Below are 71,669 nucleotides of genomic sequence, written 5' to 3'. Positions count from 1 at the left end.
GGGACGTGACAATTGTATACTGTGGGAGGAGAGCATGTGTCTGAGGGGAAAGGTTCCATAGTTGCCACAGGTGTAGAATTCTGAAAACAGAGAGGGAGTTGGAAAGTACGAGGCAGCTAAAAGAAAGTGTCAGTGTCTATTACAGAGGGAATAGGCACCAAAAGGTATGTGAGAGCACTCCGGCTAGTATGGCTCAATGAGTGACCATTAACACATGAACCAGACCACGGTTCATTTCCCAGTCAGGCACATGCTTGGGCTGTGGGCTTCATCCCCAGCAGGGAGAGCATAGGAGGCAGCCTATCAATGATTCTCTCTCACTCCCATCCTCTCTGAAATCAATTAAAAAAAAATTTTTTTTAAAAAACCTGCACAGAAGTTTAAAGCAGGTTTATTTGTAATTGTCAAAATGTGGGAACAGCTAAGATGTCCTTCAGCAGGAAGATGAATGACATGGCGGTGGTACATCCAGACAATGGAATATTATTTAGTGCTAAAAGTTAATGAGCTATCAAGCCATTAAAACTGTGGTCGACAAACTGCGGCTTGTGAGCCACATGCAGCTCTTTGGCCCCTTGAGTGTGGCTCTTCCACAAAATACCATTATATGGCCTAGGCAAGTCTATTTTGAAGAAGTGGTGTTAGAAGAAGTTTAAGTTTTAAAAAATTGGCGCTCAAAAGAAATTTCAATCGTTGTACTGTTGATATTTGGCTCTGTTGACTAATGAGTTTGCTGACCACTGCATTAAAAGATGTGAAGAAAATGTAAATGCATATTAGAGTGGAAGAAGCCCATCTCAAAAAAATACAAACTGTATGAAGACAATAAAAATATTAGAGTTGTCTGGGACTGGAGTGCAGGGATGGATGAATATGTGGAGGACAGTGAGTATTTCTATGGTAACGTAACAATGGAGCCATGTCATAATACATTTGTCCAAACCCACAGACAGTACAACACCAAAAAGGAACCATTATGCAAACTATGAACTTTGGGCGATTATAATATGTCAATGTAAATTCTTCAATTGTTGCAAGTGAACTACTTTGTGGAGTAAATCAATAAAAGTGAAGGATATGCATGTGTAGGGGCAGGGAGAATATGGCAAATCTTTATATCTCCTCCCATAATTTTGTTGTGAACTTAAAACTGCATTTAAAAAATAAAGTCTTAATTTTTTTAAATGACTAAACTGAAAAATTCAGTACACAGCTTTAACAGCAGATTTTATCAAGCAGAGGAAAGAATTAGCAAACTCAGATACAGATATTTGAAATTATCCACTCAGAGAAATAAAAAAAAAATTTAATCATCCAAGAGATGAAAATCAAAACAACAATGCGGTACCATCTCACACCTGTCAGAATGGCTATCATCAACAAATCAACAAATGACAATCTGGTGAGGATGTAGAGAAAAAGGAACCCTCGTGCACTGCTGGTGGGAATGCAGACTGGTGCAATCACTGTGGAGAACAGTATGGAGTTTCCTCAAAAAATTAAAAATGGAACTCCCATTTGACCAGTAATCCCACTCCTAGGAATATATCCAAAGAAACTTGAAACACCAATCAGAAAGAATATATGCACCCCTATGTTCATAGCAGCACAATCTACAATAGCTAGGATTTGGAAACTGCCTAGGTGCCCGTCATCAGATGACTGGATCAGAAAATTTGGTACATCTACACCATGGAATAATATGCTGCCATAAAAAAAGAAGGAATTCTTATCATTTGCAGCAACCTGGATGGAATTGGAGAACATCATGCTGAGTGAAATAAGCCAGTCAATGAAAGAGAAACACCACATGACCTCACTCATTTATGGATAATAAAGTACATTATAAACTGATGAACCAAAAGATAGATATAGAGACAATAAAGCAACAAGCAGACTGTCAAATTACAGCGGGGAGGGGAGGGAGATCTGGGGGAGATAACAGATCAACCGAAGGACTTATATACATGCAAATAAGTACAACCAATGGACACAAAACTCTGGGGAGGGAGGGCATGTATGGGCAGGGGGCAATGGTAAGATATATACACAGATAATAATTTAATTAAAAAATTAAAAAGAAAATAAATATAAGGCATTCATTTCAGAAAGGAAGACAGGAATATTTGCAGATAACATGATACTATATGTAGAAAACCCTAAAGACTCTGCCAAAACACTGACAGAACTTATAAACAAATTCAATAAAGTTATAAGACAAAGTCAATATACAAATATTAGTTGCATTTCTATACACTAATAATGAACTGTTGGGAATAGGAATTAAGAAAAGAACTCAGCCGAAACCGGTTTGGTTCAGTGGATAGAGCGTCGGCCTGTGGACTGAAAGGTCCCAGGTTCGATTCCGGTCAAGAGCATGTACTTGGTTGCGGGCACACCCCCAGCTGGGGGTGTGTAGAAGGCAGCTGATTGATGTTTCTCTCTCATCAATGTTTCTGACTCTCTATCCCTCTCCCTTCCTCTCTGTAAAAAAATCAATAAAATATATTAAAAAAAAAAAAAGAACCCAATATTAAATTGCATTTCAAAAAGAATTAAATACCCAGGAATAAATTTGACTAAAGAAGTAACCTATACATTCACGACCTATACTGAAAACTATAAGAAACTGATGATTTAATGCAATCCTTATCAAAATTGCAATACCATTTTTCTTAGAAATAGATAAAACAATCCTAAAACTTGTATGGAAACATAAAAGAAAGACCCCTGAGTAGCCAAAGAGATCCTGGAAAAAAAGAAAAAAGCTGGAGGCATCATGCTTTCTGACTTTAAACTATTTTACAAAGTTATAGTAAATAAAACAATATAATTTAGGCATAAAAACAGGCACACAGATTAGTAAGACAGAATAGAGAGCTTAGAAATAAACCCAGGCATATATGGTCAATTAATGTAAGACAAAAGAGCCAAGGATATACAATGTGGAAAGGACAGTATGCTGGGAAAACTGCACAGCCACATGCAAAAGAATAAAACTGGGTCACTATCTTACGGTGTACACGAAAATCAACTCAAATGGATTAAAGGATTAAACATAAGACCTGAAATCATAAGACTTCTAGAAGAAAACAGGTGGTAAGCACTTTGTCATCTGTGTTGGCAATGATTTTTCTGGATTTGACACCAAAAGCAAAGACAATAAAAATAAATAAACAGGTGGAACTACATCAAACTAAAAAGCTTCTACACAGCAAAGGAAACCATCAACAAAATGAAAAAGCAACCTACTAAATGAGACAAAATATTTGCAAATCATATATCTGATAAGATGTTAATATCTAAAATTTATAAGGAACTCATATATCTAAGTAGCAAAAAGAATTTCTGATTAAAAATGGGCAGAAGAGCCAGACTCTCGTGGCTCAGTGGTTGGGCAGCGACCAGAAGATGATGGTTCAGTCCCTGGTCATGGCACAAGCCTGGATTCCAGACTCGATCCCCAATAGGGGGTGTGTAAGAGACAGTCAATCAACACTTCTCTCTCATCACTGATGTTTCTATCTCTCTCTCCCTTTCCCTTTCTCACTAAAATCAATAGAAATATATTTTTAAAATGAACAGAAGATCTAAATAGACATTTTTTCAAAAAAAGACGTACAGATGGCCAAGAGGTACATGAAAATGTGCTCAAAATCACAAATTATCAAGGAAATGCAAGTCAAAAACACAGTGAATAGTACCTCACACCTGTTAAAATAGCTGTATTTAAAAAGACAGAAAGTAACAAGTGTTCGTGAGGGTGTGGAGAAAAGGAACCCAGTGCACTGTTGTTGGGAATGCTATTAGTGCAGCCACTTACAAAACTGTATGGTGGTTCCTCAAAATATTACAAATAAAACTACCATATAATTCAGAAATTCCACTTTTGGGTATTTCTCTGAACAGAACAAAAACACTATGTCAAAAAAAATATATGCAATCCCACGTTCATTGCATCATTACTTACAATAGCCAAACATCAAAGCGGCCTAAGTGTCCATTGATAGATGAATGGATAAAGACAATGTGATATATATTTTTCTCCCAGACATAAAGGAAAGAAATCACATCTTTTGCAACGACAGGGATGGACCTTAAGAGCGTTATGCTAAATTATGTAAGTCAAACAGAGAAAGACAAAAATCGTATGATCTCACTTATATATAGAACCTAAAAACAAAACAGAAAAATCATAGATTCAGAGAAAAGATTGGTGGTTGCCAGAGGTGAGGGGCAAAGTGGATGAAAGTGGTCAGGAGGCACAAATGGCCAGTTATAAGATGAATAAATTCTGTGAAGGTAATGTACAGCAGGGCGGCTGGAGTTGATAATACCATATTACTTATTTGAAAGTTGCTAAGAGAGTATATCTTGAAAGTCCTCATCACAGGAAAGAAACAATTGTAACTGTGTGGTGATGGATGTTAACTGGGCATTGTGATCATTCTACAATTTTTACAAATATTTAATTACTCTGTACACTTGAAACTAATATAATGTTAGATGGCAATAATATCGCAATAAAAAATAAGTTAAATTTATGCCAAGAGATGCTTCTCACAAATTCATTTAACAAACACATAGTGAGTTCTTATGTTGATTTAGTAGCCATACTGGCCATTGGAGACATCAATACAAAAAGGCAGTCTCTATCCTCCAGGAGTCCATGCTGATAGCAATTTCTGCTCTTCTGATTCTTACACACCGAGTGCCTTAGGCATAATTACCTGACAAATAGGGAAGCAAATACAATATTCACCTCCTGCTCAAACTTTAAGAAAGAGAGATGCAAAGGGCCTGCACTTCTTTCACATCTTATGCCTTGTTTTCCCCCCAGGATCAAGAGCAGGAAATATGTTGCCTAAAGTGTTCAGAGAAGGTTGTTCTCAACCAGAATCAGAGAAAACACAACTTCTGTGAGCTTTGGTGCACTTCACTGCTCCTGGCCCAAGGCCATGAAGAGGCCAATAAAGACTGGAACTCAACCCAGAGCCACGCTCCTCTGATACCCAGCCATGAGGCTCCTTTTCCCTATCTTTGCCAGCCTCGTGCTACACTTACAGTGAACACAGGTAACGTGGAATCCCGGATTTTAAAGGGGTTGGTGTGAGGAAGCAGGGACTTAGCTGTCCATGACAATGGGAACCCCAAGAGATGCTGAAAAATGAGTTGCCCAAAGAGATGGTGCATCAGTTATGTGGCATCCCCCATGCATTCCCTTAGGCTCCAACCCCAGACTGTGTCTAATGGGGACACATCGGGAGCTCCCTAAAGCAAAAGCAGGGTGTGTTTTTTGGGGGTACTCAGAAGCTATTCAACAGCCCAGCTGGTGTGGCTCAGTGGTTGAGTATAAACCTATGAACTAGGAGGTCACTGTTCAATTCCTGGTCAGGGCATATGACTGGATTGTGAGTTTGATCCCCAGTGTGGGGCGTACAAGAGGCAGCTGATCAATGATTCTCTCTCATCATTGATGTTTCTCTCACTCTCACTCTCCATTTCTCTCTGAATCAACAACAACAACAACAAAAAATTTTTTTTTTAAAGAAACTATCCAACATACAAAGCTGCCTTCCTACCCCCTACAGAGCAATTAACTGGGACTCAGCCCAAGTCTCCCTCACCTCTGCTCTATTTCTAATTTAAACCACCTCTTGAAGCAAAGATTCCTATCAATTTGTACTTTGGCATAATAAGGAGGTGACCCTTACCCTTATGCTTAAATAAATAAATAAATAAATAAATAAATAAATAAAATCTCCTTTAGGATCCAGTAAATAAATCTATGTTCTCCAGCTCAACTTTTTCAGATTTTCACAGTTTTATGCCTTCTCTCAATCTTTTTTTGTCTTGGAAACCCATAAGAGCATCTAGGAATACACTGTGGCAAAAGGCTGAAACAGGATTGGCCGTTGTCACTTGACAAGAAAAGCAAAGCATTGAGACATGCTTCAAAACACAAGAATCGTCCAGATATCTGGAATGACTGGCAATGGGTCAGGGAAAGGAAAGTAAGAGTCCAAGATGTTTCTGATGTATTCATCTCAGGATCCTAAGAGAAGGGGAGTAGCATAAGCAAGTACGACTGTGTCATCTTGGGTAACACAGCTTAGCCACTTTGGGCCTCAAATTCCATGTGAGTGTGATTGGGTTAGTCAATGTAGCTGCTTGAAATACATGAATTTTATGGTCTTGTCTTTGATGAGAAACAATGTTGGGATGTATGTGCACATTATGAGTTGAATTGTTAAGATGGGTGAGAAAGAACTTACTTGATTCATAAATAAAAAGGCGAGACACCGGGATGGAAAAAAAAGATCATCCAACAGATGAAGATGAGTTATTAAACTGAGGAGGGAATTTAGAGCTACAGGTAACAATGTGGGAATTATCTTGATAGTGGCGAAGTTATGATAATAACTAATATCTCTGAGGAACAGAGTGTCCAGAGAGGCTGAAAATGGTAGAACTCCATGCCCCAAGAATCTCAGGTCAAGCCGTTGTCAAGGAGGGTAAGGTCATAAACCACTGCACTTGGCAAGATGCCAGCACTCCTGAAAGTGCTATTGATTCTTCTTTTAAATTCTTTCCTGGACTAGTTTTATGACAGATTTTACTCCTGTTGGTATTTCCTAGGGATCATGTGGAGAGATAGTGATGCCCTCCCTACAAGTGTCTATCTAAGATACTAAGTGGCGGTCGAAAATCTTGTCCAGAAGCAAATAATTGGATTCCTTTTCTTCTCTCTTGTGTGTGCCCTAGATTTGTATAGTAACTCAGTGAGGGAGACTAGAGAGATTTATTTTGGGTTTCACGGGTGTACAGAGACTCTCTAGGTCTTCCAGGGGCCTTCATCAATGTTCCTAAACACTGTGCTTAAGGCTTAGCATTGACAAGCTCCCTCTTCCTCTATTTCTCTCCCTCCAGCAGCTTTAAGATGATCTCTAGTTATTAACTTAACACAGTTGTTTTTTCTTTGTGCAGAACCCTTTGGCTGAAAAAAATGTTTAATGGGTTTGGGGAAATGCAAAAACCACTGCACCGTGGATGAAAAAGAGGTACAGAAATGCAAGAAGAAAAAATGTTGTATTGGACTAAAAACACTTGAACAGATAAAAAAAACTACCTGCAAAATGAAATGGCCCATGGACACAAAGAGGACTCCGCACAACAGCCAAAACCTATCAAGAATTCTAGGGCTATGATACAAACAAAATATATTTTATCTCTCTCTCTCAAACTCAAAAGCCCTTTTGCCAATATCAACACTACCATTATCTCAAACGCCAATGCTGTGAACCCTGCCATCACCAATGCCATGATCTCAGGAAAGATTACAGACTCTGTTACTTCTACCAAGAGTGATACCAAAAGAAGCAGAGGTTCAGCCATGACTTCTCCCCACCATCACCACCGCCATAGACACTGCCGATACCACAAATGGAGCTGGAAGAAACAGATGAGCCAGGGATGTAGGTCTTTCCCTTAAAACACTAAGTTCCTCTCTATCTTTGCTATCTGTTCAATAAGACATAGAACGGTTTCCTCTGTCATGAGTCATTCAATAGACACTGTTTAAGTACCTGTAGTTTACACAATCTTATTCTCTCAGAGCCTCACAGAGGAGACAGAGCTGGAGAGGGATGGAATTTTCACTTACATGCCCCGGAGAAAGCAAGCACCCGGAGTGGTGACTACTGCATTGAATTTGGCCCATGGATGACCCAGAGTAGGCCTCCGTAACAAGGATTTACGGTTCTCACATGGTGTTGTTTTCTTAGAGCAATGGGAAGGAAACTATCAAGAGACACATTTTCTTTTTTCGTACATTTTGGGGGACAAAGGCCCATAAGCAAAATGGAATATGAGAGCGTTAGATCTATTCCCCACAAAAGACCATAACCTAATTTATGAAGCCATTTAAGATAAGAATATGGAGGAATGGAGGGAAGAAGAGAGGATATGAGACAAAGCACAGTAGAATAGTGCTTCCAACAGAATGCAGACTATAATGAAAACCAACTTTGCATTTCCTAGTAGTCACATTATAAAAAGTAAAAAGACAGAGGTAGAATGCCTATTAATAATATTTTTTATTTGATGTGATAAATCCAAAACATTGTCATTTCCACACGTACTCAATATAAAAAATATTTGGGGTTTTTCACATTCTTTTTTTTTTTTCTTTTTCTTTTTTTTTCACTAGGGCTTTGAAATATCAATATGTCTACAGCACATTTCAATTCATACTAGCCACATTTCACGGGCTCAATAATCCCATGTGGCTAGTGGCTACCATACTGGACAGCACCTGGTTGGAGAGTTCTGGGCACATGTAGCTACAGCACTGGTAGGTAAAGGGGATGATCTAACCCAGAGAAGGCAGCCATATTTCTGAAGGCTGTAGTATAGAATTAAGAATATAGAAATCCTTGCTGAAACCAGTTTGGCTCTGTGGATAGAGCATCAGCCTGCGGACTGAAGGGTCCCAAGTTCCATTCCGATCAAGGGCATGAACCTTGGTCGCGGACACATCCCCAGTGAGGGGAGTGCAGGAGACAGCTGGTCGATGTATCTCTCTCAGCAATGTTTCTAGCTCTCTATCCCTCTCCCTTCTTCTCTGTAAAAAATCAATAAATATTTTTTTTTAAAGAATATAGAAATCCAGTCTGATGTGCCTGGGCTAGCATTCTGGTTCTGGTAACTTTTTATCTATGTGGGCCTTGAACATATCACTTATCCATATATGAGCATCCATTTATTCATTTATAAAATAGAAATGTAAAGAAATTGTACCCCAGAATCCATTTCCTTATATCTCAGGTCACAATCACTTCCTTTTATTGCCCAAATTATAATGGCATGGGCCCCTATTCCAGTTTTTAACATATTATTCTCTGCTACATATTACTTCCATCAATTTAAAGACCATCTTTCCTTAATCTACTGGATCTTAACTATAGCATCACCCCAAGAAAAGCAAAGATTTTCCCACAATGCCCTACAGTGATACCAGAGTGCAACTTTTTAAATTATGTCCCTGGAAGTTTTCGTACAATAGGAAAAAAGTTGCTATGCAGAGAATAAGTTCAATTCCAGCTACATATGTGTTCCCTGAAGGACCCAAGTATATCTTATGGGCATTAGGTTTCCTCCCTGCTATAGCTACTTGCCACACTCCTTTTTTATTTTAATCCTCACTGAGGTCATGTTTTTATTGATTTCACACAGAGGGAGAAAAAGGGAGAGAGAGATACAGAGAAAGAGAGAAGAGCATCAATGTGAGAGACAAACATCCATCAGTTGCCTTCCATATGCACCCAAACCAGGGATCGGACCAGCAACTTAGATTTGATGAGAATTGAACCTGCAACCTTTAAGTGTAGGGATGATGCTCCAGCCAACTGAGCCAAACTCTTGAAAGTCCAGCCTACCTTCCCAGAGTTGGAGTGCTTTCTTCATGGTCTACCTACAGAAAGAAGAGAAAGTGCCATTCTCACCTAAGTTTAAGGCCTCCTTTTGAATCCTCATTTCCTGTCAGAGAACTCACCCACCATCTCTTCTCAGGATGACTGATACTGAAGAATATCCTTTTCCTTCAGGGAAATTTCACATAACAAATATGATAAGGCTCCAATATCTGCTCTCTCCTTTCAGTACAGTAGTAGAATCCTCCTAATGTCAGCTTGGACCAAGACCAGCCAGTAATACATTTGTCAGATGGAACAGTCATACTTTTATGCAGAGAGTCCAGAACTGGCCACTCTCAAAATTATCCTATCTAATAAAGAGGGAATATGCTAATTGACTGCCCCACCCTCAAAGATGGCGGCACGCACAGCCACAAGATGGTGGCACCCAGTCACTTCAGCCCTGCTGGGGTGGCAGGCAGGCAGGCACACACAACAAGGCCGGGCCCACGGGGGCAGCCACTCCATGCGCCTGCCTCCAGAGTCCCCCAGTACTCTCAGTCCCCAGCTGCCCAGGGCCAGCCCGAAGCATAGGCAAGCCCAGGGCCACAAAAGCTCAGGTATCCAGAGCCAGCCAAGGCTTACACTGCCAGCAGTGGCAGCAGCAGAGGTGTGATGGGTCAACTCCCGGCCCTGAGGGCTCCCAGACTGTGAGAGGAGACAGGCCAGGCTGAGAGACACCCCCTCCAGTGCATGAATTTTCATGCACCAGGCCTCTAGTGCATTAATATTGGTGAACACAAAGTTTCCTTTTTTTTTTTCAGAGTCTTATTTTATTTTATTCTTAATGTTTATTTTTGAAATTATTACATATGTCCACTTATTTTCCTCACTGGCCCTTTTAGCCAGCCCTCACCCCTCACCCCAGGCCTTCACCACCCTATTGTCTGTGTCCATGGGTTATGTATATATGCATACAAGGTCTTTGGTTGATCTCTTCCCACCCACCACTCACTCCTGCCTTCCCGCTGAGGGACAAAGAGGGGCCTTTTTCTAAGTGTTGAGAGCCCCACAGTGACTGTAAGTTCTCCCTTGGGATTCTCCCTAGCACATCCTAGTGCAACCCCCAGACTCTGCTACTCAGGGTCTATGAGATTGGGATTCACGCTGGCACATCCAGTGTTGCCCCCACACAGCACGATTCAAAAGCTGAGTGACTTCGAATTTTTCAAATTTCAGAGCCAATATTCGAAACCAGAATAATAAAATTACATACCCATGAACATCTCATTATCACTGCCTCTACAGCAAGCATGTCAAACTGAGCTGAAAGGCTAATATGGGCCAAATAAACAAGATTTAAGTTCATGTAGGCTGCAAAAAAACAAAAGCTTCAATTTTCATAGAAATGTGTGCTTATTTTGATAGAGACATGCTGAATACAAAGGGCTGAAATAAAAGAGTCATTGTTAACATAAAATAATAGAACATTTTAATAAAAATTAATATTATTTGAGCATTAACTTACCAGACACTGAATAACTACACAAATTAATAAACAAAATGCAAATAAACCTCTTTTTCTTCTTCTTCTCCAAAAGTGAAATATTTCCTGTTGCACACACCAAACAAGTCAGTACAAGACCAATGACATGGTAATCAGCTGCTAAAATATTCTATGCTAGTATTAGTGGAGAGAAGTGGTGCACCTGTGTGTAAGGTGTGTAAGGAAAATGAAGGCAATAGTGAACATTGTAGTTACTTATTAAAAACTAGAGGCATTTTGCCTGAAGATTCGTGCAAGAATAGGCTTTCCTTCCCTTGGCTTCATTCCTGGCTGCCTGGGAGCCGCCAAGTCCTCACTCCCGGCTGGAGCACCATTCCTGTAGCTCCCTCCGCCTCCCCTCCCCCTCATAGCAAATATCCCGCCCCACCTGGCTGCTCCGTGCCTGCATATGCAAATTAACCTTCCATCTTTGTTGGGTTAAATTGCATACTCACTCTTGATTGGCTGTGAATGTAGTGGAGGTATGGTCAATTTACATGTTTGTCTATTATTAAGTAATATTACGTAATATTATGTATAGTAATATTATGTATAACAGGATATTGTAAAAATTAAGTTACAAAATTTTTATTAAAACATTTCTTAGAGGAGGAAAAAGATGGCGGCTGGCAGGAAGGAGCTGAGAGAGAGGAAGTGAGTGAGTGAGGGTATGAAAGGAGAGTGTGTGGATGTGCGTGGGGTGTGTGTAAGTGAGTGAGGAAAAGTTAAATCTCGCAGGGGCTGGCAGAAAGCCTCTTCTTGATAAAGAGAGACTACCACCGCTGCGGGCACTCTCCGGACAGTGGGACTCCAGCACGGACGGAGCCCAGGCCATCTTGGGCAGAGAACGGCATTTTTTAGAAACTCATCAACACCACCATCAAGACAGGCCTTGGAACTGTCTTGTGCCAATATAGGAACCATTCTAATACTGCTTATAGAAGTATGGACAGTTCCTATTTCTAGCAAACAATCTGCTACCACTTAGTCAAATTCTTTAGATTCTTATCTTTATGACCCAAGAACTCTACTCCAAATATATTCCAGATATTCTTACCCAATTGGTAAGACCAATATCAATCTAAGGCAATTTGGAGAGCCATTCTGGAATACTGGATTAGTAAAAGTATATGGATGCACATTTTAGAATACCATGCATAAGTTAGGAGCAACGGATTCAACTATGTGAGTAGATTTTAACTACTACAGCTCTGGGTGAAAAAGAAAAAGCAGACCTACAATGCCACTTATATAACTAAAAATATATGCAGAAAGTATACATGTAAAATAAAGTCATTAAACTCTTTAGAACAAGACGGAGGGAAGCCCTAGCTGGTTTGTCACAAATGGGGGAGAATGATCAATTCAATAGCTCAGATCAAAAAAATAGTGGGCCGGGATCGGTTTGGCTCAATGGATAGAGCGTCGGCTTGGGGACTGAAGGGTCCCGGGTTCGATTCTGGTCAAGGGCATGTACCTTGGTTGCGGGCATATCCCCGGTGGGGGGTGTGCAAGAGGCAGCTGAAAAATGACTCTCTCTCATCGATGTTTCTGGCTCTCTGTCTCTCTCCCTTCCTCTCTGTATAAAAATCAATAAAATATATTTTTTTTTAAAATAGTGGGAGTGAGAGAGTTGGGTAGCTTGGACTGTGACCTGGACCAGCTGAAAAGCTTTTGCCTGCTCTTGGCCCCAGTAAAATCTTGAAGGCACGGGCCAGAGAACACTCTCATATGCCTCAAAAATTCAAAAAGACACAGCTGACATCTAAGTGTAGAGGATGAGGCAATTGTTTCTCTTGGAACCCCAGACCATGGATCTACAACAACTCTGCCGAAATGGAAGGTCCCACTGTTTTCCTGGAGCTTTTGGCGGCATCCTCAGGCTTACAACCAGCAGTCACTAGGGTATAGCTTTCTCTTCACCAGGTCCTCACTGAGAACCTGTGTAACATTCTGTGGGCTGATAAAACTGTCAAGCTTCCTGTGGATCCAAATTATGGAAACAACATCAGACAAGATGAGGAGAGTATACTGCAGTATCCACTATGCAAAAACAATTTGCTTAAGAACTACCTGATGGGTAATTGATACCGGGGGCTGCTGCTTCCTCTCTTCAGTGAGTCTGGGCAAAGAAAGGAAACCAGACTCACTGTGCTCTCTGCCCTCTGTCCTCCACCTCAGATTTCAACTTTTGAGCACAATCCCAAAGCTAACAAATAATCATAATGAAAGTACCATCTGATGCTAATCGGAAAATGACCTTGGCTCTAGAGATTCTATGCATCTATGACAAAGAACCTCTTAATAACTCTGGATTTCACATATCCAAGGCTTACCACTGATGCCTTCTAACTCTCAGAAAACCTGAGAATTGAAAATTGATCCTGGTGAACAAGCTCAGTATATAGAAGTTCAATTCAAAAGCAACCCAATGAACTAATAAGTGATGCATTACAATACTAAGGGGTATTAAAGAAAAAATAGCAACATGGATGAGGATCTATATAAAAGCAATATTAATAATGCAAAAATTTAAGAGTGATAGAGCACTTTTTAAGTGCTAAGTAGAGTACTCAGCTCTTTAAATATTTTATCTCATTTAGTCCTTATAATAACCCGATACACATTATATAACTAACACAACTGAAGTTTAAGTGAACTCCTGAAGGTCACAGATAAGTAGAACCAGGACTTAAATCCATGCCTAACACCAGAGCCCCTTAGGTGCCATGCCACCTTGACTCCCAGTGGCAACAGCTTTGGAGCAACAGCTTTGCCCAGTGCCAGATATAAAATAAGGCCATTTACGTGGATAACCTCATCTTATAATCTTAGCCATGGCTTGGAAGAAGTTCTGGAAGACTGATTATTGCATCTGCTGGTGACCCAATGTAAGCAGGAGGAGGAGTGAGCATGCCTAGGCTTCCACAACTCCTGCAATTGCCGAAGTTAAACGACCTGGTTATTCACATTCGAATTTTGCCTTTGCTTCTGACCACCGCATTGCAAAAGGAATTTAGGACAGATGGAATTAGAGTACAGAGTAAAAGCCATGATAATGAAAATACTAAAAAAAAAAAAAAAAAAAAAAAACTCCAATTAAAACACACACACACACACACACACCCTGATGCACACACACACCCTGGCCCGTGTGGCTCAGTTGGTTGGGCATTGTCCCATGTACAGAGAGGTTGCCGGTTTGATTCCTGGTCCCAGGATACAGGCTCAATCCTCAGCAGAGTGTGCAGGAAGCGGCCGATCAATGTTTTTCTCTCCCGCTACCTTCTCTCTCTGAAGTCAAGAACACATTTAAAAAGGAGAAAACACACACTCTTTATAAGTCATCAGTTCAGTGATAATACCTCTCAATGCTTTCATTTTAAGGAAAGAAAAGGTTGACAGCAGTCCCTATAGTTAATTTTCTCCCTTTACCAGCATTGCTTCTAAAAGGGAAGAAAAGGACAAAGCTGACTCCATCAGATCCCCTTTATAAACATAGTGAGCTGGAGAACTCAGTCACTAGCATCACAGCCTTTTTCTAGCAGGATGCATCTGCACCCTCCAGAACTGTTTCTGACAAACAAACCTAGAAACTACGGATCTCCAGGCCATGCTTCCTTGGGAAATGTCATGTATTTATCAAACTATGTACTTTTCAGAGAATGAAATAGGGGACTTTCTCACTGAAATAGCCCCACCTTTGTAAGTGATGTGCGCATCACTGAGACGTTACTTAGGGAGCTAACAGGAATTACAACCCACAGCGCATTCTGATGAGATAAGGAAGGACTGGGGAAGTGGTGTGGACACCCACACGGGTGCATGTTTTACCTGTGCTTCATTATTACTTAAAGCTTTGAAATTATTACTGAAGCTAAAATATGGGACAGATATCTGATTCCTGTGAATATGAGCAATCTTTTGTGTTCATCAGAAAAAGAAATCAAATATAGGCATCTCAAAACTGTTAAACAAGATGTTTTCCTTACATGATAGCTTAATTGACTTTTTTTTTATTATGAAGTTACATATCGTCATTTTATAACATTCAGATTAAACAAAATTATTATAGATAAAATAAAAATTACAGTCCTGGCCCGGTGGCTCAGTTGGTTGGAGCGTCATCCCATACACTAAAAAGTTGCAGGTTCAATTCCCAGTCAGGGTGACATCGGACCTTAAATGGGTCAGAGGCTGCCTGACACTACTCAAGTCAAATGAAGCAGAGACAGGATTGAGTCACATATGAATGTTTATTCCAATAATGCCGGCAGCATGGGGAGAGCCTCAGATTACCCTGAAAATTCTGCTCTGCCTTTTTCCGCCAGCTGGCTGATTACTTAGGGAAGAGAGCTACATGCAGCTGCAAGTGCAACGCGGAAAGGGGAGGGAAGGTCTGCAGTCTGGCCTCCAGGAGCTCCAAGTCCGATAACAAGGTGCTAATCTTCTATGATGTTACAAAGAGCTCAGCCGATCCTGGGGCTGGAGAACGGTCAGCATTCCTGAGGCAAACTCCCGAGGGGGTCAGAGTCCAGGCACAGCAATCCAGTCAAAGCATGTCCTGTCCTTGGTCTACCTTTAAGACATGGGTTTTTTTCTCCTGAGTAATAACCCATCTGGGCTCCAAGGCATCTAATCTTTTTACAGTCCTGTTTTTCTTCTTGCAGCACATCCTCCAGTTTCCAAGGGTCTGTGAGAAAACCTGTTATCTATGGTTAGTAAGGTAAATAATTGAAAAGCTGTGGTTCAGCCATAGCTGGTTTGGCTCAGTGGAAAAAGCATTGGCCTGTGACTGCAGGGCACATGCCCAGTTTCAGGCTCAATACCCAGTATGGGGCATGCAGGAGGCAGCCGATCAATGATTCTCTCTCATCGTTGATGTTTCTATCTCTCTCTCCCTCTCCCTTCCTCTCTGAAATCAATAAAAATATATTTAAAAAAAACAAAACACCTGTGGTTAAATTCTTATTATATGCCCTTCAGCTATCAAGGGCACGTACTTAGGATGCCAGTTCAATCCCTGGTCAGGGCGTGTACAGGAGGAAAACAATCAATGTTTCTCTCTCACATCGATCTCTCCCTCTCAAAAAGATAAAAATAGCCGAGACCGGTTTGGCTCAATGGATAGAGCATCGGCTTGGGGACTGAAGGGTCCCGGGTTCGATTCCGGTCAAGGGCATGTACCTTGGTTGCGGGCATATCCCCAGTAGGGGGTGTGCAAGAGGCAGCTGATCGATGACTCTCATCAATGTTTCTAACTCTCTCTCTCCCTTCCTCTCTGTACAAAATCAATAAAATATATTTTTTTTAAAAAGATAAAAATAAGTAAAACATATCCTTAGGTGAGGATTATATATTGTATATATATATATATATCACATATATAATTTTTTAAATCACAAATAATCTTTCCCAAAGATGAAAACCCTTAAAATTTTTGGTATCTATCCTACCAAATTTTTAAAAAATTTTATACATATATATATATGTAACAAAGACTAAATCATACAATGCATACTTCCTTTCCTTTTACACTTAATACATCATTGATGGCTTTTTATGTCATGAAAGCATCAATTATCATTTAAAGCTACATGAAATTCTAATTAATGTACCATAAATTAGCAAAGTATTGATGAACACTGAGATTTTCAAACCCTTGTTGTAAGTAATGTTAAGAAGGGGATATAGTTCTTATATCCTTGTGAACTTATCCATTTATTCTATATGTTAATTCTGGGTCAAAGGACAAGCATAGTTTTGTTTTATTTAATTCTGTTTTAGATTTCGAATATATATTGACAAAATATATTGTACCAAAATACTAAAATCACAAGTACAGCCCTAGCTGGTTTGGCTCAGTGGACAGAACGCAGGCCTGCAGACTGAAGGGTCCCACGTTTGATTCCGGCCAAGGGCCATACCCGGGTTGCGGGCTTGATCCCCAGTGGGGGAGCGAGCAGGAGACAGCTGATGGATGATTCACTCTTAACATTGATGTTCTATCTCTCCCTCTCCCTTCCTTTCTTTCTGAAATCAATAAAGGAATATATATTTTAAAAATAAATAAAAATAAAATCACAAGCACAGTTGTTCCTGTTTTGCCTCTCCCTTGCCAATAGTAGCTAGAAAGCTTATTTTCAAAGAATGGGTGCTAGACTTTCAGGTATTCTGTAAGTTCTCAGTTAATTTGTGCAATAACCCATTAGATGCTCTGACCAAATCTGTTCGCCTGATGGTAGGAATTTCTGCTTCATCACTGGCTCACTGCCCAACTTTTGAGTTCATTTAAAGTCTAAGTTAGAGCTCCAGGCAAGAGACACAATTAGCTCCGTCCCATCCACCCACTGCATTCTCCCCAGGCATGTCCCTGTCCTTGAGGCATGAAGTGCTGCCTCTGGCTTTTGCTGCTCTCCTATTCCTGGCTTCAGTGACCTTAAGTAACTTGAAATTCTCCATAGTGAGAAGAGAGTGATGGAGGAGAGGGGAGACAGAAACAAAAGCATTAGATACATCAATTTTTAAATGAAAATGAAAAATTTATGGACATCTATAGAAGGGGGAGAATTATAAACAACCATTTAAAGTCTCTGGAAACTGACCTAAGTATATTCAGCAAATACAAGAAGCATTTATTTAAGAAAATCTACTGTATCTCATTGAGATTGTGGGAGTCTGTGGCATCAGGGCCAGAACTTGACCCCAATGTTGGAGTGACAACCCAAGGATGGGAACAGTGGGAGACATGATTCAGTGGAGACCATCCAACAGTCTACATTCTTTCTTCTAGCCCAAATAATTCATATCTTTCTCTCATACAAAATATACCCCCTCCCTCCCATGACTCCCAACTCTTATATCATGACCTTGGGCTTAGGTTTGAAGACTAAGGTCCCAGCATCTAAATTGGGTCCAAATATAGATGAAACTCCTTCAACTTGACCCTCTTGATCCAGAGGCCTATGAACTAAAAAAGTAAGTTATCTGCCGCCCCCCACACACATCTCACCCAAAGTACAATGGAGACACAGGTACGGAATAGCAACAATTAACACTCCTGTTCAAAAGGGGAAGGTGGGGGACAAAAGGGGACATACATAACAATCACTGGTCCAAAATAATTCTTAAATCCAGTCAGGCATACACTGACAGTTCCCTGTGCTCTGGGGACAGAGAATGTTCTCTGATTAGTAAGCACTTCCATGCCCTAGGAATGATTCCCTAATTCATTTTTTCACTTCTGCTCTTGGATTTACCCGGGCATTTGACGCCATCCCATGAGATATAAGAAGGTCCATTGTTTGCAGCTGCTTATCTAACTTTCTGCCTATAGGGCATTGGAGTGCTAGAGGAATCTTTTCATGTTGCACTGTCTCCTCTCCTTTACTCCTCGTTGGTGTTTTTTGTTTGTACAATTACCTTTAAAACTTGGTGGACCTTGCATGAATCTGACTAGCACTGATATCATGATCCAAAACGCATGTCTGTAATGCTTTCTAAGACAGACCTCTCTTCTTTATGACTCAAAAATTCTCTTCTAACTCTAGTTTGGAAACTCCTGGAGGTTCCAAAAATACACTCAAGGGGCCCATGAAAGTACAACTATTTTCATAAGAATACTAAAACATTACTTGTCATTTTCACTCTCATCCTCCTCTCCCTGTGCGTTTTCCAGGGACTGCATAGCATATGATGTTACAACCAATTATAATGCAGAAGTGGATATGAGAATCCAGATGTCTTTTATTTAGCCAGGTTGTTTGTGTGTGTGTGTGTGTGTGTGTGTGTGTGTGCGGATTTTTTTTTTTTAACCCTCACCTGAGGATATGTTTTTATTGATTTTAGAGAGAGAAAGGGAAAGAGAGAAATAGAGAAATATCTATGTGAAAGAGAAATATTGATGGGTTATACCCCGCCTACACCTCAGGGTTTGAATCTGCAACATGGTTATGTACCCTGACTGAGAATCAAACCCACCTTTTGGTGTATGGGACAACACTCCAACCAACTGAGCCAGGGCTATTTAGCCTGGTTTTTTAAGAGATTAGAGAAAATGTCAAATAATGCCACTATTCTCACTAACTTTCCTGTTTTGAAAAATAGCTATTTTCATTAAAATTATGTTTTTGATCTTACCCACGTAATGGTCTCATATATTTTTTTTTTAATTCTGGACAATTTTAATCTTTCTTTAGAAGTTTCTTCTTTAAGTGAGAAATTTCTTTCCCTGCTTAAATTCAAATTCTAATATTTTGTGCAATAAGCTTACAATTGCTATTTAATGGCTGCATATTGGGTTGAGTTTGTATTGTTCTGAATTTGTAAATAACAGTGATCATGTCTCATGCATGGTCTAAGAAATGGCTAGTACACATTGTAATTTTTCAATTGTTTTCTTAAATCTTTATTGTTGAGAGTATTACAGATATCCCGCTAAGGCCAGCCACCATGGGCCCCCTCCACTCAGTTCCCACCTCGCCCCAGGCCTTCACCACCCTATTGTTTGTGTCCATAGGTAATGCATATTTGCATATAGGATCTTTGGTTAATCTCTTCCCAACCCCTTCCCCTCTGAGATTTGTCAGTCTGTTCCATGTTTCCATGCCTCTGGTTTTATTTATTTTTAATATATTATTATTGATTTCAGAGAGGAAGGGAGAGGAAGAGATAGAACATCAATGATGAGAGAAAATCATTGATCAATCGGCTGCCTCCTGCACGTCCCACCCTAGGGACTGAGCCTGCAACCAAGGCATATGCCCTGATGGATTGGAACTGGAACCTCCTGGTCCATAGGTAGATGCTCAGGTCAATCCGCAGACCGACGCTCTACCACTGAGCCAAACCGGCTTCGGGGGGATGAGGAACCTTTGATTCCTGGGGGGGCCATGTGGTCCCCCGTGGTATGGAGCAGCAGCTGAGCTGCAATCAGTCAAGGTAAAAGTTATCAATGGAAGTTAGAGATGATTCCAACTCCTGGGAAGTTGGTCCCACTGGATGCATAAAGATATTCAAACAAATAATAAATAAGCAAAATATTCAGTCCCTTGGTTATCGTTATCTGTAATAGCTAAACTGAAAGTTAAAAACCCTGGCTAGGTGGCTCAGTTAGTTGGAGCATCATCACGTATACCGAAAGGTTACTGGGTTCAATTCCCAGCCAGGGCTTATACCTAGGTTTCAGGTTTGATCCCTGGTCAGGGTGCATACAGAAGGCAACCAGTTGATGTTTCTCTCTCACCTCTTTCTCTCTCTCAAAAAAAAAAAAAAAAAAAAAAAGTTGCATCAGACCTTCATGGTAGACCAAGCTCAGATTTCCGTGAGTCTGACCTTCCACCACTAATCTCAAAACTGACTCCAGAGCCCTAGCCGGTTTGGCTCAGTGAATAGAGCATAGGCCTACAGACTGAAGGGTCCCGGGTTTGATTCCAGTCAGGGGCATGTAATCAGGCAGCTAATCGATGTTTCTCTCTCATCAATGTTTCTAACTCTCTATCCTTCTCACTTCCTCTCTGTAAAAAAATCAATAAAATATATATATTTTTTTAAAACTGACTCCTGATTATGCAGAAACAAGAAGGTAATCAACATGTGGAAAGAGGGGGGAAAATCTGGTATTAGTGTGAGAGAGTTGTTTCATTTTGGATTAGTATCGTGAGCTTCCTGAAGAACCTTTACTAAAATGGATTGTGGGAATAACTAATGTGGGGGCTGTCTTTGGTCTTGAATGCTGCAGAGTGGAAAAGCATGTTGGGTTTGAACAAGACCCACAGCTCGCTATGGAACAATCACAGATGGCTACATATGCTTCAAACGCACAGGAGGTTATTCCTGATGGAACAGCCAGCTTAACGCACTGGACAAAAATATGGCACATTTACTCTGAGAATGTGGACTAGTCCTCTCCCCTGTGAATGCCATATGGAACACCCAGCTGCTGTGCTTTGTATGCAAGCTATGTGGGAGTAGCTTTATGATAACCGGGATAGTCACCTGCTGAATATGCTCTTTATCCAGGTCATGGTAAATGCTGTTAAGAGGGCCCCTTTCATATGGACACCCCATATAACCTTATTGTTGCAAAATTAAAAAACTAAAAATCAAATTTGTGGTCACAACTTCCCCTCTGGAGTCTTACATCCTATATAATAAAAGGCTAATATTCAAATAGACCAATCGGTGGAACTGGAACAGAACAACCAGTCGCTATAATGTGCACTGACCACCAGAGGGCGTGCACCAAACATGGTGGGTGTCAGCCATGATAGGATAGTGGAGCAGGTGAGCAGGGACGCCAGACCAAGTTGGGGCACAGTCGCTGTGATTACTGTAAATTCTTTGCTCCCACACACCACAGTCCCTCCCAGCACTCGCAACTGCCACCAGTGCCAGCCCCACTCACACTTGCTGCCAGCACCAGAACCACAACTTGCACCCACTGCTGGCACCCGGCACCAGCCCCAATAGCTCAGCACCATCAATGGGTGCGAGCAGCAGCTGCCATCCCTGATCACCCCTTAGGGTTTCTCCCCCTCCCCCTGCTCCTGAGGAGAGATCAGGACTGGCAGGAACCTCTCACACCCGCTGCCAGCAATGGTCCCACTGGAATCCACTCCAGCGCTGGCCCCGCGCTCTCACCCACAGAGGGAGGTGACCGAAGGCGGCAGCGGTGGATGGGACTGGCTGGTGAGCAGGCCACTGCCACCCCCTCCCTCAATCGCCCCACCGTTCACCTCCAAGGTGGGTGCCAGCGGGGTCCCCCCCATCACTCCACCAGTCTCCCCACAGATTGGCCCTGATTGCTGGCCAGGCTAGGGACCCTTACCTGTGCATAAATTTTGTTTCCTATGCACCGAGCCTCTAATAAGTTATATAAATGTCTAATCCCTATGATATACACCTAAAACTAATATAATATTGTATGTCAACTATAATTGAAAAATTAAAAAATTATTAAATAAAAATAATAGCAAACCCTCAACAACAACAAAAAGACAACCACAATAGCAATTTTTTCTATTTAAAAGAGGGGGACAGGGTTCCTTGTCTCCACCTCTTGCTTTGCACAAAAATGGGTAAAATGGTTAAGAGGTAGAGAAATTTCCAGAACTCCTTGATACAGAAATCCCATTAACTATAGTACCAAAAATACATTGGTGAAGCCCTGACTCAGGCTACAATTAGATCAAAAGAATGTGAAAGTGTCATGGTTAATAGGATTGTGAAAATTGGAATGTTTAAGCAAGTATTATGTTAAAAAGCTGTGTTCACTTTACCTGTTACATCTTGCTGCTTTTAAAATTCTTTGTCTTTAACCTTTGGCATTTTTTTTAACCTTTGCCATTTTAATTATGATGCGTCTTGGTGTGGGCCTCTTTGGGTTCATCTTTTTGGGACTCTCTGCACTTCCTGGACTTGTATGATTACTTCTTTCACCAGGTTAGGAAAGTTTCTAGTCATTACTTTTTCAAATAGGTTTTCAATTTCTTGCACTCTCTCTTCTCCTGGCACCCCCATGATGTGAATGTTGATAGGCTTGAAACTGTCCCAAAGGTCCCTTAAACTGTCCTCATTTTCTTTTCTTTTTTCTTATTTCTTTTTTAACATTTTTTTATTAAATTATTACCTGTGTATATATTTTAACATTGCCCCCCCATCCTCATTTTCTATTCTTTTTTCTTTTTGCTGTTCTGATTGGGTGTTTTCTGCTTCCTTTATCTTCCAAATCTCTGATTTAATCCTCTGGTTTATATACTCTACTGTTGAGCCCATGCAATGTAGTCTTCATTTTAATTAATGTACTCTTCTGACTGGTTCTTTTTTATGTTTCCTATCACCATTTTTTGTTTCCTATATCTTTTTTGAAGTTCTAAGTTCATCCACTCCTTCCTTAAGTTCATAGAGCATCTTTATAACCAGTCTTTTGAACTCTGTATCTGGTATATTGCTTGCCTCCATTTCGTTCAGTTCTTTTTCTGGGATTTGTTCTGTTCTTTCATTTGTATGTGTTTCTTTGTCTCCTCATTTTGACTGCTTCCCTGTGTTCCTTTATATGTGTTAGTAGAGTTCTAATGCCCTCTGAGGTCACTCCTTGAATGTGTCACTTGTGGAAGAGGTTGAGTGGTGCCTTACAGTGGTCTGAAGCTGGCCACCAGGTACGTTGGCTCTGGGGCCTCCCAGGAGCTGCAGATCAAGTTCAGCAACCACCTGTGCCACGCCCAGGGCCACCCAGCATGGGCTATAGAGCAATCTGAAAATGGCTGATACTTGTGCTAGGCTTACAGGTGCCCCAGAGAAGCCAAGCTGCAAAACAAGACTGGCTTCCGCCAGTCGTGGGGCCACTTAACAAGTGGTACAGGGCACACCGAGGCCAGATGCTGCTTGTTTCAGAAATTTTAGGAAAAGTCCACAGCTTGAGCCAAGATAAGCCACTTGTATGAAAAACCCACTGGAAAGGCTTCAGTGGCCTGCAAGTTTGGTGAGGTTGGGGTCCCAGGGAATCACCAGGATGGGGCAAGTGGTGTTAGCCAGGTTGATGAAGACTCAGATATGGTACCTGCCAGCTGGTTCTGTAAGGGGAGAGCTCAGCAAAGGAATAATGGCCTCTACCAGCACTTCTGCCTGGGAGAAAGCTACCCCTCAAGCCCTCACCCTGCTGCCAGATAATCCAGTCTCTCCCCATATGTCCCTGGTGCCTTTTGAGCTGCTACCCTATTACTGAGGCTCAGAGCAAGTAAGTCCTTGCATGGCCGCTTTAAGGGGAAAGCCTGGGACTCCACAGCCCTCTGTCTCACTCAGCCACACTCTCCCTGGTTTTCACTGCCAACATTATGGGGGCTTCTCTTCTCAGCATTGGAACCCTGGGCTGGGGGACCTGGTGTGTGGCTGGGACTCCTCACTCCTCAGGTGGGTGGAGGGGCCTTCGAAGCTGAGAAATCCCTCCTGGTTTTTAATAGCCACATGTGGGTGTGTGACCAGCCCATTCCAAGTCTCCACCTCTTACTAGTCTCTATGTAGCTTCTTTATATCCTTGTTATAGAAATTCTGTTAAGCTAGACTTCAGAGGTTCTGAATGATGGTTGTTTTATAATTTGGTTGTAATTTTTATGTGGTCATGGAAGGATGAAAGGACCACATTTATGTACTCCGCCATCATGATCAGAGGCACAGATGTTTCTTTTTCAGATATTAAATCATGCTAGATGTATATCTTATAGCCTGTATTTTTACTTTTTGATAGTTTTTAATGATTTTATAGTGTTCTGTTATAGTTTACTGTATCTATGTTATACCATCATTTAGGTAGCTTTGGTTTTCTGCTAGTGCAAGCAATGTTGAGATAATCCTTTGTGTACTTGTTCAATTATTTCCCTTAGACAAGTCCAAGGAATAAAGTTTCTGAATAAAAAGGCAGGCACTTTTTACTTCTGATGTATATTGTCAAATTGCTCTCCAGAATTAAAACTGTCACCAATTAACACTCCCAGCTCCAGTGCATGAGAACACCAGTTTCCCCACAAGAACACCAGCACTGGCTGGGAAGCATAGTTTTAAAGATGGGCGCTATGAACTGATGTCTTTGTTCTGCCTCTCTCTCTCTCCTAACAGCCTAGAGTACAAGTGCCCAATAAATCAATCCAGGCTGCAGCCTCGCAGACATTCTGATCTAACCTGATTGATCTGGGTGGCGGGGCCCTCTCCCTCTGGCTCACTGCCACGTATCCTGGCATCGTGTGGATCCTATAAAGGCAGCAGCTCCAAGCACATTACACAAAGGTCCCTGGCTCCATTAAAACTCCACCTGCTCTCCCAGCCATCCATCCCCTCAGCCACATGAAGCTCCTGATCCTGGTCTTGGCAGCCCTCGGATTCTTGGTGACTCCAGGTAAACTGGGTGGAGGAGGGAAAAGGAGACCTGGGGGCCAGAAACACTAGATGTGGTCGCTCTGATAACAGACAAGTGCGGGTGGAAAGAGGCAGGACTCACCCCACTCAGTTCCAACTTAAGCTAAGGATCTCCCCACATCCACCACTGGCCTCATAGCCCATAGCCAGCCACCATCCTATACAACCTTGTACAAAAAAAAAAAAAAAAAAAAAAAAATTCCCAAAACATTTTTCCTGTTCTAAAGCAAGAGTCGGCCTCAACCTCATCTAAAATATCTTTTTGCACCCTCCCTTTAGCTCCTAAGACACTGAGAAGACATTTTTCTTCACAATTTTCATTCTTTGAGACCAACCCTAGTTAGTGTTCCGAGGTGAGAATGAGCCTGGGAGGAAGAGACTTGGTGTCCCCTCCAGGGAGCTGGCTGGCAGGGGGTTGAGACCTCTGTGAGGGCAAGTTCCACAAGGGATGGCAAACAAAGTGCTCAGCTCAAACCGTGGGACAGGAGAGAATGAAGAACCAAAGAGAGAAAGACATCAGAAAGCCAGGCAAGCCGAAACCGGTTTGGCTCAGTGGTAGAGCGTCGGTCTGCGGACTGAAAGGTCCCAGGTTCGATTCCGGTCAAGGGTATGTACATTGGTTGCGGGCACATCTCCAGTAGGGGGTGTGCAAGAGGCAGCTGCTGGTCGATGTTTCTCTCTCATCGACATTTCTATCTTTCTATCTCTCTCTCTTCCTCTCTGTAAAAAATCAATTATATATATATATATATATATATATATATATATATATATATATATATATGAAAGAAAAGAAAAGAAAGCCAGGCAATAGGTGTGAAGTCAGCCAGAGGAGGGGGTATTCAGAAGATGCCAGTGCTGCCAGCCGATGGCAGACACAGCTGAGATAAAGCCCCAGGTTTAACGAGAAGATGGTCTCTGGTGCTGGGCAGTGTCTGAATGCAAAAACACACACAAAACCTGTTGGTAGCTACCATTAGTTGCTCTTTAATGCTCTTGGAGAATGATATGACTTTTTTTTTTCTTTTTGCCTGGATTGACTGATATTTACAGCTTTATATTCCCTGAGAACAGATGAGCAGAAACACCATAAAAGGGGAGACTGTGGGTGGGTGGGAATAGCCCAAATTCCCTCTTATTTGTGTTCATGCGCCTCCCTGACAATGTGACCTGGCTCTCTCCTCCTCCCCATTCTCACCCATACATTCTGCAGTACCACTTAGGTCTTAATAAGTTGCAAAGATATAGATACTGGCGAAGAGAAAAAGCTCCTCAGAGTTCCCAGAGGCCATCAATCAAGGAAGATTGTGTCTGCTCTTCACTGCCCATCCCAAGTCTCACTCACTGGATATCTCGAGCATACATCTCAAAATAAAAATCTAAACGTCCCCAGCTGGCCCCCGTCCCTTGGTAGTTCCTATGCTGCTTCTAACTTTGATTTCTCTGGTCTTTTTCTCTCCCTGCAGCCAGTGGGGGCGGAATAAGATGTAGGCGTAAGGTCCCCGGACGCTGCAGGCCACAATGTCAATCCTCGGAAAGAGCTATATTTAGGTGTGACCGGTACAAACTATGTTGTGTTGTGAGCGACTTGGTGCCAGAGCCCATTAGGCCACCACCTGCCCATAGGCCACTATGCAGACAAACCACAAAAAGCAAAAACAGAAGACGGGAATGAGTATAACACCAAAACCACTATCACCTCCAGTGACTCGGAGAATTGCACGTTATCAGTTCAACTACCAGTGATTGCTGGGGCTTCCTCCTTCTGCGGCTTCAACTTATGACCAACCTCAAAGCTCCTATCTTCTCCATCATTCTGTCATTCACTTAAAAAAGAATTTGGAGTTTGTAACTGCCCTACGAGAATTATGCCATGTGGATTCTTCCACAGGGTATGTCAGTTTGAGTCCCCCAAGAGTGATGCCAGGACAGAGTTAGACTTGGAAAGATTGACTGAAGAGAACGCCTGTGATGGACAAAGGTGAGAGGGAACAGTAGGCGAGGAGAGCCTCCAGGCTGCATGCTGGTCTGATACTTGAGCAAGGAGAGAGGACAGGAGGAGGCCTGGTTAGGAGGAGCCTGAGGATGCAGATCTAAGGAAGTCTCAGCCATGAGACAGGGAGGGGAGGCCCAAAGCAAGAATTGTCCCTCGGAGGAGCCCCACCAAGGGGAAGGAATGTCCAGCATTCCACTGCCACCGGCTGAGAGCAGCTCCCGGAGAGCGTGGCCTTGGCGGGAATGCTACTAGAATTCTGGAGTTATGGCAACGAGGGGGTATCCACCAACTACACCCTGGCAACAGGTTCTCTTGAAGGGTATACCTTTATGGCTGCCACAGAGCATTAGGAGAGAGAAAAGAGCTGTAGGTGTATGCATGACCAGTGAATTGACTGATGAGGTATTAATTTACTCATTCATGTAATAAACTGGACAAAATACAGGATGGGGCAAAAGTAGGCTTACAGTTGTGAGTATACGAAACACAGTTTATTCCTGTATTACTATTTATTAATTATTGTATTATTTTCCATACGAACAACAGTAGATCTACTTTTGCCCCGCACTGTACCTAGACCTAATATTGGTAATACTCTGAAAGCAAGGCTGAAATGATGCTGGTGACTCATACGTGCCCACCCACAATATAAAATTGGCATAACCCTGTAGAAAAAGCAGAGTGGAAATAAGTTCAAAGAAATAGAACTTCTATTTGTTTAATCCAGTTAACAGTACTTCTGGCTCTATGCATCATAAGTTATTCCAAAGAAAACAAAAAGTTATGGGCACAAAGGGGTTCAATGCAATCTTATTTAAATGGCAAGAAAATTATAACATTCTAAATGATGAAATCCTACCTACTAACATAGCATGCAAATTAACCATCACTCCACTACTCCCACAAGCCACGCCAGCCAGCCAGCCAGTGACTATGCAAATTAACACAACAAAAAGTGGCGGTTAATTTGCTTACGCGGAGGGAGGGAGGGAGGAGTGAAGACTGAGGACAGCCTAGAAGGAAGAGGGAGGGAAAGTGGAAAGCAAGGCGGCTGCGGCTGCTGGAGGGAAAGCCCTGCAGCGCGTGCGGGGCGGGGCGCGGCGAGCAGTGGGGGCGACAGCAACACGAGGCCACAGAAGCAGCGGCAGCAGCAGCGGTGGGCATGGCGGGTTGGGCGTGAGGGGCGAGGCGCACAGCGGTGGTGGCAGCACGTGTGGCCTCGGAGACGGTGACAGACGGTGACAGCGGTGGCTGCGAGCGCAGTGGGGCACCCATCCCGCCCGCCCCGTACGCCCGCCCTGCCCGCCGCAGCAGGAGAGGTGGCAGTGGTGGGAGGGAAGCCTGCCTTCCGGAATAGTCCTGCAACAGGTCCCTAGTATTATGTATAAGTGACATGTATAACTATGGACAAAGGGAAAAGAAATGCTCATAGAATATTGATACATACTAGTATATTATTCAAAACAGCACTTATAATATGGTTGCTATTATGACAAAATGGTCTCAAAGCAATACAGTGAAACTCATGAAAATTATGACTGCCTTATTTAATGGGACAGCAAGATCATGTATAAATTTCCTCTTAAATATTTCTACCCATTGATGTTGTATAACATTTTTGTAACAGATACCAAATTCAACCTGAGAACAAATCAGAACACTTGAGCCTAAATAATTTAAAGCAATCCTGCAAACATTCTAACCATACCAAAAATAATTTAAATACCAGTTCCCTACAAGACCAAAATTAATTCCAGGTAGTTTTAAAATGAAAAGGTGAAAAATAAAGTCTTAAAAGATTATACAATATATTAAAATATTTAATTTGGGAGTAAGGAGGTTCTAAGTAGGTATGGTAAAAAAAAAAAAAAGGCAAAATTCATGTAAGAATAAACTGATTACATAGCATAAATTTCTATATGTCAGAAAATAAATGCATTCATATTTTTGCATGTATCAATAGTTCTTTTTTTAATTTATGAATACTATTCCATTGTATGATATACCACAATTTTTTTATCCACTGATTTGGTGATAGACATTTGGGTTGGTCCCAGTTTGGAGCTATTACAAAGTGTCTATGAACATTCATATAAAAGTCTTCGTATGGATTCAAGTCTTCATTTCTCTTAGGTAAATACCTAGGCATGGAATGGTTAGATCATATGGTAGGTGAATATTTAACTTTTAAAAAAAATACCCAACTGTTTTCCAAGAGAGTTGTATCACTATACATTCCTGCCAGCAGCATATGAAAATTCCAGTTGCTTCTCATCCTCACCAATATTTGGTACAATCAGTTTTTAATTTTAACCTTTCTAATAGTGTGTAATGGTATCTCATTGTGATTTTAATTTGCATTTCTTTAATAACTAACTACCCAAAACAGTGTATTCTGTATGATTCCATTCATATAAAATTCTAGAAAATTCAACGTAAGCTCTAATGACAGAAAGCAGATTGCCTGTGGATATGAGGGTGGGTAGAAACAACTGGTGGGAGGAATTGCAAAGGGGCATCAGAACACCTTGAGAGATGATGGATATGTTCATTGTCTTGATTGTGGTGATGGCTTAAGCGTGGATATACGTACTAGTAAGTCAGAAATTTACCAAATTTTAAATGTGTGCAGTTTATTGTATGTCAATTATCTATATATGGCTAATATGCAAAGTGTCCCCTCAGGAGTTTGACCAGGAGACCAAGAATTCAATCGTTCACTATGACATGCACTGACCACCAGGGGGCAGCGCGGAACATGACAGGCATCAGGGCTCTGAGGGAGTGAGGTGAGGGCGGGTCTTCGGAGGCCACGGCCCCTCCAGCAGCAACGCCCTCCCGGCCCCGGGTGGGTTCTGGGCGGAGCACCCAAGTCTCCGCCTCCACGCAACTCCGCAAGGGCAGGGAAGAGCCGTACCTTACTTTTTTTATGAGCTTTTTAAACCAAAGCAAATCTGCATATAAACACTTTAATTTCTTTTGCCTTTCTAGAAAGCATTAGATCTCCCATTACTTTGACATACAAGTGTACTGTATACATGGGTTTTGTGGGTAGGCCTAATTCTAACGTTGCCTCACCCTCAAGATTCCTGTCCCCCGGTTGGTTAGTCAGACATTGATCTAGTTACTGCTGTGAAGGGAGTATGCAGATATATAATTAAAGTCTCAGGGCAATGGCCTTCATATACGGAGATTATCCGTATGGGCCTGCCCGGATCAGGGGGCCTCTTTAGAAGCAGGGTTTTCTCTGGTTGGGAGAAGGAGTCAGAGAGATTGAAGCATGACAAAGATCTGATGCATCCTTGCCGGCTTGAAGATGGAGGGGACCCTTGACCAAGAATGTGGGTGGCTTCTAGAAGCTGAAAGCACTTCTGTCCTACCCAAGGAACTGAATTCTGTCAACAACCTGAATGAGCCTGGAAGCTGACTTTCCCAGAGCTCAGCCCAGCTGACACCGATTTCAGACTTGTGACACCCTCTGCATAGAACTTAGCCGAGCCCACCAGGACTTCTGACCCAAGAGCCATGAGCTAATAAATATATGTGTGAGCAAACAAATATATGTGGTGTTTAAGCTGCTAGCTCTGTGGGCATTTGTTATGCAGCACTGGGAACCTCATACAGATTCCTAACTAAAATGAGTTTTGATTTTATGAATTAATGACTTACAAATTGGTTATACCCAGATTATAAAAATTTGTGAACTAAAATTCCACTAAAATTTTCTGTGTGAATTTAACAGAATAACATTTTTCTAGTAATTCTTAACATTGATATTCTTTGCATTGGCATGTTATATTTTCTGATATTTTAAAAATGCCTTTTGAGACTTTAATATAATGGTAAGTACCCAAGTATACCTAAAGATCTTAATAATATAATTAAATTAGATTTAATTGTGTTTTTAATTAAAATCGTTGTTTTAAATAATGTTACAATTTAAACGTACTTTAATATGACAATATAGGTAAGACTATCTTAACATTATTAAGCATAGTGTAGTAACTAAGACTTAAGATTGCCCTACCAGTTATAAGTGAAAGACTGAGGAAAATCAGAAAGGGAAAAAAGTAATTGATAAGCTTCAATATTTGGATAATTTTTAAATTGTAACCAATAGTTTGGCAAACCTTTTTACATGGGACAGCTAGAGCCACTGCAGCTCTGACCGTATGAAATGTCATCCTCTCCCTGTCTGCTTCTCCAGTGACCAGCACGGTCTTGGCCACAGGGCAGCTGAAGGTGAGGTTACAGCTTCCTGGGCAGAAAACGCACACTGCCCTTTTCTCCCTGCTAAAGATATGACAGTGGTCTTTCTCCAGAGGGGAAGAAATAGTCCCAGGGTAGCTGGTCACCAAAGCTAACTTCTTCCCCTTATTCAGTGTATTCCCCTATGCATCCTTGCCGGCTTGAAGATGGAGGGGACCCTTGACCAAGAATGTGGGTGGCTTCTTGATGAGGCCTCTTCTTGGTGACCTATAAAATCCTCCCGCAGAACATCCCATTCTCCTTCCCCGAATACCCTTCAGGGGATGGCAATGCCCAGTGTGACCTTGGGAGACCCATGGAAATGTCAGGGCGTCCACCAGCCCGGGTCTCGGACTGATTTCACCGAGAGCAAACCACACCTCACTCTGCGGATAGAACGTGTGTGAGAAGTAAACTACGAGGTAGAACAGCTGAACGTTTGTTTGTTATGTGACCTGATACCAATAAAGAGACAAGAAATAGAGACAAATATTTACAACCCTAACCTCTCCTTCGTCGAAGAAGAGAGTCAAACAACAGGCACTAAAATTGTCTAGACACAGAGAAGAAGAATTAGCCTGATAACCACCAGGGGCCACATCCTCCCTCATAGGTCGCTACCTAGGTAGAACATGTGAGTCTAAATTTAAAAGTAAAAAAGCCATTGCCACAAAATTGTTTAAAATTGATTCATTATGAACTTAACGTGTAAAAATTACAGACTTAAGTCAGGGCCTCTTCTTCCCATGGCACTTATCAGTTCCCTTTCTTAAAATCACTGTATTGAGGTATAACTGATATACAAAAGGCTGTAGGTATTTAATGTGTACAACTTGATGGGTTTGGAGTAAGTACACACCCGTGAAACCATCACCACAATCAAGGCCATAAGTTTCTCCAACATAGCCCCAGCCAGTTTGGCCTAGTGGATAGAGCATCAGCCTGAGGAACAAAGGGTCCCAAGTTCGATTCCAGTCGAGGGCACATACCTTGGTTGCAGGCTCCTCCCTGGCCCAGGCCCTGGTTGGGTGCAGGAGGCAGCCAATCGATGTGTTTCTCTCACATGCATGTTTCTGCCTTTCCCTCTCTCTTCCACTCTCCCTAAAAATCAGTGGGAAAATATCCTCGGGAGAGGGTTAACAACAAAAAGCATACAATTCACTTACTTGTGACATTTATTGCTTATCCTCTTCCTCCCCTTACTTAATAATCGAGCTTCCCGAGGACTGGAATCTTTGTTGTTGTTTTTTGTTTTTTGTTTTTTTGGGTTTTTTTGTTTGTTTTTTTTAATATATTTTATTGATTTTGTACAGAGAGGAAGGGAGAGAGATAGAGAGTTAGAAACATCGATTAGAGAGAGTCATCATCAATCAGCTGCCTCTTGCACACCCCCTACTGGGGATATGCCCGCAACCAAGGTACATGCCCTTGACCGGAATCGAACCCGGGACCTTTCAGTCCCCAAGCCGACGCTCTATCCATTGAGCCAAATTGGTTTTGGCTGGAATCTTTGTTTTGTTCACAGGTAAACCTCAAGAGTTTAGAACAGGGCCTTGCAAATAGTTTAGGATAAATCCTCACTAGGACATACCTGCTGTCTGAGATAATATGTCTATGTGGGGGATTTTTTGTTCCCAAGCACACTAGAATGTAAACTCCATAAAAGTGAATGGTCTTAAGTCTCTAATTCACTGCTGAAACCCCAGGGCCTGGAATAACTGGCATGTGCAGTGCTCAATGAATATTTGTTGAATGAATACATAAATGGCCAAATAAAAGAATACTTAAATGTAGCTAAAACTTACAGTTCCATCAGTTAGAATAAGCTAGGACAGTCTCAAATATTTTTGGACTCTGGACCCTTTTATACTCTTAAAAATTATTGGAGACCTTAGATAGCTTGTTTATGTGGGTTATATCTATCATTAATTACATTTGAAGTTAAAACTAAGAAATTTTAAATATTTATTTAATTGATTTTAAATGTTTTTATTGATTTGAGAAAGGGGAGGGAAGGGAGAAGAGAGAAACATTGATAGGTGTCTTCCATACATGCCCCAAACAGGGATCAAACCTGCAATCTTGGTATGTGCCCTGACTGGGACTCAAATCAGCGACCTTTCAGTGCACTGGACGATGCTCAACCAACTGAGCCACAGCAGCCAGGGCTATTAATTGGTTTTAAAATAGCAGTAATAAACTCATTACATGCAAATATAAATATATTACATGCACATATAAATATATTATTTCATAATAATTATATTTTTTAAATTGAACAAGAAAAGTGGCTATTTTAATTTCTGCAAATCTCATAGATTTTCTAGTAATGGAAGACATCACTGTTCTCACATTTGTTTCTGTATTCATCCTGCTGCCATATGTTGCTATGATTGAAATGTGTGTAGTTGGAAGAAGGAGGAGTATTTTCAGATATTTGTAGATAGTCTTTGATATTACACCAAAACTCAAACACGTGGTAGTTTCTTAAAGGTTCATTGCAACAAGGAGTTTGAAACCCTGTCAAAGGAATTTCTTATACTCCGTTACATTAAAATGCATTGGCCTACATTGTTCTTTAAATGGATCTATTACCCGTCCATGATTTAGTCACTTCCTGCACTGGTTCCTTGGAAAATATTAATTCAGAGTTATACAGATCTTCCAGATTTTGACGTTTCATTATACAATATCAAAATATCATATTAATTAATATCAACATTTATCAGAAAAGTCTTTAAAACCTGAGAAGCTTCAAACTCAGTGATGGATACTTTGGATTTTATCATTGCCAAAAATACTATTGGTTATTTTTCTTGAGTGACTGGCTCACTTGGACCATTTGTAAAAAACAAACAAACACAAAAAAAAAAACTGCCAAGCCCTAGCTGGTTTGACTCAGTGGACAGAGTGTTGATCTGTGGACTGAAGGGTCCCAGGTTCAATTCCAGCAAAGGGCACATGCCTGGGTTGCATGCCCGATCCCCAGTAGGGGATGTGCAGGAAGCAGCCAATCAATGATTCTCTCCCATCATTGATGTTTCTCTCTCTCTCCCTCTCCCTTCCTCTCTGTGAAATCAATAAAAATATATTTAAAAACACAACAAAACAAAACAAAAACAAAGCTGGGAGCCAGCCTTAGAGAATGAGTCTAGAGTCACACTGATGCGCCATGATGGAGTACACCCTGCAGCTCTCAGGAATGACTCAGGGCCATGAGCACCATGTGCTCAGATTTGTCTTTAATTTAGAATTGTTTTTACAGTGAACGTTTAAAAAAAAAAAATGTTTAGCCGGCACCAGTTTGGCTCAGTGGTAGAGCGTCGGTCTGCGGACTGAAGGATCCCGGGTTCAATTCCGGTCAAGGGCATGTACCTTGGTTGCGGGCATATCCCCAGTAGGGGATGTGTAAGAGGCAGCTGGTCAATGATTCTCTCTCATCGATGTTTCTAACTCTCTATCCCTTTCTCTTCCTCTCTGTGAAAAATCAATAAAATGTATTTTTTTAAATGTTTAGTCACTGTTACAGCAGTGTTCTCATTGGTTTGTTCAAAATGACTCTGCCTATAACTACACAAATCTGTTTAAGTTAAATATAGTTATCTAAACATTTTAACTTATAACTGAATTTGCCGGTACTAACAAAAATTCACCCCAGTCCCAAGATGTGGACTAATAACCAAACTAGCGTCTGAAGAAGTGACAGCTTGTCTCTTTTGACCTTCTTGCATTATCCCCCCTTATTTATGTCCCCTATGCAAATTTTAATTTGCCCAAGAAGGGGGCTTTGCTTAAATTCCATGGGCATGCCCTAACTGGTTTGGCTCAGTGGACAGAGTGTTGGCCTGCGTACTCAAGGGTTCCAGGTTCGATTCTGGTCAAGAGCATGTACCTTGGTTGCAGGCACATCCCTAGTAAGGGGTGTGTATGCAGGAGGCAGCTGATTGATGTTTCTCTACCATTGATGTTTCTAATTCTCTATCCCTCTCCCTTTCTCTCTGTAAAATATATATATATATTTTTTTTTTTTTAATTCCATGAGCATTAGGGCCAACTCATAGCTGATAACAATGATGACCTTTCACAGGAAATGGAAATAATAGAATCCTGCTCAGGTGGGGGGTAGGGAGTGGGGATCAGGAAGGGGAAGGAGATGGGACAGCAGCTGCTGCTGTATTCTCAGGAGACAATTTGCAAGTTCAATCCAACCAGGAAAAAAGCTGCACAAAATGATGTAATGTGAGTGTTACACATTACATCATTTACATTACATAATTTTGTAATGTGTGAAGATGGCTTTATTCAACAAATGGCTGGGGAAATTAGAAACATTTGTAAAAAAATAAAATAAAATTAGACCACATCCTTCCACTATATATATATATATATATATATATATATATATATAGTATATATATGAATAAACTCAAATGAATTAAATTCTTAAATGTAAGACTCAAAACCATAAAACTCCTAGAAGAAAATATAGGCAGTAAAATCTCAAGCATTTTACTGAGCATATTACATAGCAATATTTTTCCCTTTTTTTTCTTTTTTCTTTTTAATCCTTATCTGAGGATATAATTTTAATTGATATTTTATAGATTAAGGTATTACATGTGTGTCTATATCCTCCATTGCCCCCCATGTGTCTATATCCTCCATTGCCTCCCTCCATGCTCTATCTATTGACCAAACTGGGCTTAATTTTATTAGCCCTTTACTGCCATCTTCTGATTATACTAGATATTCCCACACCAAAGTCTACACACAACATGGGCATAACCAGGACACGGTGTGACTCTGCTGCCCAGGACCACACCAAAGCCCTCCTATTCCTACTGGTGTCCTAAACCAGATTTAGATCAAGGAACTTCACAAGATACCAGAAATTGGCCTTAGAACGAGAAACTTCACATTTACTTGATCAGAATAGGTTTTTCAAACATCCCCTGCTAAAATTTAAAAATAATGCCTGGTCATCTAATAATGCCCGGGTCATGCCTGCCTACAACCTTTATTATGCTAAATTTTCCCACCTGTGGGGCATTCTACACCTTTGCAAAAATGCTCTGGAGACACCTGTTCTTGCCATTAAAGACAACAGCAAGTTGATTTCCCCCGCCTCCTCCGCCACATCCACATACACCCCTTCCTGCAGCCCTCCAATGCTCCAATAAAGGATGGTGGACAGACTAAGAGCAGATAACAGGATGGGGTCCTTTCGTTATCTAGTGCCCCACTACCACCCCCATGATCCCAAATATGCAGATTTGGAATCCTGATAATCCTAATTTGCCTAAGGCAGAAACTTTGCCGAAATTCCATGGATATAAGAGCCAACTCAGAGCTCATAAAGGTGAACCTTCACAGGAGGTGGAGGTAACTATATGGTGTGGATAGGGAATCATGGGCAGAGTGGCTTAAAATGGACACCCAAGAGAAATATCCTCAAATGTATGTGAGCTGGTCCCTCCCTACCAGGTGCTGTCACCCAGACCTACACTCCTGCTAACCCCTGGGCAACCCTTCCCACACACCTACCATGGTGGGCTTCAGCCACAATGACCATGACCACGAACTGTCTCTCTATAGCCTTTTCATTACGCTTAGCTTTATTGGGGCTTGTTTGTCAATGAAGGCCCAGCAAGTTTCCAAGTGTATTAAACTCCCCCTGGCACTGGTCCTCACAGGACTGGGCGCAAATTGGGAGGGAACCTGGGCTTCCTCTGAACCAGGAAGGGGGCAGCCTGGAGCCACAGAGCCACGGAGATTCAGACTGGGGGTCAGTCTGGCGTTTCTTGAGAAGTTTTGAGCCCCAGATGCAGCCAGCCCAGCTGCCCTCAAGGCAAAGTCCATCCCCAGGCACTGGCAAAGAGCAAATGCAGATCCGGCTTTATTGGCGGAAGGAAAGGGTGGGCTTGACTGGAAGTTCCCACCTGGCCCAAGTGGCAGCCCCAAACCCAAAGGCCGGAGGGAGGAAAGGAGAGGCAGACGAGGAGGGCACCGTGGGAATATGGTCTTGGAAGGAGACTCAGGCTCCGGGGAAGAGACAGGGAGGGTAGGTGGCCATGGCCCTCCATCTAGAAGGGCAGCAGCTCTTCCACAGGGATGCTGAGGGTGACATCCATGTCTGGGGTGCACCTGGTAAGGAAGAGCAACGAGAGGTGTGAGAGGCCACGGAGGCAGGGGCGCCAGGGTTGTAGGGTGGGGAAGCATGCCCGCAGGGGAGCCCTGCTCTTGAGAACACCGGTACTTATTTGGGGAGCCCCATCTGAAACCTCACAGCCAACCGCGTAAGAAGGCACACACACAAACACTCCAGAATGAAAAAGGAATGGGTCTGACCGGACTGATGCTCCCCTCAGAGGTCTAAGGTCAAGAGGGAGCAGGGACTCAGCTCTGAGGTGCTGGGGCCCCTCAGGGCGAGCGCTCTTTGAAGTGGAATGACTCCGCTGGAAACCTGGCTGTGTCACCTTGAGCCTCCTGCTCGCCCTCTCAGAGCCCCGTGCCTCCTTTTGGCACCTACGTAACGAGCACTCGCTATGTGACGGACACCAGGCGGGCCTCAGTTTCCCCGATCAAAGGAGGGTAATAATCCCGACCTCAGTCCCGGGCAGGAACGAGTGAGATCAGGCTGGCACGCAATAAACGCTCCTGGGTGACAGGCGCTGTTCCTTCCACACGGGAGCAGGAGGCGGGGCTCCCGTCCAGTCTGAGAAGCTGCGGCGCGGTCACATACCTGGGCCTCCGAAGCAGAACGTCCGCGAACGCGACCTCGCGGGGCTCCCGGGCCCGGACTCGGAGCTGTTCCACCTCGGCCCTCAGTTTGGGAATTTTCTCCTCAAACTGGCTGATAAACTGAGAGGGACAGCAGGGGGAACTCAGAGTCCATACGACCGCAACCAGAGGAAGGAAAGGGCAACATGGGTGAGGAGTAAAGACATTCAGGGAAGGGCCTGGGCTGGGTCCCAGGGGCTTGGGGCCTCCGGAGAGGGGCTCCTCCGCGGGCAGGGCTGGCTCACAGAGCAGTGGCCGTGTCTGATGGTCTGAGAAAGGTGAGGGCGCCATGGAGAACGGACACAGGCTGCAGAGCAGAGGCTGTGCTCGGTAATGAGGGTCCGTGAGGGCTGACGGAGACGGTGAGGTGACTGATGGAGGTGTGAACATTATCACCAAGGAGGTGATGGTGACGTTCATTCACGCTGGTAAGGAGAGGTGCTCAATGGTAAGAATTTAGGGGTGAAGACGGGTGGCTGGTGACAGTAAAATGTGGTGGAGGGGGCCGTGCTTGGTGATGTTGCCCAGGGATGCTGGTTTCTGAGGCGAGGCCTCGGCCCCCACAAATCCCCTCTCCAAGGAGTAACAAGGGACAGCAATGGCACTGGCAAGGAGAAAGGAGCATGAGGTGAACAGCTCCGAGTCCGGGCCAGGTCAGGACCAGCGTGTCTCCCACAGGTGCTGGGTCTGCCCGCCCCTCTGCTCCCGCAGGGACCCGGCCCGGCCCGGCCCACTCACTTCTCTGTACTTGTCCGCGTACTTCGCCATGTTCTGGTTCTCCTGGGTCTTGTGCAGAAGAAACGCCTGCCTGGGACGCTGCATTTTCTGTGAACGAAGGAGAGTCTGGCCCCCATGTGCCCCTTCCCGGGCAGCAGTGCGCGGGAGAGGCTGGAGGGGGCGCAGGGGGCCCGGAGGCAGAGGATGGGAAAGAAAGCAGGGCTGGAGGCCGGAGCTGGCTACTCACCGCCACCAGAGAGCGCACGAGCTTTTGTCTCTTCATCTGGATCTGATCAGACAAAGACTCCAGGACCATCTTGCCTATCTTATTGAAGTCATCCAGCTCATCCTGGGGGGGCAGCAGGAGCAGGTTGGCCCCGGGCCCTGCCTCCCCCGGGTCCTATCAGGGCAAAGCCAGGGGCTCACCTACCTGCTGGTTGTCCTTCACCTGCTCCAGCTGGTGCAGGAGGTTGGCGATCTGGACCACCTTGACAGGATACTCGTGGTCCATGTAAGTGCTCAGGAAGTTCACTTCCTCCTGGGTCTTCTTGAGCTTGTCATTCAGCTGCTCCACCTGCTGCTTCAGGTCTGGAGAAGTCAGGGGGAACAGGAGGCAGGACCCTCCCTCAAGGACCCCTCCCGGGATCCCAGGAGGCAGAGCTCTCCTTGGCCGATGGAGGGGGTTCTGGGCTGAAGCGAGCTCACACAAGGCTGGGAGGTGGTGACAAGCTAAGGCCCCAGAGACTCTCTCACCCACAGAGTGGGAAAGAGAAACTAAGCTGGTGCAGGATCCGGAGACTAGTCCCAGCTCTATCAGCAACTTGCTCTGTGACCCTCACCAAGACCTCCCTCCCTGGTCTTCCGTCTCCTCGTACTCACACCTGCAGCACCAGCCTAGGGAGAGGGGGCAGCACTGGCTCCCAAGACACAGCCACAAAGTCTATCCTGCCGTCCTCCTGGGAGGGGATCCCCACTATCTGATGCTTTCTGATGCACCACACCGTCCCGCCGCCCCGAAGGCTGCTAATCTGCTCAGGGGAATGAAGCCACAGGCTCAGCACGAGAGAGACCGGGAGACCTGGGACCCGGCCCAGGCCCCAGCTCCCACAGAGATCTGGGCAGGAAACAGAGGCAGGCCCGGATGGGATGCTGGCTCCTAGCTGTATAGCCATCGGCAGGCTACTTCAATTCTCTTAGCCTCCGTTTCCTCATCTGTGAAATAGGAGAATATTCCCTCCCTCACAGGTAGCTGTAATGACTGAGAGTTCGCTCATAGAAATGAAGACCTGGAAGTGCTAAACGCTCCATAAGCAAGCTGTTAGCTCTGGGTGTTAACAATCCCATATGCCTAAGAAGGGAGGTGATGGGCCTGCTGGTTCCAGCACAGCAGGCACAAGGGCAGTGCCCTGCAGCTGACCTCCCCAGAGGCCCAGGGGAGGATCAAGGAGTGGATTCTTACAGCTCATCTTGGATTCCTCCTTCTCCTTCCACTCCTGCAGCTCACATGTCATCTGCTTCAGCTTCTTCTTGTTTGAGCACCCCAGGCTGTTGATGATGATCTGTGGGAGTGGTGGGGTCAGCTCGCCTCCCCCCGCCCCAAGAGCATGGTCTCTCAGGGAATCGGAGGAGTCCTCAAACCCAGGCCCAGGAACCTTTCCACCTACTACCCTACCCGTCCCGATGTTCCCCTTTCCTACCACCCCATCAGCCAAAGGCCCTACCACACACCAGGCACACGGCCCAAACCCAGGCATCAGCCTCTCCTCCCCTCTCTCACTCAAAATGTCGCCAAGTGGTATGGCTTTTATACCCCAAACAGCGCTCACAGCCACACCCTTCTCTCCATCCCTGCTGCCACTATCTTAAGTTTTCTCCAACTGCTATCTGAAGTATGACAACAGCTACCCCTAACTGGTCCTCTCCTTTGAGTGATGCTCCACACAGCAGTCAGAATGATCTTTCTTTAAAAAACAGTGGCCTTCTCCCGCTCCTGTAAGAACTGTCCAATAGCTCCCCTCAGCCCTGTAAATAAGGCCCAACCCCCTTTCCTTGTCTGGCAAAGCCCTCCTCCCCCCGGCCTGGGCCAACCTCCTCTCTCCCTGATCCCTTCCTCACATCTTACTGTTGAGAGGGCAGGGCGGGGTGAGGATGGGCTCCTGACTCCACTGTGGGGCAGGGCGGAGTTATCCTCCATTCTGTGGCTGGACCCTAGTCCTCACCCAACCAATCAGGGTTAGCCGAGGCAGTGACATCACCACCGACCTGAGTAAAACCCCTGGACTGGGCGAAATTCGCTCTCTCTTCCGCCATGCTGCCGGCGTGAGTGGGACAGAACCCATGCTAGCATGGAAAAGGCTCTTTTGTTTATTGCATTGGACTCGGCTCCCTGGTGGTCCTTGGGGATCACGAAGTCTGGGCATAACACTGTCTAGCCACACTAAGCAACATGTGGCTCCTTCTCACCCCAGGCCTTTTATACCCATTTCCTCTGCCTGAGACACTTTTCTGCTCTCTACCAGTTAATGCCTATGTCTGCATGTTTCAACCCAAGCACCACTTCCTCCAGGAAGCCCTCCCGAACCTCCCGGTCTGGGTTAGGGAGATCCACTAAGCTCTGAGCCCCTCATCCCCATCAGTACACACAAATGGCTTTATAACTGCCTGGGACCCCACTAGAATGAGAGCTTGAGATGGACAAGAGGGTCCACTGATCACTGTTTCCCAAGTACTCAGGGAAATGTATTAATGTAAAATTAATGTAAAAAATGTATTCATTAATCCATGACATAGGAGAGGGACGATGACTTTAGAAATGGAGAACATTCTACTAAGTTCCTTGGGCTGAATACCTGCGCAGGGCCCTGGTCTCTGTTATCAATTGAATTGTGTATCCCCACCCCCACCCCCAATTCATAAAGTGAAGCCCTAATCCCTAATGTGACTGTATGTGGAGATAGGCCTTTAGGAAAGTAATTAAGGATAAATGAACAGAAGGGCGGGGACCTAACCCGATGGGGCTAGTGTCCTTAGAAGAAGAGGAACAGATGCCAGAGGCCTCTCTCCCTCCCGGTGAGCACAGAGAAAAGGCCACGTGGGAACACAGCAAGACAGCCGTCTACACCCCAGGGAGAGACTTCACCAGACACCAACCCCGCTGCCATCTAGATCTTACACTTCCAGCCTCTAGAACTACGAGGAAATACATTTTGGCTGTTTAAGCCCCCTGGTCTGTGGTATTCTGTTACGGCAGCCTGAGCAGACCAACCCAGTTCACAAGACTTCATTTTCTCTCCATCTCACAGGCTCGGATGAGCCCATTCCCTCTTCCCCTGGGGCAGACGGCAGTCAGAGAGAAGAATCACTTCTCCATTAAACCATTTTCTCTGACTCTTCTTCCTCCTGAATTCCTGGGTCTCCTGTGAACTTTCAGCCTCTCCCGGCAGCTTACCTGGCCTCTCCTAAGGAGGCTGAGGACATTCCCTGGGCTCTCTGCAAAGCCACTCCCTCTTAGCCCATGGACCAGAAGTGCCCCTGCTGGATGAGAGCGTAATCACAGCTGGTGGAAGGAACATAGATCCTGCTAGCTGGGTGACCTTAAACTGACCTTGACCAAGTCACCTCGCCTATGCTTCTATATCTTCATATGTAAAATTAGGATAATAATACCCAGCTCACAGGGTTGTTGTAAGGCTACTTGAGAATGTACAAAGCTCTTGGTATTGCACTGTGTAAGTATTTGCTGCTGGTGATGGCAGCAGCTACTTTCTCCTGCACATCTGCTGTGTGTGTACCAAGTACACCTCAACCACCCCTGGGAATGGGTGCTGTTGAGCCCTATTTTACACCTCTCAGAGGTTAACTCAAAGTCTCTCAGCTAATTAGTACTGACGTTAGGATGAGCCCCCATCCAGGCCTGATTCCAAAGCCCTGGTAGGTGGGGCCGTATGTCTAAGAGATGTGTCTTCCAGATGGAAGCAGCAGCTGTGCAACCGGCCAGGGGACCAGGAGAGGGCGCCAAAGCGCTCAGAAGGGTGGCATGGTGGGCGGGGCTGCAGGGCCAAGGTGGAGCCTCACCCCAAAGATGTCCTGCTGCTGCAGCATCCCGCGTGTTTTCAGGGCTGAGCTGTCTTCCATGTCCTTGATGGTATTGATCAGTTCTTGATTGAGCTTGGTGAGGAAGTTCTCCTGCTTGTAAAGCTCCTGGAGTGAGGTTCGTCGGCTCCTGATCAACGTCTGTGGGCGGACGGAGGAGGTGGTGCTGCGTTGGGCGGGGCGGCCTGCGCATCTCTGAGCCTAGGGACCACTTCCCTCTGGTCCCACGCTTGCCCCCTAGTGGCCTCGACTGGTAAATGCGGCCCATGCGGGGAGGCGGTTCCCCATTGTCAGCGGGTTACAGCACAGCCAACTATTTCTTCCATTCTGAAATAGCCATTTCCCCATAATTTTACTTCTCTGGTCTGAGAATGCATCTTACAGTTGATGCCTGTCTCAATCTAATTGACAAATATTTTATTAGTGAATAAGTGAAATAAAGGTGAGGTTTATGATCAGTAGCTTCCTAAAATCAATGAAATATAGTAGTAATAATAATTATAAAAACAGAAAATGCCAGGCAGGTGAAGGTGGCAGCGGTAATGGGCCATGCCTGGAGAAGCGGGGAGGCAGAGTGCATGATGACTGCTAACATTTTTCATCAGGCAGCTGACGCGAGTAATCTCTCATTTCATACAAAGCCCCTGGGGAAACAATGAGGGTAGAAGGGCTTAAGTCACCCTCAGCAAGTACAATAATCACAACAACAGCAGCAATAACGATTGTTGAGGACCTCCTATGGGTTTCACATTGTGCCTCATTTGGTACATGGCACATGATATCAGGTCATCCTCTAACAGCCCTATGCTTACTATTTCATTGGTAGGTGTAAGCTCAGACAGGTTAGGTGACTTGCCCAAAGTCATACAGCCAGGAAGTGGGGTCACCGGAACGGGAAAGGCAGACTTCTGACTGTGCCTGTCTTTCCACTACACTAAGAAAGGGACTGCATGGGCTTAAAGCTGCAAGGCTTGGCTGAACCTCAAAGTGATTAACACATGGATGTTAGGCCAAAACATACCTTGCTTCAAATCCCAGGTCTGGCACTAGCGTTCTCAGTGGTTAGAGTGTAACAGCCCACACACCGAAGGGTCTTGGATTCGATTCCCGGCCAAGGGCACATACCTGGGTTGCAGGTTATATTCCAGGCCCCCCAATAAGAGGTCCTGCAGGAGGCAACCAAGCAATGTGACTCACATCAATGTTTCTCTCTCTCTCTCTCTCTCTCTCTCTCTCTCTTTCTCTCTCTCTCTCTCTCCTGTCGCTCTCTCGCTCTCACTCTCACACTCGCTCTCTTTCTCTCTCCCCCTCCCTTCCACTCTCTCTAAAAATCAATGGAAAATATCCTCAAGTGAGGATTAACAACAACAAAAATCCCGGCTCTGGCACTTACCACCTAAGGGAAACCAGGCAAATTAGACTCCCAGAGCCCCACATTGATTTCAAACGTAGATGACCACTGCCCTCTCAGAGAGCTGCTGTAAAAAAATCGGCGAGATCATGTCCACAATCAAGCCACTTAGCGGCAAGTCTCACACACTCCGTGCTCTCAGTGAACAGGAGCTGATGCTGTTCTCACCAGCTCTAGCCCTCTGCTCCGCCATTCCTCTGTGCCCTCTTCTTCGTTCCTTGTCTTTTTCCTTATTTCTCTGTCCTTTGCTAGAACCCCCATTCATTACTAGTCCTCAGCTTTCATATTCCTCAGATAATAATAAGAATAATAGGGCAGCCCTAACTGGTTTGTCAATGAATAGAGCGTTGGCCTGCAGACTGAAGGATCCCAGGTTCGATTCCAATCAAGGGCATGTACCTTGGTTGGGGGCACATCCCCAGAAGGGAGTGTGCAGCTGATCAATGTTTCTCTCATCGATGTTTCTGACTCTCTATCCCACTCCTTCTCCCTTCCTCTCTGTAAAAAAATCAATAAAATGTATTTTTTTTAGAATAATAGGACAAAGCTATGTATTTATTATGTGCCAAAACTGTATTAAGCACATTATAAAAACTATCTCATTTGGCACTATTATTAGTTCCACTTTATAGAAGCAGAAACCGAGAGTCAGAGAGGTTCAGTAAGTTATCCAAGGTCACACATAGCAGAGCTGTTATCCTTGAAGTTGGGCTCCTAACCACTCCACAATCTTTTTGTTGTTGTTCTTACTCCTCAGCCAAGAATAGTTCTTCCATTGATTTTTAGAGAATGGAAGGAAGGGATGGAGAGTCAAAGAGGGAGAAAGAGAGAGCAACATTGATGAGAGAGAGACATCGATTGGTAGCCTCCTGCACATGCCACAACCAGGGCCAGAGATGATCCTGCAACCTCACTATGTGCCTTTAACCGGGAATCAAACCCATGCACCAATGCTCTAACCATTGAGAACACCGGCCAGGGCCCACTCCACTATCCTGCCTCCACATCTCCACACCAAAATATCCAAATATGGCCCACAGGGACCAGAGCATCTTGTGAAAAATGCCAGTCTCCGAGTCTCAGGTCCACTAAGCCAACATCATTGGGGTTGGCACCAGGAGTCTTACTTTTAACACGCCCCACTTCAGGCCAACGCTCTACCTGCTGAGCCAAACCGGCTAGGACTCCCAGTGGTTTAGATACACCGTAGACCTATGCCCTGGAAATGGATTTTCTCTGACCACCCTTCTTTGCTTCCTTCCTGAGCCTTACTCCTATCTGTAATTACGGTACTAATTATAGCTTATAATTATGTCTCCCCTTTCCCAATTTATTTTCCCCCTAGGACTTATCAACAATCAATGTAACTGATATTTTTCTTATTACCTAGTTTTCTATGTCCCCCACTAAAATGTCACAGCCAGCCCCAGCTGTGTGGCTCAGTGAATAGATCATAGGCCTGCAGTCTGAAGGGTTCCCAGGTTCAATTCCAGTCAAGGGCACATGCCGAGGTTGAGGGCTCGATCCCCAGTGTAGGGCGTGCAGGAGGCAGCCGGTCAATGATTCTTTCTCATCGTGGATGTTTCTATCTCTCTCTCCCATCTTCTCTGAAATCAATAAAAAATGTGTTTATAAAATAAAATGTCACAGCCAGCACATGGGACATTACCAAGATCTCCAGAGGTATGAGTTGAATACACTGATGAGGACCTATTCTCTGGGTTTTTAACATTCATTTATCACCCTAGCCAGCTTGGTTCAGTGGTTAGAGCTTTGGCCCACAGACAGAAGGGTTTCAGGTTCAATTCAGGTCAAGGGCATCAACTGCTCCAGCCACACTGACCTCACACCAACCTCAGGGCCCCTGCACTGAGGTTCCTCTACCCGGAACCTTCTTCCCTCAGATATTACCACCTTAGCAGCCTTCCCTGACCACCCCATCTGAAACAGTCACAGTCACTCCCTCCTCTGTGTCCCCAAACCTTATCTTTATGCCTCTTCATAGCAGTTAGCATCACCACACATCTATATATATAAAAGCCTAATATGCAAAGTGTCACCTTGGGAGTTTGACCAACTGCGAGTTTGATCGCTCACTAAGATGTGCGCTGACCACCAGAGGGCAGTGTGTAAGGAAGAAAGGCCCTGGCCTGCAGCCAGCAGCTGGCAGCACTAGGGACTCTACCCATGCATGAATTTCAAGCCTGGGCCTCTAGTATTCCATATTTGTCTTATTGTCTGTCTCCCCCAGTAGAATGTGACCTACCTAATGTCAGAGGCCACACCACTAGTGAATCACCACACTTATAACAGGGCTTGGCACATAGGTGTTCCATAAATATTTGTTGACTAAGTAAACAAATGAATGAGACATTATCAGAAATTGGTAGCACAGGTTTTAGAGCCAAATTGCCCAAGTTCATCATTTTTATCAAACAAAAATACATGAACCCTTCTAAAGTCAGGATAAAAATAACATCGGGCCGAAACCGGTTTGGCTCAGTGGATAGAGCGTCAGCCTGCAGACTGAAGGGTCCCGGGTTCGATTCCGGTCAAGGGCATGTACCTTGGTTGCGGGCACATCCCCAGTAGGGGGTGTGCAAGAGGCAGCTGGTCGATGACTCTCTCTCATCGATGTTTCCAACTCTCTATCCCTCTCTCTTCCTCTCTGTAAAAAATCAATAAAATATTTAAAAAAATAAATAAATAAATAACATTGGAAATATGAGTTCCTCCTTTAAGAATGCTGGGTGGCCTCTAAATCATTTTGCAGAATTGAAGGTTAAAGGGGTAAAAAGGTTTCAAAGCAAATACATTTCCCCCTTATATAGCAGTCATTGCTCATTGAGCTATTAAACACTTTCCTGGAGAAGTTAAGAATTTTTCTATAGTATTTGATAGTACTTACAGTACTTAGTAATTTACTTCTTTTTAAAAAAATATTTTTTATTGATTTTTCACAGAGAGGAAGGGAGAGGGATAGAGTTAGAAACATCGATGAGAGAGAAATATCGACCAGCTGCCTCCTGCACACCCCCCACTGGGGATGTGCCCTCAACCGATGTACATGCCCTTGACCGGAATCAAACCCGGGACCATCCCCTCCCCGCCTCCCTCCCCCCCAGTCGGCAGACTGACGCTCTATCCACTGAGCCAAACCGGTTTCGGCGATATTTTACTTCTTGCTGTAAACATGAAAGCCCCCTCTTTCTTTTATTCATTTCAAATACTTTGACACATTGTCCCAAACCACATAAAACAATGGGTTATGAGAAAATTCATTATCCAAAACTGTGTCAGCTGATGCAGAAAAATTAAAAATAAGCTTCTAAGCCTTGTTTCAAAATGCAGTGTGCTCCATGAAAGGAATTTATGGGGAATTTTTTGATGATGAAGCCACAGATCACATCCCTAACACACTGAAATGAAAAGGGATCCTGATTGGTTCCCACAAGTGCTCGGTGGGTGTTTGCTACCGCCGTCCCCAAGCCCCTGCCCTGGGCCCGGCATCTGGGGAGGATTCTCCAAATACCCTCATTAGCCGGAACTTGCTCTTCCCAGAGTCCAACTTCGGTTTGCACGGCTCTTGTGGATTCTTCGAGTGGCATCTCACCGATGTGGTAGACTTGGGATACACTAGGGCGTGGTACAGGGCAGAGAGAGTTAGGGGGTAGAAGCAGGCCTGGGTCAGGCCCCAAGGAATGCACCATCCATGGAAGATAGTCCAAGCCCCAGCCCTAGCCACTGACAACTTCATAATGTGTGAGTGTGAGACAAAGGATGAAACTCCTCTCCCTCAGTAAGCTCCCAAGTCCCACTCTGGGCCCTGACATAAGGGCTGGAGAAGCCAGGGGAGCTTCCACGTGCCCAGTGACTGTGGTACGAACAGAGCGGGGAGAGAGGAACAGGAAACAGCCATGTGCCCCCAATCTCTCCCACCAGCCTGGCCAGTGGCAAGCTCAAACAGGGTAAGGGCCAAGAGCAAGAATTAATGAGCCAGACAGCCTGGGTTCGAATCCAGGCTCTGCCTCCTATCAGCTGTGTGACCTTGGGCATGAATCTCGATCTCTCTGTCCCTCAGTGGCCCCATCTGTGAAACAGAAATCAGCATCACGCCTGCCTGATAGGGTTGTCATGGGAATTAAATAAGTTACTGCGTGTTAAAGTGTTTTGGAATAGTACCTAACATGCATGGAGAACTGAATACATATTATTAGCTGTCACTGCTATTTATTTATTTATTTTTATTATTGATTTTTTACAGAGAGGAAGAGAGAGGGATAGAGAATTAGAAACATCGATGAGAGAGAATCAGCTGCCTCTTGCACACCCCCTACTGGGGATGTGCCACAACCAAGATACGTGCCCTTGACCAGAATGGAACCCGGGACCCTTCAGTCCCCAGGCTGACGCTCCACCCATTGAGCCAAACCGGTTTCGGCTGTCACTGCTATTATTATAATGACCTGAGAACTGGAATCAGGACCATGCCATCAGCACAGAAGCTACACAAAACTCCAACTGGCTGTCTCTGAAAGACCTATAAGCTGTGTGGTCCTGCAGAAAAGGAATATAGGAAAACAATTCTGATCAAAACAAGACCTGTGGAGGGCACGTCCTCGGAGCCGCCGCGTCCTCTCCGCACGTCCTGCACGCAGGGCAGGAGACGAGTCACCGGGATGCTGCAGCCCCGCCACAGCCCCTGCCTCCGTGCAGCACGGTTCCCCTCAGACAGATATTCCCTCTTTCAGGAATCAATACCCGCAGCCCTGGGAGGGCTTCAGACTAAGTACCGAAGTAAGTTAAAATAACTTTGTGTGAACGTTAAGAATTATCGGTACAGTATCCACCCCCACTGTCCACGGTTTAACTTTCTGTAGTTTCAGTTGCTCACAGTCAACAAGGGTCCGAAAATATATAATGGCAAATTCCAGAAATAAACAACTCCTAAGTTTTAAAGTGCTCACTATTCTGAGAAGCGTGATGAAATCTCACGCCATCCAGACCATCCCGCCCGGGGCGTGAAGCATCCTTTGGCCCAGCATCTCCACGCTGTATGCGCCCCCTGCCTGGTAGTCGCTCCGCAGCCACCCGGGCTGGCGGGTCCTCTGAGGAGGTGTCACAGGGCTCGTGTTCAAGTCATCCTTACTTTCCGCAGCAGCGGCCCCACAGCCTGGAAGTGACGCTGCCGATTCAGATGTGCCAAAGAGAAGCCATGCAGTGCTTCCTTTAGGTGAAAATTCTCAACAAGGAAAGAGAAAAAAGGTTGCTATGGTCTATGATAACAACGCATCTTCTATCCATGAAACTGTGAGGAAGAAAAATCAAATCTGTGCTAGTTTTGCTGTCGCACCTCAGACTGCACAAGGTACAGCCACAGGAACTGCTTAGCCAGGATGGGAAAGGCACTAAGTTGGGGGTGGAAGACACGACATCATCGTGGCTCAGTGATCCACCTTCTGACATAGCATCAGGTCAGCAGTAGCCTAATGCTACCTCGAAAAGCTTCCTTCCTTCACCTCGCTACCCCTCATCACGTAGGTACTGTATCATCTCACATTATCACAAAGAAGAAGGGTCAATATTTTGAGAGAGACCACACTCACATAACTTTTTGTACAGTATATTGATTGTTCTACTTTTTCTTTTTTCATAGCATAGTCATTCTCTGTGTTTTCCAGGAAAATCGTCCAATCCAGTTTTCAGGTCCCTCAGGGGCTAATCCTTGGCTAAGTAAGGGCCAGCATCTCCACGCTGTATGTGCCCCCTGCCTGGTAGTCACTCAGCAGACATATGTATCTAATCTTAAGGCAAATCACGAACCAACGGTCATAATTACAGGGAATGATAATTTGGTCTCAATAAAATAAAGATCCTTCTAATCACAGGCTGTCTATAGCCAGAATGGGCTGCGCACGTGAGGGCAGGCACTGGTGGGTGGCGGCTCCCCTCCCTGCAGCAGTTCCCGTACAGGTCCGGTTGGACAGGGGGCACCTTGGCCTCTGACTCAGTGTCAAACTCCTCCATATTTTAGGGGCCCTCTTTTTTTTTTTTTTATGCATTGACATAGTAAATATAACATAGGTAAATAAATATGGGGTTAAAAAACAATTAGGCTCGCCCAGTCAGCATGGCTCAGTGGTTGGGCATCAACCTATGAACCAAGAGGTCACAGTTCGATTCCTGGTCAGGGCACATGGCCGGGTTACGGGCTCGATCCCCAGTGTGTAGTGTGCAAGGGGCAGCGGATCATGATTCTCTCTCACCATTGATGTTTCCATCTCTCTCTCCCTCTCCCCTCCTCTCTGAAAAAAATAAAGTAAAAATAAAGTAAAAATAAATTCAAATATATATTAAAAAAATAATAATTGGAGACCATGTTGTGTTTTGTCCCTTATTATTACCTATCATGGAAATGGCCACGTGTGTGGTTGTGTTGTGACAGAGTCTACCTTGCTAAACACTCTGGCACTTGTAGTTGCTTGTCAGGATAATACCAAGCCAGGCAGCTGCCACTCACCATAGCAGCTGCTTGTCATTGATTTTTCTACTTTATTAGTAGTAATTATTGTTTTGTTTTGCTTTAAATAGATTTTTATTGATATCAGAGAGGAAAGGAGAGGAAGAGAGAGATAGAAACATCAATGATGGTGCCCTAGCTATGTGGCTCAGTGGATAGTGTCAGCCTGCGAACTAAAGGGTCCCAGGTTTGATTCCGACCAAGGGCACATGCCTGAGTTGCGGACTCAATTACCCCTCCCCTCCCCAGTAGGGGACATGCAGGAGGCAGCCAATCAGTGATTCTCTCTCATCATTGATGTTTCTATCTATCTCTCCTTTCCTCTCTGAAATCAATAAAAATACATGTATGTGTATGTACGTATAAAAAACCTAAGATTCGCCGAGACCGGTTTGGCTCAATGGATAGAGCGTCGGCTTGGGGACTGAAGGGTCCCGGGTTCAATTCCAGTCAAGGGCATGTACCTTGGTTGCGGGCATATCCCCAGTAGGGGGTGTGCAAGAGGCAGCTGATTGATGACTCTCTCTCATCGATGTTTCTAACTCTCTGTCTCTCTCCCTTCCTCTCTGTACAAAATCAATAAAATATATTTTTTTAAAAAAAAACCCTAAGATTAGCCGAAACTGGTTTGGCTCAGTGGATAGAGTGTCGGTCTGCGGACTGAAAGGTCCCACGTTCGATTCCAGTCAAGGGCATGTACATTGGTTGCGGGCACATCCCCGGTAGGGGGTGTGCAAGAGGCAGCTGGTCGATGTTTCTCTCTCATCGACGTTTTTAGCTATCTCCCTCCCTCTCTGTAAAAAATCAATAAAATATATTTTTTTAAAAAAACAAACACCTAAGATTATCCATATTTAGCAGTTTATTAGATGTAAAAAATTGTTTAAATACCCAATGGTTTTTGTTAATCAGATAAGTGAGCTATTTAGAAATGAAAATAAATATACTAAAATTTTTTAATGGGGCTTAGAGGACAAAGGGGAATTTAATTAAGCAAGTTCTAAAATCCCTCTTATAAGTATTTATAAAAATAATGAGATTTGTAAATTGAACTTAAGTACTTAGAAAGATCTGTAGCTTTAATAATGGGTATTTCTTTTCATTAATGGTAGCAGCCCTGATTTATCTTTTCTTTTTAATTAAACTTTTTTTTTTAATCCTCACCCAAGGATTTTTTTTTCCATTGATCTTTAGAGAGAGTGGAAGAGAGGAAAAGACAGAGAAATATCGAAGTGAGAGAAACACATTGATTGGTTGCTTCCTGCACACACCCGACCAGGACGCAGGCAGGGGAGGAGCCTGCAACAGAGGTATGTGCCCTGGACCGGAATCGAACCTGGGACCCTTTGGTTTGCAATCTGACACTCTATCCACTGAGCATAACCAGCTAGAGCTTAATTAAACTTTTTAGTTTGAGATAACTTCAGGTTACATGCAATTTTAAGAATACAGAGAAATCCTATGTACCCTTAACTCGGTTTCTCACAATGGTAGCATCTTGCAATACTAAGAACTATATCACAACCAGGATATTAACATTAAGAAGGGCAAGATTAAAAAAAAAAAAAAAAAAAAAAAGGGGGGGGGGGTGGGGAAAGGGGGCAGGACAGCCCAGCCAGCATGGCACAGTGGTTGAGTGCCCACCTATGAACCAAGAGGTCACAGTTCTATTCCCAGTCAGGGCACATGTCCAGGTTGTGGACTCAATCCTCAGTGCAGGGCCTTTTAAAAAAAAAAAAAAAAAAGCAAGATAAAAAGCCAAAACCGGTTTGGCTCAGTGGATAGAGCGTCGGCTTGCGGACTGAAAGGTCCCAGGTTCAATTCCAGTCAAGGGCATGTACCTTGGTTGCCGGCATATCCCTAGGGTGGGGTGTGCTGATCGATGATTCTCTCTCGTGGATGTTTCTAACTCTCTATCCCTCTCTCTTCCTCTCTGTAAAAAATCAATAAAATATATATTTTTTTAAAAGAATAGTTCCCTAACCACAGGATCACTCATGCTGCCTTTTTACAGCCACGCCTACTCCCCTCGCCTTACCATCCTCTTCCCATCTGTCCCTAACTGCCAGCAATCACTATTCTGTTCTGCATTTCCATAATTTTGTCATTCCAGAACGTCATATAAATGGAATCATATGGTATGATTAGCTTTTTTTTTTTTTTTTTTTTTTTTTTTCTCAGCAAAATTCTCTGGAGATTCAGCCAAGTCACTGAAGGTATCAAGAGTTATTTCCTTCTCATTGCTGACGGGAATTCTCTGGTATGGATGGACCATAGATTAACCATTCACCCACTGAAGGATATCCAGGTTGTTCTTAGTTTGGAAGTATTACAAATAAGGCTGCTATGAAACATTCGTGCCCCGTAGTTTTCATTTTTCTGGAATAAATGTGCAAGAGTGCAATTGCTGGATTATTATGGGAATTACATGTTTAGTTTCATTAGAAACCGCTATATTCTTTTCCAGAATGGCTGCACCATTTTACCGTCCCACTAGCAATGAATGCATAATATAGTTTCTCCCCTTTGCCAGCATGTAATGCTATCACCATTTTTCACATTAGCCATTCTGATAGGTATGCAGTGACATCCCTTTGTAGTTTAATTTGCATATTCCTAATGGATAATATTGAGCATCCTTTCATGTGTTTTATCGTCTGTATATCCTGTGAAGTAAAATGTCTCTTTATAGCTTTTGCCCATTTTCTAACTGAATTGTTTTTCTGTTGAATATTAAGAATTCTTGATATTGTCTACATAGCAGTCCTTTGTCAGATATGTGGTTTGCAAATATTTTCTCCAAGTCTAAAGCTTGTCTTTTCATCCTCTTAACAAAATCTCTCACAGAATTAAAGGATATGGTTTTTATGAAGCCAAATTTATCAATTATTTCATTTTTCTTTTATAGATCAAGCTGGCTGTGTAAAGTTTAGGAACTCTTCACTTGGCTCAAAGATTTTTCTTTTTCTTTCTTTTTTTAAAATATATTTTATTGATTTTTCATAGAGAGGAAGGGAGAAGGATAGAGAGTTAGAAACATCGATGAGAGAGAAACATCGATCGACTGCTTACTGCACCACCCCCTAACTGGGGATGTGCCTGCAACCAAGGTACACGCCCTTGACCTGGGACCCTTGAGCCGCAGGCCAACACTCTATCCACTGAACCAAACCAGTTCGGGCTCAAAGATTTTTCTAACTACGATTTTTTTTCTAAAAGCTTTACACTTGCCAGGACCGGTTTGGCTCAGTGGATAGAGCGTCGGCCTGTGGACTGAAAGGTTCTGGGTTCAATTCCGGTCAGGGGCATGTATCTTGGTTTCCGGCACATCCCCAGTGGGGGGTGTGCAAGAGGCAGCTGGTCGATGTTTCTCTCTCATCGACGTTTCTAACTCTCTGTCCCTCTCAATTCCTCTCTGTGTAAAATCAATAAAATATATTTTAAAAATAAATAAAAATAAAAAAATAAAAGCTTTACACTTTTACATTTAATTTTTTATTTTATTTTACATTCACATTTCAAGTTAATTTTTATGTAAGTTGTGAGACTTAAATTGAGGTTCCTTTTTTTTGTCTACGGATGTCCAACTGCTCCAGCACCATTCGTGGAAAAGGTTTTCTTTCCTCCACTGAATTGCTTTTGCACCTTTGTAAAAAATCTGAAGGGTCCTGGCCAATACAGCTCAATGGTTGGAGTGTCAGCCCATGCACTGAAAGGTCTAGGGTTCCTGGTCAAGGGCAGTACCTTGCAGGTTCAATCCCTGATCCTGGACAGGGCTCATTTGAGAAGCAACAATTGATGTGTCTCTCTCACATTAATTCTCTCTCTCTCTCTCTCTCTCTCTCTCTCTCTCTTCCACTTGCTCCCTCCCTTCCATTCTAAAAATCAATGGGAAAAAAATAACCTCTAGTGAGGATTAACAAAACAAAAAAATCAGCTGGGCATGTTTGTGTGCCTATATTTCTGGTTTCTCTATTCTGTTCCATTGACCTGTGTGTCTCTCTGCCAATAATATGCTGTCTTTATTATTATAGCTATATAGTTGGCCTTAAAATCATGTAAACTGATTCTTCCCATACTATTCTTCCTTTTTCAAAATTGTCTTATCTACTCTAGGGCCTTGCTTTCCTATATAAATTTTAAAATAAACCTGTCTTTGTCTACAAAACATTGCTGGAATTTTGATAGGAACTGTATTAAACATATACATCAATTTGGGGAAATTTGACATCTTTGCTATGTTGAGTCTTCCAATCCATGAACATGGTATGACTCTCTATTCACTTAGTTGTTTGATTTCTTTCACCAGCATTATATATAATTTTCAACATACAAATCCTATATATGTTTGTTAATTTTATACCTACATATCATTTCCTTTTTTTTTTTTTAATTGATTTCAGAGAGGGAGAGATAGAAACAACAATGATGAGAAAGGATCATTGATCAGCTGCCTTCTGCATGCCTCACATGGGCATTGAGCTCACAACCCCTGGCACAAGGCCTGATGGGAAATCGAAATGTGACCTCCCGGCTCACAGGTTAACATTCAACCACTGAGCTAGCCGGGCCAATCATCTTCTTTAGAGCGATTGTGAATGTGCTGTTTTAAATTTGGTTTCCCCGTATTCATTGTCATTCCACATGATTGTGTCCACTCACCTCACTAACAGCCCACCGTCTTCTTTGCGGTTTTCAGAGTCTTTCTGTTTGTGTGTTATAGCCAACATGTTTTAGTTGTGCAAGGGAGGAATAGAAAGAAACAGGGCTATTCCATCTTGGTAGAAATGATTGATTTCTCTTGAATATACAAAACTGTCGTCAGGACAGGACTTGCACAGAACACGTTATCATCCTAAGCTTAAGTTTCCTCATCTGTAAAATGGTGATAACATCCTCTCCCGTCATTGTAAGGAGTGAACGAGATGATCATCTTCTTCTATAATATCTAAGTATAAAGGGTTGTGTAGTTACATGTCTGAGTTTGGAACCATGAGCTCTTAATGACTAGAAACCCAATCTGTATCCTTCACCAGGATATCTCCAGTGCCCACACTCTCTCCAGCTATATATGTATGGCTAAGACTGTGGGTCCTGCCCTGGCCGGTTTGGCTCAAGGGATAGAGCATTGGATTACAGACCGAAAGATCCCAGGTTCGATTCCAGTCAAGGACCCATACCTCGGTTGCAGGCTCCTCCCCAGCCCAAGCCCTGGTCAGGGCACATGCAGGAGGCAACCAATCGATGTGTCTCTCTCACATCGATGTTTCTCTCTGTCTTTCCCTCTCCCTTCCACTCTCCCTAAACATCAAATGGGGGAAGACTGTGGGGCCAAAGCCAAACTGTCAAATGTCCCAGCTGGGCCTGGCTATGCCTCGCCTGAGTGGCCTTGGAAGTTACACCTGCCTGTGCCTCATCTGTAAGAGATGATAATAACAGCACCCTCCTCACAGGGCTGTTTGGGAGATTAAATGAAGTGATAGTTGTAAAGTGCTGAGAACAGTATCTGACATGTAGTAAGTGCTTGACATATGTTCATTGCTCTTGTTCTTTTTGTGGTTGTGTCTGTTATATACTTCACTAGCTTCTCAGTGAAGGAAAAGGGCAAGAGTTTCATTAAAGATGCTGTCTGAGCCCTAGCTGGTTTGGCTCAGTGGATAGAGCGTCGGCCTATGGACTGCATGGTCCCAGGCTCGACTCCAGCCAAGGGCACATGCCTGGGATTCGGGCTCCACCCCCAGTAGGGGCATGCAGAAGGCAGCCAATCGGTGATTCCCTCTCATCATTGATGTTTCTCTCTCTCTCTCTCCTTCTCCCTTCCTCTCTGAAATCAATAAAAATATTTTTTTAAAATAAAAATAAAATAAAGATGCTGTCTGAATAGAGTCTAGGGCTCTAGACAAAAATTCTGTTACCACCACTAGGCCTTAAGATCATCACTTTACATCAATGATTCTCAAAAGGGTACCATTTTTTAGGTACCTTGGCAGAGTTTTCACAAATATTGGGGGGCCCAACTGGCACCTGTGTGTGGGAGCAAGGGATGCTAGACACCCCCCAAACAGAACAGCCCCACAGAACACAGAATTCTCCTATGTTCTACCTGATCTTCCAAAATCCTAACAGATACTGATGTAGGTGAAAACGATATTTAGAATGGTTTGATCCCAGAACATGACTGTGGGTCACATATAAACACAAAGAATATTTTGCACCCAGGCCGGTTTGTCACTGGATAAAGTAGTGGCCTGCAGGCTGAAGGGTCCCAGGTTCAATTCCAGTCAAGAGCATGTACCTCAGTTGCAGGCTCGATCCCCATCCCCAAATGGGCACAAGCCAGAGGCAACCAATCAATGTGTCTCTTTTACATCAATGTTTCTCTGTCTCTCCTCCTCCCTTCCACTCTCTCTAAAAATCAATAGGAAATGTCCTGGGGCAAGGATTGGCAAAGAGAGAGAGAGACAGAGAGAGAGAGAGAGAGAGAGAGAGAGAGAGAGAGAGAGAGAGAATATTTTGCAGAGGTTTACTATAATGCGGAATTTTCCAAAGCAGCTACAATCAAAAGAAAGATCATGCTTTATTTTGTTTGGAATTTACCAAAAGGTAGGTACCGCTTTGTAAATCATGGCAGCAATGAAAAATTCCCCTGATACTAGAGTCCCAGTATCTTACCACCTGTCAGTCTGCCTTCCTTTGCAACTGTTACATTCACCAGGATTCTCTATATCAAGCATGTCAAACTCACAGCCCACGGGCTGCATGTGGCCCACAAGTATTTATTTTTGCAGCCCAGCCAACATAATGGTATGTAAGAACGTTTTGATAAAAATTTCGTAACTTAACTTTTACAATATCCTGTTATACATAATTAATAGTAATAATGAACTACAACGTTCGCTGATGACTAATTACTATAATCACGTCACACTCATTTCTCTTATGTGCCTTACACACAGGTGCACCATTTCTCTCCACTAATACTGGCAGCGAATATTTTAGCAGCCGATTGCCACGTCATTAGTCTTGGACTAACTTATTTGGTGTGCGCAACAGGAAATATTTCTCTTTCGAGGAACAAGAAGAATAGGTTTATTTGCATTACGCTTATTAATTTGTGCAATTATTCAGTGTCTGGTAAGTTAATGTTCAAGAAAAAAATATTTTTATTAAAATGTTCTATTATTTCATGTTAACGATTACTCATTTATTTCAGCCCTTTGTATTCAGCATGTTCCTATTGAAATAATCCTATGTTTCTATGAAAATTGAAGTTTGTGTTTTTTTTGTGGCCCACATAAACTTAAACCTTGTTTATTTGGTTTGTGTTAGCCTTTGAGTTTGACATGCTTGCTGTATCTCTGTAAGCTCTGATGACCTTATCATATCTTCTAGTGGAGTTCAAGCTGAGCATTTACATATTGAAATACATTATTAAACTATAAAAAAACTTTTACTTTTTATTTATAGTTAGGGTATTATATTATTTCTTTGTTATATATGTAGGTAGGTTATATTATCTATGAAATTTATTTCAGGAGACTAAAGGAATATCACAAAATATTTGTTATTAAAAGGAGTGTTGAGCCGGAACCGGTTTGGCTCAGTAGATAGAGTGTCGGCCTGCGGACTGAAAGGTCCCGGGTTCGATTCCAGTCAAGGGCATGTACCTTGGTTGCGGGCACATCCCTAGTAGGGGGTGTGCAAGGGCAGCTGATCGATGATTCTCTCTTATGGATGTTTCTAACTCTCTATCTCTCTCTCTTCCTCTCTGTAAAAAATCAATAAGATATATTTTTTTAAAAAGGAGTGTTGAGTTTGGCAAATTGGACCTGGGACCAAAAAGTTGAGCAACAATGCTTTAAAGAGATCATCTCATTTAATTCTCACAACAATCCTATCAGGTCAGCATGGAGGAATAAATGATTTTCCCCAGAGAGTAAAAGGCAGAGTCAAGATCTGAAGCCATGTCTGCCTGGCCCAGGCCTCAGAACTCCGCTGGAAGGCATGACAGTGATGTAGCAGAGATGACCGTGAATTCACCAAACCCTATTTTCTTTTCCTCCTGGACACAGAGCTGGGCTACATCTCCCATCTTCCCTTGTAGTTAGGAGTGGTCAGATGACTGAGTTATGGCTTCTGATTGGAAGTGATATTGTATCACTTCAAGTCTGGGCCCTGGAAAATAAAATGCCCACAAAATCATCCATATTCTTGTTTTCTCTCTGCTCCTGCTCTGCCTGCTGGATGCAGAAGTATCCAGCAGAGAACTTTAAGGCCTTACAAAATGTTATAGCCACAAAGACTAAAGGAATCTAGGCCCCTAAATAATCATGTAGAGCCGAAACAGTTTGGCTCAGTGGATAGAGCGTCTGCCTGCGGACTGAAAGGTCCCAGGTTCAATTCCGGTCAAGGGCATGTACATTGGTTGTGGGCACATCCCCGGTGGGGGGTGTGCAGCATGCAGCTAGTTGATGTTTCTCTCTCACCGATGTTTCCGGCTCTCTATCCCTCTCCCTTCCTCTCTGTAAAAAAATCAATAAAATATATTTTAAATAATAATAATAATAATCATGTAGAAAAGATTACCTCTCCTGCCCAGATGCACACATGTCCTTTGACATATATTAGATATAAGCTTCTGGGTCAAACAGTGAGCCTCCCCTAAAATAAATGGAGTCACCAAGGGCCGAGGGCATTCACTCTATCCAATCCCCAACTCCCATTCCAGCCCAGAGTGCCTCTGCTCACCTGGCTGGTCACTAATTTCCATTTTGCTTTTCTTATGGCCACTTTTGTGTGTGACCGGAAGCGGAACGAATGGCTTGATTTTTTGTTTGGACAGCTGCCATGTAGCATAATCCTACCAGACAAAACAGAATCAGTCACACAGCCTTATGGGTTCAAATTCCAGCTTCAGCCCTAACCGGTTTGGCTCAGTGGATAGAGAGATGGCCTGCAGACTTAAGAGTAACAGGTTCAATTCTGATCAAGGGCACATGCTGGCGGTTGTGGGCTCGATCCCCAGTAGGTGGCATGCAGGAGGCCACTGATCAGTAATTCTCTCTCATCAATGATGTTTCTCTCTCTCTCCCTCTCCCTTCCTCTCCGAAATCAATAAAAATATATATCTTTTTAAAAAATTCCAACGAAAGAGGATTCTGGTCAGAACAACATCTTGATGTGCTTTTAGTGGGTGGCGGAGGTCAATTTGACTCTGTGTGTGTGCGCTTATGTGTTTGTTCCCAAAACAAAATTTAAGGGAGACTTTTGCAGTAATGAGACTAGCTGATTTCAACAGTCAGACAAGTTATCTAACTGGAAAAAAGTGTTAAACCCCCCCCCCTCCAAAAAAAATAGCCCTAATAGGTTTGGCTCAGTGGATAGAGCTACGGCCTGCGGACTGAAAGGTCCCAGGTTCAATTCCGGTCAAGGGCATGTACCTTGGTTGCGGGCACATCCACAGTAGGTGTGCAGGAGGCAGCTAAATCGGTGTCTCTCTCATCGATGTTTCTAACTCTCTATCCCTCTCCCTTCCGCTCTGTAAAAAATAAAATTTTAAAAAATAATAATTCCAGTTTCCCCCCTTATCGATATCCGTGACCTTGAGCAAGTGACTTTACCTCTCTGAGCCTCAGTTTTCTCACCTGTGACCTGGACCTAATGATAAATCTACCTCTCCTAGGTGGGTGTGAGAATTCTGAGAGAGGTGTGTAAAGCAGGGGGTAAGTGCTCCATAAGCATCAGCCATCACTCTAGCATCAGCCAGCCTGAACTTACTAAGCACATCCAGGCTGTGAGGTGCTAAGAACTGTGAGGAACAGAAGGCACAAAAAAGACCCAAAGGGAACCGGCATACCGTAGAATCACAGGAGAGGGAGGGAGGGAGGGAGAGAGAGAGAGAGAGAGAGAGAGAGAGAGAGAGAGAGAGAGAGAGAGAGAGAGAGAGAATAGCATCACATGTCCACACCCTTCCATCCTGATAAAGGTGGTAAGAAAACTGAGGTCCAGAGGCATGCCACGGCCCCACAGCAAGCGTGTGACACAGCAGGGCCTGGAATCCAGAGCTCAGGACCCTGTCCCCCAAGGCTGTCGCTTCAGGGGAATGGAGAGCAGGAGGGCTGCAGGCTCAGGATCAGCGAACCTCCCCCCTTCCTCCCCTACCCTCCCCCCATCCCTTCCCTCCCCCAACCCCACCCCTACCCCCACCCAACTCCTACTCACCAGAGCCTGGACCTTGGGGGGTGGAGAGCGACGCCTAGGGTAGGTAGGTCAGAAAACAGTTAGGCGGGGAAGACCTTCCATCATTCCAACCCATGGGATGCAAGCAGCAAGCAGGAAACAGGCGTGGATCCAAAACCAGAACCCAGAGGGCGCCGGGGGAGGGGGGGCGGGGCCGGGGAGGTGTGGGCGAGGAGAGGGGGAGGAGGGGGGGCGTGAGTCCGCGGAGAGCCCCCCAGCGCGGGCGGGGGGCAGAGGCGTGGGCCCTTCCCCACCTCGCGTTCCTCCTTCCACCTACACGCGGCATTGGGGAAGATGGAAGAAGACTCCGGGGAGTCCGTGGGGCACCGATCTCTTGGGATGCCTACTGCGATCTCCAACTTCCCAGCCTCAGCGGGGATGGCGCGGGAACTCAGGCCGCTCCAACGTCCCTGGGAGACCAGACGCTTCCTCTGGGCCCGCGTCTCCAAGGGAACGGACACGCAGACTACGGCGTGCCTAGAGGGACGAACCTTGCAGGGCAAAATGTAGCTCTCCACACGTTCTTTTCACCTTGGTTTCAAATATCCCTCAGCCTAAAGGATGATGTCATATTTTCACTCTCATCAAACCTCCATTGCTTCCTTCTTCATCCTTATTATTTTTTTTTTTTTTTAAGGGAAAGGAAGGGAAGGAAGGAAGGAAGAAAAGAACAAATCCTTACTCTTGAATTTGCTTCCTATTTCATTAAGAAAATCTTGGAATCAGTAAACTCAAAAGTTCACATCACCTTCTTGACTCACCCACTTACATCTCTCCTGTGACTCTGTATAAATTGCCCACTGAGACCAATTCCTACAATTATGCACTGAATCCCCCAGCAGTTCACCCCGTTTTCTCCCATCACTCTTTTCTCTGTATTAGTCTCATTGTCATACCAACATATTTTAATGTCTTCTATTGAAGAAAAAAAAAAAAAAAGTGAACATGCCCAGACAGCATGGCCCAATGGTTGAGCGTCACCCTATGGCAGGAGGTCATGGTTCAATTCCCAGTCAGGACATATGCCCCGTTTCAGGCTCAGTCCTCAGTGTGGGACATGGAGGAGGCAGCCGATCAATGATACTCTTACATCATTGATGTTTCTACCTCTCCCTCTCCCTTCCTTTCTGGAATCAATAAAAATCTATTTAAAAAAAAAAAAAAAAAAAAAAAAAAAAACTTGCCGAAACCGGTTTGGCTCAGCGGTGGAGCGTCGGTCTGCGGACTGAGGGGTCCCAGGTTCGATTCTGGTCAAGGGCATATACCTTGGTTGCGGGCACATCCCCTGTGGGGGGTGTGCAAGAGGCAGCTGGTCGATGTTTCTCTCTCGTCAACGTTTCTAGCTCTCTATCTCTCTCCCTTCCTCTCTGTAAGAAATCAATAAAATATATTAAAAAACAAAAACAAAAACTTAAGTGGTCACTTCCATCCAGCTCCCCTTCCATTTCTGCATCACTTCACAGCAAAACTCCTACAGAGGTGTGCCTACTCTGTTTACCATTCCTCTCTGTCTCTTCAGCCAGGCTTTCACTGTCCCCCTCTCCCCGGAAACTCCCCTTGTCAATCAGCACGAGTAGTGACCTCCACTTTACTAAACCTCATCTTACCTCGTCTTACCTGGCCTACGTGCAGCATTTGGCACAATGGGTCACTCCTTCCTTGACACGCTTTCTAAACGTGGCATCCAGGAAACCACTCTCGGGAGTTCCTTCCTACCTCCTTTTCTTCTCTTTTGCTGGCCCCTCCTCTTCTCCCTTTATTACTGGATTGCCCCAGTAATAGCTGCTTTCACCCCATGTGCTCCCTTCCAGTCTTATGACTTCAGATCCCATAATTACCCAGATGCTTCCCAGCCTCACATCGTCAGCCTCTTCCCTGAATTCCTGTCACATACAGCCAATTGTCTACTCAGTATCTCCATTTGGACAGCATTAGGCAACTAGCATGCATTCTTTCCCCAGAAACATTTTCACCCAACTCAAAATGACAGCTCTTCCTGCAGTCATCCTTGACTCATCTTTCATCCCACATCCAAATCTGTCAGCAATACCTTTAAAGTATTTCTGGAATCAGGACACTTACTACCGTCACCCACACACATACCCTGCTTTCCTCTCAGGCCTGGACTGCAGTATCAGCCCCCACTCTTGCCCCACTCCGATTCTCTCTCCACACTCCAGATTTGCTATATATAGCATAAACTTATTTTTTAAATATATGTATATTGATTTCAGAGAGGAAGGAAGGAGAGAGAGATATAAAAATCAATAATAAGAGAGAATCATCCATCAGCTGCCTCCTGCACGCAACCCACTGGGGATCGAGCCCACAACCCAGGCATGTGCCCTTGACCTGAATTGAACCTGGGACCCTTCAGTTCACTACCCACAGAGCCAAACCAGTTAGGGCAGTGGTCGGCAAACTCATTAGTCAACAGAGGCAAATATCAACAGTACAACGACTGAAATTTCTTTTGAGAAATTTGAGAAACCGACTTCTGCGCATGGGCCACAAAGTTCCCATCACACTGTACATGTGCACCCACACGTTGTATTGGGTCGGCAGCTAAGTAATTGCGGGTTTCACACATATATGGCTTCAGTTGAATTTTTAGTTTGCAGACGTAGTACAAATGTAAAACACATTTTGTTATTTGATAGTTGGCTATTCAGCTGTTAATCAGTAAAAAAAGTTTTTTGATCTGTTTTGTAGTTTTCGTTTGGCGTTCGTTGAAAAATGGAAAATCAAAAGGAACATTTTCGTCATATTTTGCTTTTTTATTTCCGCAAAGGGAAAACGCATCGCAAGCTCATAAAAAGTTATGTGCTGTTTATGGTGACGAAGCCTTAAAAGAACGGCAGTGTCAAAATTGGTTTGCCAAATTTCGTTCTGGTGATTTTTCACTCAAAGATGAAAAACGCTCTGGTCGTCCAGTTGAAGTTGATGACGCCCTAATCAAAGCAATAATCAATTCAGACTGTCACAGTACAACACGTGAGATTGCAGAGAAGCTTCATGTATCACATACATGCATTGAAAATCACTTAAAACAACTTGGCTATGTTCAAAAACTCGATACATGGGTTCCTCACGAACTGAAAGAATCACAGTTAACGCAACGCATTAGCAGCTGCAATTTGCTAAAGAAACGTAATGAAAATGATCCATTTTTAAAACGACTGATAACTGGCGATGAAAAATGGGTTGTTTACAACAATATCAAGCGGAAAAGATAGTGGAGCAGGCCAGGTGAACCAACTCAAACAACATCAAAAGCTGATATTCATCAAAAGAAGGTTTTGTTATCAGTTTGGTGGGATTACAAAGGAATTGTCTACTTTGAACTCTTACCACCCAACCGAACGATCAATTCTGATGTCTACATTGAACAACTAACGAAATTAAACAATGCAGTTGAAGAAAAGCGGCCCGAATTGACAAATCGAAAAGGTGTTGTATTCCATCATGACAATGCAAGGCCACACACATCTTTGGTCACTCGGCAAAAATTAATGGAGCTTGGTTGGGATGTTTTGCCACATCCACCATATAGTCCTGACCTTGCACCATCTGATTACTTTTTGTTTCGATCTTTACAAAACTCCTTGAATGGTAAAAATTTCAATAATGATGATGATGTCAAATCGTACCTGATTCAGTTTTTTGCTAATAAAAAACAGAAGTTTTTTGAACGTGGGATTATGATGCTGCCTGAAAGATGGCAAAAGGTCATTGATCAAAATGGGCAATACATTACAGAATAAAGTTATTTAGTTCCATGAAAAAATTGTCTTTGATTTTCTTTAAAAAATCCGCAATTACTTAGCTGCCGACCCAATATTTTGTGGAAGAGCCACACTCAAGGGGCCAAAGAGCCGCAGGTGGCTCGAGAGGCACAGTTTGCCAACCACTGAGTTAGGGCTATATAGCATAAATTTAAAAATGCATTCCCACCCTGGCCAGGTAGCTCAGTTGGTTAGAACATCGTCCCAATAAGCCAAGGTTGCGTGTCTTCCTTGTTTGTTTGTTTGTTCATTAATTTTCACCTAAGGATATTTTTCTATTGATTTTTAGGGACAGTGGAAAGCAGGGGGAAAGACAGAGAGAGAAACATACATGTGAGAAAAACATATCAACTTGGTGCCTCCCACACGCACCCTCAGCAGGGCCACGGATAGAGCTCGCAACCCAGGTATATTACCCTTAACAGGGATTGAAGCCAAGACCCTTCAGTCTTTGGTCCATGAGCTGATGCTCTATCGACTGAGCCAAACTGGCTAGGGCCAACGTTGTGAGTTTGATTCCTGGTCAGGGCACATATTGTTGCGGGGTCGAACCCTGGGTTCAAAATAAGACCACCGAGGCTGATGATTGATTTAAAAAAAGCAGGCAAGGATTTGTTGAACTGGCCAGGACGGCCGAGAAAGCACCACATGCAGGTGGAGTCCACAAGACCGCACTGTTCCAGGTGTAGGCAGTCCTTTTTAAGGTCTAAACCAGTGTTTTTCAACCTTTTTTGGGCAAAGGCACACTTGTTTCATGAAAAAAATCACGAGGCACACCACCATTAGAAAATGTTAAAAAATTTAACTCTGTGCCTATATTGACTATATATAAAGTAATTCTCTTGAATAGGAATCAAATAAACACAAAGAAAGTATTTTATAATTACTTTATTATGAAATATTAAGTAAACAAAATAGTGAAAAATTATAAAATTCTTGTCTTGTCTGCACCTACGGCACACCAGGCAACATGTGCAGCGGAACAGCGGTTGAAAAACGCTGGTCTAAACCACAAGAATTTTCCTTTGTTCTAAATTCTAAATTCCAAAGGCTGGGAACAGCCCGTAAGGTCGTTCCCAGCCACATCCTGCTGGACGTTGGAATGTGGCCCTATCTTGTGAAAGCAGGTAGTACAGAAGCAGAGCTGAGCGGTTAATCTCTAAAGGTTATCTACAATTTCTACTCCTGGAGCTGCTGAGTCAGTGGGAATCAATCTCCTGTGGTCCTGGTCCACAGACACAGGAAAATTGCCTTAGCCTCCAGGTCTCCACCTGGAAGCTGAGGCAGCTACCCTTTTGTTTAAGCTAGTAAGCAAGTGCTGAAACCAGAATAGCAGGGTTAAAATTAAAACAGCAGTTTTTACCCAAATACGATTGCTACTATATTTCACATATAAGAATCAACCAAAAAATGCATGGATGAGTGAAGCAACAAATCAATCTCTCCCTCTCTCTCTCTCTCTCTCTCTCTCTCTCTCTCTCAAATCAATCCATGAAATATTTAAAATATAAATAAAATAAAAGTACATTCCAGTTTAAAAATAATTTGGAGGGAGTAAATAATTTGAAATCTCCTAAACTTAAATAGGGGAATGTTACTAAAGAATACTAGGCCAGAGCTCCCCAATTTCTCCCCCGTTAAAAATCACAAGAAAATGTTTTAAATTGCACTGCACACTACGGTAAACAGAAGAGACTGGTATGATAAAAGCATTAGCTAGGTACTCCGGCCATCCAGGACCCTCTCGGCTGCCCCTAGGGCTGAAGGAATCACTGTCAGGCACACACACACACACACACACACACACCCCGTTTACAAAGCCCACTGGGCCACAACTCCAGCTGAGAAGCTCTGTACCACAAAAGAGTTAAAAAGTAGGAGGTAGCAATATGCAGCAAACCTGGGTGTCTGCCTACCCACCAGCCATTTCTCCCAGTGCATCTCAGCTTGATCTTACTCAGACAGGCACTGTCTTTAGAGGAGGCAGGCCCCAGCCCTAGTCCCAGCTCCCTCTCCAGAAGTCATGATTGTTCTGAGCTAGGTTTCATGGGTCCATTTCTCTTGCCAGTTTTAGGTTTAGTCATAGGCATCTGATAAAAGTCGAGACAAAGAATGGGGTGAGAAGTCTACTTAGATATTTTTAGGAAAGATTTTCATCACACTTAAAAAAAAAAAAAAAAAAAAATAGAGTCCTAACCGGTTTGGCTCAATGGATAGAGCGTCGGCCTGTGGTCTCAAGGGTCCTGGGCTCGATTCCAGTCAAGGGCATGTACCTTGGTTGCAGGCACATCCCCGGTGTGGGGTGTGCAGGAGGCAGCTAATTGATGTTTCTCTCTCATTGCTATTTCTAACTCTCTATCCCTTTCTCTTCCTCTCTGTAAAAAATCAATTAATATATATATATATATATATATATATATATATATTTTTTTTTTTTTTTTTTTAATAGACATTATAGCCAGGCCATTGGCTTAGTGGTTGAGCTTTGACCTATGTGTTTGGTCCAGCCTGGGTTGCAGTTGATCCCGATTGGGGGGTGGGGGGACAGGTGATTCTCTCTCATCATTGATGTTTCTGTCTCTCTCCCTCTCCCTTCCTCTCTGAAATAAATTTTATATATATATATATAAATATATATATATATATATATAGAGAGAGAGAGAGAGAGAGAGAGAGAGAGATTTTCTCATCTGCTACTAGATACTGTCATATCGGTGTGGCATTCCCAGAATTGTGGAACTGTGAGGGGAGGTAACTAAATGGCGGAATGGAAGAGGGGAAAGTGGAGGGGACCTGTCCCTTTGATAGCATCGTTGAGGCATTAAATTAACCAATCCTGGAAAACCCGCTTTGGAATGATCAATGATTCTTATCATCAATGCTTCTCTCTCTCTTTCCCTCGCCCTCCCTCTCTGAAACCAATAAAAAAATATTTTTTAAAACATAAAAAAAAAATTTTAAAACACCGTGGATCAAGGTCTTTAGCACTTGAACTCCCACACCCCTCCTCTGACGGTAGATGTTAACATCCCTTTGTTGTGGGGGAGCAGATTGAAGCTATGGAAACTGAAGTCATTGGCCCCACGGGACAAGGCTGCGATGTGAGGCGCTCAGATGTACAGGGGGGTCGGTCTCCCTGACTCCACAACCACCTTTTCTTTCCCTGAAGGGGGAAAGGAGCACCCTGGAATGAGCAGATAGGCAGAAAAAAGACAAAACTGGCAGAAAGGTAATGTTAAACCCACCCCTCAGTCGCCCAAATGCTATATCTCCAAAACACCAGTTGAGACAGACGCGAGAGGAACAGATTTATTCTGTCCGGTGCTAACTGTAGCCAGGAATCTGTGCTAAGACTGTTTCCTGGAGAGTCAGATGCAGAGCCCCTGATGCACAACGTCAGAAACAAAGCGGTTTAATACATAAATACAAGCCACCCATTTGTTATTAGGAGCTCTGCCCCGGGCCACGTAATTGAACCCCCTCTCCCAGCCTCTCTGTCCTGAACAATGGCAACGGCAACACTGCTTTTGGAAGATTCCATTGTTTTTGGGAGATTCCATGTGGCCAGGCTTGCGCTGTGCTTAGAACGGGACCGGGCGCTCCGGCGCTCAGTGTGTTATAAACTGTTCTGAGGATGCGGGAGATCTTTTTTTAAAAAAAAATAATGTCATCTAACTTACTTGAAAAAAAACAAAGCATTACTATCAAAACTAAGGCCTGATGGACAGAAGGGTAGTGTGCTAGAGGTGTAGTGCAGTAAGGTTTTAATGCTAGAAAGTTAAAATAGTCAGAAGGCGAAACGTTCGCGGTTGAATTCAACTTTCTGTGTGTTTGAAATAACCCAACCTCGCCTTGTGGTTCCCCGGGGAGGAGGGAGGGCTAAGTTTGGTTTCCTCTGAATGGAAAAGGTAAACAAAAAGCCGCCAAGATGGGCGAGGTCCAGGCTCGGCCCGCCCCGGGGCTGCGGGCTGCGGGGACCCGGCCGCTTGCGCAACCGAATCCTCGAGAGCGAGGCGGCGGCCGCCAGGGCCTCCCGGGCCCGGGCCGCGCTCCCAGCTCCGGGCCGCGCTCCCAGCTCCGGGCCCCGGGCCGCGCTCCCAGCTCCGGGCCCCGGGCCGCGCTCCCAGCTCCGGGCTCCGGGCCGCGGGGCCGGGGGTCGGGGGCGGGGCGGGGCGCGCCGGCCGGAAGCGCGCGCGGCCGTTACCAGGGCCCGGAACCCGCGCGGCCGCCCGGCGCCGCACGTCCGTGCTTTTGGCGGGGCGGGGAAGCGCGGCGTCAAATTTCAAAAAAAAAAAAAAGCAAGCCTCCCAAACCCACCGCCCCGCGCGATGGGCGCCCCGTGGCTGCGGGGGCGAGTGGAGGATGCTGGGAAGTAGGTAACATGGCCACCGGCGGCGGCCCCGAGGAGGAGAGGAAGCGGGGGCGCCCGCAGCTGCTGCCCGCCGCGCGCCCCGCGGCCCGCGCCGAGGAGCCGGCGGGCGGCCGCGGGAAGCTGGGCTGGGCGCAGGTGGTGAAGAACCTGGCCGAGAAGAAGGGTGAGTTCCGCGAGTCGCGGCCGCCGCGGCGCGAGGAGGAGAGCGGCGGCGGCGGGGCGGGCGCGCTGGGCGCCCCCGCGGGCCTGGCGGCGCCGAGCCTCGGCGACTTCCCGCCGGCCAGCCGCGGGGACCCCAAGGGCCGGCGGAGGGAGCCGGCGGGCGAGGCGGCGGACCCCCGCAAGAAGAAAGGCGCCGCGGAGGCCGGCCGCCGGAAGAAGGCCGAGGGGGCGGCCATGGCGACGCCGTCCAGGCTCGGCGCGGCCGCGGGCGCGGCGGAGGACCCCCCGCAGGACGCGCTGGGGGCGGCGGCGGCGGCGGCGGGCTCGGCGGCCGGGGGCCCGGGCAAGGGCCGCTTTCTCGTGCGCATCTGCTTCCAGGGCGACGAGAGCGCCTGCCCCACCCGGGACTTCGTGGTGGGCGCGCTCATCCTGCGCTCCATCGGCATGGAGCCCGGCGACATCTACGCCGTCATCCAGATCCCCGGCAGCCGCGAGTTCGACGTGAGCTTCCGCTCGGCCGAGAAGCTGGCGCTGTTCCTGCGCGTGTACGAGGAGAAGCGCCAGGAGGAGGACTGCTGGGACAACTTCGTGGTGCTGGGCCGCGGCAGGGCCAGCCTCAAGACGCTCTTCATCCTCTTCCGCAACGAGACGGTGGACGTGGAGGACATCGTCACCTGGCTCAAGCGCCACTGCGACGTGCTGGCCGTGCCCGTCAAGGTGACCGACCGCTTCGGCATCTGGACCGGCGAGTACAAGTGCGAGATCGAGCTGCGCCAGGGCGAGGGCGGCGTCCGCCACCTCCCTGGCGCCTTCTTCCTGGGCGCCGAGCGCGGCTACAGCTGGTACAAGGGGCAGCCCAAGACCTGCTTCAAGTGCGGCTCCCGGACCCACCTGAGCGGCAGCTGCACGCAGGACCGGTGCTTCCGGTGCGGGGAGGAGGGCCACCTGAGCCCCTACTGCCGCAAGGGCATCGTGTGCAACCTCTGCGGCAAGCGGGGGCACGCCTTCGCGCAGTGCCCCAAAGCCGTGCACAACGCCGCCGCGGCGCCCCCGCTGCCGCCCGGGGTGGCCGGGCACTGAGCACGCCCGCCCGCCCGCCCGCCTGCCAGGGTGAATCCAGAGCCAGTTTACCTATCCCCTCGTTAAGTGCCAAAACCTTTTTTGAAACCGTTTTCTATCGTGTTTGAAAGAGACTTTTTAAAACAAGAGATATCTCTCTATCTCTCTGCCTTCTTGAACCGAGTTTACTCCATGTCAGCCTTTTCCGAATTGGTGACTGTCATTTGTAATGACTTACCGAGGTCGCCAGTCCCTCTATTGAATTTTCTTGTCTTCGGTTTTTTTGTAATTGGGGGAGGGGAGGTTTGTACTTGTTCCTCCCTATATGCCTTGTCTTCTCCCCGAGTTTTCACCCTTTTGGGGGCTGCCTCGGGGCCCAGCACGTGGTAGACACTGCGCTCCATCCGTGTTTGTTGACTTGAAAACGTTTTTTGACTGTGACTTCTGTCAGGATGTCTGGCTTGTGCAGCTCGTCCCCTCCTCCCCCTTACCATTTGCTGCTTCTAATCCGTGTGGTCTGAGAATTTGTGAAAAACCAGTGTTGTTAGAAGTGTCTGTAACTGAGTCAATAAGCTCTGAACTGTGGCCAAGGGCCTCTCTTTATGGCATTAAAAAATACATGGACTTTGCGACAGCTCTTCGGTGGCTTAAAAGAGCCACAAAAGTATGGATTCTAGAATGTTCCTGTCGGAAAGAACCTAAAAGTTGGTTTACACCAATCCCCAGGTTTTCCAACAGTGAAATAGGCCCAGAGGTTAAATGGGTCAAAAATCACATACTAGCTGTCTGGTGCCGGAGCCAGCCTAGAGTTCCCTGACCCCAAGGCCAGTGCTCATTCCACTACCTCTCACACTTCACAACATTTTCCTCAACACTTGAGGGCCCAGAAAGTCTGATCTCTCCAGAACAATGTGCCATCTGGGCCAGAAAGCAGAAAAAGAAGATTCAGCAGGGGCTTCTGCATACTGGGGAGACATAATCCAGGGCGCACTGGTTCCTTGGGGTATCACACCTGGATTAAAGTGTGCCTGGTCCTTTGGGGGCCTTCCCCTTCCCCATTTGCTGCCACCAGCGAGAAATTGGGGTGCTCCTGTGTAAGGAAACCTAGCCAAGGTTTACATTTGCACCTTAGTCTCCATAGTTAGGCATTAGACACCCCAGAGAAGCAGCGAATGGAGTTCACCTGCAAACTCCTGACTCTCAGGAGAAAGGCTGTTTGAACCCAGAATTCTAAGTGAGTTGTTAACTCTGAAATGTTCTTGTGAAATAGGCCATTCGAGAGAGCATGGGTCAACTGTTATCGAGTTAAAGGAGAATAGACAATACACTACTTTGGGTTTTTGTCTTCCCTTTGCGTTAAGTTTTGCTATTTCCTTGTGGCTTGGAATGTAAAATCCATTGTTAAAAGTTCTGTTTGAATA

General features: G+C 44.5%; 3 protein-coding genes across 12 annotated transcripts; 2 read left to right on the top strand and 1 right to left on the bottom strand.

Moving 5' to 3' along the window:
- Positions 1-7,010: 7,010 nt before the first annotated feature.
- DEFB129 (defensin beta 129) lies at positions 7,011-7,425 on the top strand (the record flags this gene model as incomplete). The annotated part of the gene is given in 3 exon segments (XM_084888417.1): positions 7,011-7,118; positions 7,121-7,400; positions 7,403-7,425. Coding segments are annotated over 3 exon segments (411 nt in total), but the record flags the coding sequence as incomplete, so codon positions are not given.
- A 29,256-nt stretch (positions 7,426-36,681) lies between these two features.
- LOC311624534 (uncharacterized protein C20orf96) lies at positions 36,682-62,632 on the bottom strand. Of its 10 annotated transcripts, none has more exons than XM_084887918.1 (12): positions 62,488-62,620; positions 61,125-61,482; positions 60,853-60,886; positions 59,380-59,491; positions 47,644-47,747; positions 42,683-42,841; positions 40,068-40,167; positions 39,039-39,196; positions 38,856-38,957; positions 38,630-38,716; positions 37,854-37,972; positions 36,985-37,255 (listed from the first exon to the last, which is right to left on the bottom strand). In XM_084887918.1, the coding sequence occupies exons 2-12, from the start codon at positions 61,154-61,156 to the stop codon at positions 37,195-37,197; spliced, it is 1,068 nt and encodes a 355-aa protein (XP_084744044.1). In that variant the 5' UTR covers positions 61,157-61,482; positions 62,488-62,620; the 3' UTR covers positions 36,985-37,194. The 10 variants fall into 10 exon arrangements, with proteins under 10 accessions (XP_084744042.1, XP_084744039.1, XP_084744040.1 ...); XM_084887919.1 differs by having other exon boundaries at positions 61,148-61,482; XM_084887913.1 differs by lacking the exons at positions 37,854-37,972; positions 40,068-40,167 and adding an exon at positions 55,294-55,337 and having other exon boundaries at positions 36,683-37,255; positions 62,488-62,629.
- A 6,404-nt stretch (positions 62,633-69,036) lies between these two features.
- ZCCHC3 (zinc finger CCHC-type containing 3) lies at positions 69,037-70,269 on the top strand (the record flags this gene model as incomplete). The annotated part of the gene is made up of 1 exon (XM_084888416.1): positions 69,037-70,269. One exon carries the CDS (start codon positions 69,037-69,039, stop codon positions 70,267-70,269), a length of 1,233 nt encoding a protein of 410 aa, XP_084744542.1.
- Positions 70,270-71,669: the final 1,400 nt, after the last annotated feature.

This window comes from Pipistrellus hanaki, assembly GCF_964339955.1.
Source record: "Pipistrellus hanaki genome assembly, chromosome: 6".
NCBI classification, from domain to species: Eukaryota; Metazoa; Chordata; class Mammalia; order Chiroptera; family Vespertilionidae; genus Pipistrellus; species Pipistrellus hanaki.
Note: the sequence above shows the minus strand (reverse complement) of the source record. Positions and strands in the feature narration are given on the sequence as shown.

What these genes read in the sequence shown, in the direction of transcription:
- LOC311624534 (XM_084887912.1), bottom strand. Translation starts at nt 61,156, where the DNA reads ATGCCGCGTGTAGGTGGAAGGAGGAACGCGAG. An exon ending in GCAAGTTCCGGCTAATGAGG is followed by an intron (nt 42,842 to 47,643) that starts GTATTTGGAGAA and finishes GTCCGCCCACAG; the next exon opens with ACGTTGATCAGGAGCCGACG. An exon ending in ACGCGGACAAGTACAGAGAA is followed by an intron (nt 37,256 to 38,629) that starts GTGAGTGGGCCG and finishes CTTCCTTACCAG; the next exon opens with GTGCACCCCAGACATGGATG.